Genomic DNA, 60,948 nt, shown 5'->3' with positions numbered 1-60,948 from the left:
ATAAGGAACTCCTCGGTGACTTATAATATCCCTATATGTTATAATATATAGTGAATAAAGTACCCCCTATTGTAACATATAGGGATATTATAAGTCACAGAGGAGTTCCTTATAACATATAGTGAACAAGGTACCCCCTATTGTAACATATAGGGATATTATAAGTCACAGAGGAGTTCCTTATAATATATAGTGAATAAAGTACCCCCTATTGTAAGGAACTCCTCTGTGACTTATAATATCCCTATATGTTACAATAGGGGGTACTTTATTCACTATATATTATAAGGAACTCCTCTGTGACTTATAATATCCCTATATGTTACAATAGGGGGCACTTTATTCACTATATATTATAAGGAACTCCTCGGGGGCTTATAATATCCCTATATGTTACAATAGGGGGTACCTTGTTCACTATATGTTATAAGGAACTCCTCTGTGACTTATAATATCCCTATATGTTACAATAGGGGGTACTTTATTCACTATATATTATAACATATAGGGATATTATAAGTCACCGAGGAGTTCCTTATAATATATAGTGAATAAAGTGCCCCCTATTGTAACATATAGGGATATTATAAGTCCCCGAGGAGTTCCTTATAATATATAGTGAATAAAGTGCCCCCTATTGTAACATATAGGGATATTATAAGTCCCCGAGGAGTTCCTTATAATATATAGTGAATAAAGTACCCCCTATTGTAACATATAGAGATATTATAAGGAACTCCTCGGGGACTTATAATATCCCTATATGTTACAATAGGGGGCACTTTATTCACTATATATTATAAGGAACTCCTCGGGGGCTTATAATATCCCTATATGTTACAATAGGGGGTACTTTATTCACTATATATTATAAGGAACTCTTCGGTGACTTATAATATCCCTATATGTTACAATAGGGGGCACTTTATTCACTATATATTATAAGGAACTCCTCTGGGGCTTATAATATCCCTATATGTTACAATAGGGGGTACTTTATTCACTATATATTATAACATATAGGGATATTATAAGCCCCAGAGGAGTTCCTTATAATATATAGTGAATAAAGTGCCCCCTATTGTAACATATAGGGATATTATAAGTCACCGAAGAGTTCCTTATAATATATAGTGAATAAAGTACCCCCTATTGTAACATATAGGGATATTATAAGCCCCCGAGGAGTTCCTTATAATATATAGTGAATAAAGTGCCCCCTATTGTAACATATAGGGATATTATAAGTCCCCGAGGAGTTCCTTATAATATCCCTATATGTTACAATAGGGGGTACTTTATTCACTATATATTATAAGGAACTCCTCGGGGACTTATAATATCCCTATATGTTACAATAGGGGGCACTTTATTCACTATATATTATAAGGAACTCCTCGGGGACTTATAATATCCCTATATGTTACAATAGGGGGCACTTTATTCACTATATATTATAAGGAACTCCTCGGTGACTTATAATATCCCTATATGTTATAATATATAGTGAATAAAGTACCCCCTATTGTAACATATAGGGATATTATAAGTCACAGAGGAGTTCCTTATAACATATAGTGAACAAGGTACCCCCTATTGTAACATATAGGGATATTATAAGTCACAGAGGAGTTCCTTATAATATATAGTGAATAAAGTACCCCCTATTGTAAGGAACTCCTCTGTGACTTATAATATCCCTATATGTTACAATAGGGGGTACTTTATTCACTATATATTATAAGGAACTCCTCTGTGACTTATAATATCCCTATATGTTACAATAGGGGGCACTTTATTCACTATATATTATAAGGAACTCCTCGGGGGCTTATAATATCCCTATATGTTACAATAGGGGGTACTTTATTCACTATATATTATAAGGAACTCCTCTGTGACTTATAATATCCCTATATGTTACAACAGAGGGTACTTTATTCACTATATATTATAAGGAACTCCTCTGTGACTTATAATATCCCTATATGTTACAACAGAGGGTACTTGTTCACTATATAAACCATCTTTAGGGATACCATTAGTTATAACTGGTGTTTAAAGGACAAAAAAAACCCACGTAGGGTTGGGATATTATTTTTATATCATGTTACAGTAAATTGTGGCATTGCTAAAGGACAAGTAAACCCTCATATATCATGCACAGCCCCCCTTCTGAACTGAACCACCCTCACTCCCTAATCCTTCCCACCCGCCTGTACCAGATATGTTATTTACACAGGTTTACTTGTCCTTTAACGATGCCACGATTTACTGAAACTTGTATCATAATACAAATGCTCCCCCTTAAAACAAAATGGGGACATTTGACACCTCTTAGTGCAGCTTTTTGGCTCCATATGATCTTGGACTTCCTCTGTGACTTCTCATATTTTAATACTTTATATATATTATTTACAGAACATTATTAACAGATCATATGTCTCTCATTGTAACCATTCACATTTCAACTGCATAGAGTTACCTACACCCTGTAGGCCCCGAAGCTTCACCCCGGCTGAGGACGTTGCTCCAATTACATCATTACAGTTTAATTTGCCCTGTACAGATATCAGGACACAGAACTGGGGGGTGAGACCCACTGCTGTAAGAGAAGAACTCAAAAGAGCCGCCTCTGTAGAAGGTCCGATTGTTGGGAAGTAGGTCCCTTCTCAATAAAAAGCTCGGGAGACCAGTCGCCTGGGGGCAACGGTGCTTGAACCCTAGGAAAAGGCTGCACTGTAGGGTCACAGGTAGACTGAATGGGAGAGAGCTCTGTGCTTCCATTAAACATCCTCAAAGAAGCCACCATCTTGGTTTCCTTTCCCCCGGCTTCCATGTCCTGAGTATCCGTGTCTCCCTCTGGGCCTCCCTTTATATTCTCTTTGGGTTCCAAATGATCTCTCTTTGCAGTTTTGGCCGACGAGGGATTCCTCCTCCACCACCACCGCCGCTGTGGGATATTTACACCCAAATTCACAAGAGGGGAAACAGAAAGACGTTTTGTGGAAGGAAGAGGAGAGTACTTCTCTGAACTGCTATTAAGGCCCCACAGGTCTGGGCTTTTGGAAATGTGCAAAAAACTAGGTGTTCTGTGGCGCGTCGCCTTTTTGAGCAAATCACCCGATTTCTTAGTAGGGACCAGGTTTGATCTGCCATTTAAAGGCTTGAGAGGCGGCCTGTTGGCGCCAAGACAAGATGGCCGCGGGAGGTGCTTTATTACTGGGGTAGACTGTGCAAATGGAATCAAACTAGGACTTCCTAAAGCACTTTCATCATTAATATCTGGCCAAGTCAAGGACCCTGATTTCTGAAGAGCGTCGACATCTGCGGGTCTGGACCCAGACTTGGGAGTATTAAGGCAACATCCCTCTCTTTCCTCTGGATATATCCCTTTAACGGATAATAATCGAGCCGCATCTTCTACAGTCTCATTGGGGCTTTTACTGATATCAAATAGGTCAGAGGATACATTGTAACTCTTCTTGCAATCACTGAACCTCTTGTTAATGAGGCTTGGCTCCTCCCAACATGCAAATACCTGCCAATTAGCTTGCTCGTTGCTATCCCTGCATGTCCCCTTAAGAAGTGAAGGGGTGTAACTTGTGCTTCCATTTGTTGTGCAAATTTGTGACAAATGTGTTTTTTGGCTGCCATATTTCTTGGCATCGAAGAGAACATGTTTCGACCACAACACCTTCCTTGGTTTTGGGGTATTTTGGGAGATTTGACACTTATTGTTTTCACAGGTTCTATTAACTGGAAATGGGGAAAAATTGGAGGGGGTGATGGCTTCTGCTAAAGGAGATACATTGACCATGGTTTGCTTAATAAATGGAGGAGAACTACATTTAGCAAGTTCTTCTTCAGAGGGTGGGTCAGTGTCAATGCTAAACTGCTTCTTGCTTCTGTGCGTCATAGTATCAACGCAATGTTGCATTCTGGGAAATCTATCTGGGTGCCTTGTTGCTCCCATGGAATCATTCTTACATGACCGAGTTGACGTCTCTTCATTGTTTTCAACCTTGGCTAAAAACTCACTGAGACTTTCAGAGTACAGCGAATCGTCCCAAACGTCCGCCCCATCCTGATGGATTCCAGCTGCCGTTAGGTTTTTGGAAGATGAAACGGCAGTGCAGGGAGGACTGAACTGGCTCGGAGAGCTTACGGGGTGCCAGGACTTGTGCAATTCCTTTCCATGAAGTTCGAATGTTCTTCCACAAGCCAGAAAGCCCGACACCTTGTGTCCATTTCTGGAGGCAATGGAAGAATTATTGAAGGATTGCCTTGAGGATTTGCTGCTTAGTGTTCCAGCACTAGAGCCGATGGACAGAGCAGTCTTGGGGATAGCGTTAGTTTCTACACTTAGATTCGTGCAGAGGAAATCTTGGTTGTTGCCTTTAAACTCACCATCCTTGGCCAAAAAGTGATGCTCCGCTACCTTGCTGGATTCCCTGGATCCCTGTGATGCACTTGAAGATGTCAAACCAAACGACTGCTGCCATAAATCCAAGTAATTGGCACTTACATGAAGGCTGAAGATGCTTCCGGTGTCGCTCAAGTCTTTCTTTGAATGATCTGAAGAAACGCTTCTGCGATCTGCTTGGGTGCCATTTACCATTGACCTCAGCAGGTGACCATAGCAGTCCATAACGGTGAAGCCGACGGCACCGTCATTGGGAAGGAAAATCTGGCACGCAACCATGTGACTACGAGAAGTACAGAGAGAAACGCTGCCAGGGGGTGCCTCTTCCCGTCTTCCTTCTGGAATCTATCGATATAATCGTTTTATTAGTGCAAAGATATAAAAGGGGAACAGGTAAACCATCACTATAATGCTGTGAATAGGCTCTGGGGTCCTTATTTAAAACTTTTCCCCCAAATCAAATCAGAGAAGCATGGCCTACGCCAGCCGTGCAGAGACTTCATTGGCCGAGCTGTTTTTTAGTAATCACTGCCATATATATATAATTACCTTTTATTGAGGGCAGAACAACCCTATTGGGTTTATTTCATGTTTAAATAATAAAACAGTACCTGTACTTGATCCCAACTAAGATATAATTACCCCTTATTGGGGCAGAACAGCCCTATTGGGTTTATTTCGTGGTTAAATGATTCCCTTTTCTCTGTAATAATAAAACAGTACCTGTACTTGATCCCAACTAAGATATAATTACCCCTTATTGGGGCAGAACAGCCCTATTGGGTTTATTTCATGGTTAAATGATTCCCTTTTCTCTGTAATAATAAAACAGTACCTGTACTTGATCCCAACTAAGATATAATTACCCCTTATTGGGGCAGAACAGCCCTATTGGGTTTATTTCATGGTTAAATGATTCCCTTTTCTCTGTAATAATAAAACAGTACCTGTACTTGATCCCAACTAAGATATAATTACCCCTTATTGGGGGCAGAACAGCCCTATTGCGTTTATTTAATGGTTAAATGATCCCTTTTCTCTGTAATAATAAAACAGTACCTGTACTTGATCCCAACTAAGATATAATTACCCCTTATTGGATGCAAAACAATCTTATTGGGTTTAATTAATATTTTATTAATTTTTTAGCAGACTTAAGGTATGGAGATCCAAACTACGGAAAGACCCCTTGTCTGGAATACCCTTGGTCCCGAGCATTCTGGATAATGGGTCCTATACCTGTACCATTAAAAAAAAATATATATGTGTTTTCAATTGCTCATGGGAAGGTGCGTGTCCCCTTTAACAGGCCCTTGGCTAGTTTCTTACCCCTTTCTTCCCTGTTACCAACATATTGGCACAGATGGTTATTTTCTGTACTGCTCAAGCAGTGGGCCGGCCTTTTGTACATGGAATAACACAATGCATAAAGGTGCTGGGCTGAATGTACTGATTCACACAGGGCCAAGAACAGAATTGGTATGTTTATAGCACACTTGGCAATTTTTCATGTCTGCATAGGGAACTGTATCTGCTGTCACAGGCAAATGCAACTGCCCTCTCACCTCCTGCATCACACAATGGGGGCAATAGCCGACGGACATGTGGCTCGCTGCCACCTATTAAATAAAAATGGATTCTGCAATACCAGGTACATTTAATTATCCGATTTAATAACTGCTTAATGAATGTTACCTTCACGCCAAATAGGAAGTTCCTGCCAACGAAGCACTGCTCCACCGCCTGATTTAATAACTCCTGGGCTCTCTCACTTGCCAGGTTACTCCAAGTCTGGACTGAGCATTGCAGTTGCCTTTAATAGAAAGAAAATAAAAAAGTTAAAGGGGATATAAACCCAGAAAACAAGACGCACAATATGTATTTTCACTGCAATGAACAACAGCTCTGCCGCCTCGGAGAGAACAAGCATAGATGAATAGAGAGTATTGTTGTTTTTCTAGTACTTTCAGACATTATCTGTTTCTTGTCTGCCCTCCAACGGAGCAAAGGTGCCAAATGGGCAAGCAGAGAGAGTTCTGAACATATTCAGCCAGACAACAGCTTGAGAAATGTAGATTAAGAACTAGGTGAAGGCCACAGTGCGGGACAGCAGGCTTTTCTTATTAGGTGGAGGGCTCCCTTGATGTTTTTTTTCTCTCTCAAAGGGGAACTTTCCCTCCCCAAGAAACAAAATGAATGTAAAATTGTGCAGTATCTAAGCCTTACAATATGCATTTTGCTTGCTCCCCTATTTATGATATTAACAATTATATAATGAATTTTAAACAGTGCCCCTGCTGTTCTCTTCAGTCAGCTATGGTTGGCCGGCTGGGGCACTATACTGTTAAGGTCGGCAAAAAGTAAATCTTCCCCCCCTGATATGCACACCTTGGGTGGGTGATATTGTACCAATTAGATCATTTGGGGTTGGCACAATATCACCCACCCAAGGATAATAGGGGGTTAAGAGAAGTCAGAGAGGGAACCAAAGAAAAAACAAAGCTTTCCTGATCGACATCTGGACGATAATTGGGCAGATATCAGTCAGGAAGGCCTATCAGAGGGCCCCATACATAGGCAGATAAGCTGCCGAATCAGTCTAAAGGACCCAAATTGGCAGGCTCTGGGCTACTGTCATATACAACGATGGGGAGGGATACAAAGGGCTAGGATGTCATACTCGGCATGTTGTGGATGTGGTCAGTGACATAACGTGCGGTTGCCATGACTGGAGGCAATGACCAGCCTCTCACACAAGTATAAATACTATATAGATATAAAGTGTAGTATACAGATATAAAGTGTAGTATACAGATATAAAGTGTAGTATACAGATATAATGTGTAGTATACAGATATAATGTGTAGTATACAGATATAATGTGTAGTATACAGATATAATGTGTAGTATACAGATATAATGTGTAGTATACAGATATAATGTGTAGTATACAGATATAATGTGTAGTATACAGATATAATGTGTAGTATACAGATATAATGTGTAGTATACAGATATAATGTGTAGTATACAGATATAATGTGTAGTATACAGATATAATGGATTTGCCATATTTAGATATATCTTCAAACCAAATCAGAATCCTGAAAATCACGTGACTCACATCTGTTTACAGACGCAGTTTAGAAGTTTCTCAGACTAACAGGCTAATGAAAGTCTGAACGATTGGAGTATTTGAGCTTGTTTTATTAGAATAATTCAACTGGATGTCCCACAATATTTGAAAACTGTGGAACCTGAATGCAAACAGATTTTCTCTTGGTTTCCCTACACGGGAGGGGCCTCACCTCTGCAAAGCGCTGGCGCTGGTTCCAAAAATCTTATCCAGGCAGCTTCCAAATACAGTGATAATGTAAAGTTGGCTCCATTCTGCCACCTTCAGGCACAGCTTGTACCTCTGCTTGGCCTCCTTGCTCTGGCTTCCACATCGGGGGCATTCAAACCTATGGATGGGAAAAGGCCACTTCCAATTAAAAAAGGTAGGATTTGATGAATGGAATGCACCATCTGCAGCTAGTGACAGTATTGTCACTATTAAAGGAAAACTAAAACCTCAAATGAATGTACATTTGCGCAGAGCTTTCTTCTCTCTCTTTTGCAATTTACATTTTTTGTTATGAGCTTAGTTGCCCTTTTGTGGATTCCTATTTAATAACTGACCAGAAAAAGAGCAAGGAGCTGCGGCACTGCTGGGAGCAGAGTAACACTGGGATGTTCCACCACGTGTGCAGCAGGGAATTGTGGGATTGGGAGGAGGCAGGCTGAAGGCTGGCGACTACTGTTACATTTATTTGAGTCACAAAGTAGTCAGCCGGATCAGCAGGGGAAGAGGGGGCGGGGCTTAGGGAACTGTTCCAAACCAGATTATTACATTAAACATTATGAAAAGGCGGCATATTCTTTCATTTGATGTATATTGTACAGTTGCTTTTTTCTTTTCAAAAAGCTTAAGTTGTGTTTGGGCGGAGTTCCCCTTTAAATAGTGTTCATTATACCCCGAGACCAAACACGACTATCCCATAGACACAGGGGCGGGCCAAGCTGACCGGGCGCCCTAGGCAACCCGGTCGGCCAACTCCACCCACCTCCCCGCATGCGCGCCAAAGCACAAGAGGCGGTGCAGGGGGGGGGGGGGGCTGCGATTAGATCGGTCATTGCCTCCGCCGCTAATGACAAGCGGCGGAGGCAATGACAAAGTAGCACTAGGGGCAGGCAGGAGAGGCTCCTGCCTGGCGCCCCTCAATTGTTGCGCCCTAGGCAGCTGCCTCTTCTGCCTACCCCTAGTTCCGGCCCTGCATAGACATCTTGCGTGGGATCTAAGGAAACACATGGATATTACCTGTTTGCCGCTCGGATTAGCCGGGTGAAGCAGTGCTGGCACGCTGGGTACGTACAGGAGGAGCCAAGAACAGAGAGTACCGATGCACGGAGGAACCTTCTTTTTCCATTCATAAGGCTGCGGAGACTTCTATGAGCACAAAATGTAATAATCATTCATAGGCTTAATTGTGTTGTAGAGTTAATTGATAATGGCACATTCCCAGGCTGCCTGCACAGTAGGGCAGATAATCATCACAAGTGCAGAACTTCAAGCCCATGGATTAAATAAAATATAGTCCTCTAGGCACCAAGCTATACCTGTCCCACTAATACCTATACATAAGTACAGGACGGGGGGCTGGGAGCGCACAGGTTGGTGTGATATAACATTACTATAAAACCAACAGGAAAAGGTGCATGAAACTCAGCCTAAGTTTTTGACCTATTATTTTGGTTCAAGTAGATTGATGCAAAGCCCTACCAATTTTTTTAATATTATTACACATATTAGTAGAAAGCAAACTCTCTTAGGTTAACCATACATATATTAAGACACGCTTTATTGGCAAGGTCAGTATACAAGTGGATCTTTGCTGATTTGGCCACCTAAACAGCGTCAGATTGGACTGCCAGGGTACCAGGGAAAGACCCAGTGGGCCACGGTGGCCACAGATCCAATCCCCCCCAGGGCACTCCCGTGCATCCACCGTCTCCCTCCCCCAACGCACCACAGGTAAGCTTCTTTTAGGAGTGCTCAGGGGAGGGGTCGGAGGGAGTTGGGGGCCTTTGCAGGGGAAGGGAGGGCAGTGGGGGCTATTGAGGGGTGCAGGGCCCCCTGAGGCAGAAGCCCCAGTGGACACTGTACACCCCAGTCCGACCCTGAACTACACGTCGGCCCAATTGCGCTGATAATAAGGGGCACTTAGGCAGACCTGTTGGGAGAGTAATGCATCAACAAGCTGATTTTTTTTTTCTTTGCCCAATGTATTTTTCAAACCAGATATTGGTCTGATTATCTGTCAGATATATTGTCAGAGAGGGTGAAGACACGGAGCTACTAGTAGCAGCTACTTGTCGTGGCTACACAAAGAGACAATGCTGATCATTTACGGATAATTGTCTCTACGTGTGTTTTGGCAGAGGTAGTTCTCAGTATTGTCTATGGCAGGGGATTTTGTGGAGCTGTGACAAGTAGCTGGTACTAAGTAGCTCCATGTGTCTTCACCCTTAAGGTGGCCATACATGTTGCGATCCGCTCGTTTGGCAAGGCCACCAAATGAGCGGATCTTCTCCCGATATGCCCACTGAAGCCCCATTTTAAGCCAGATGTTGGTATGGTAGGCCTGTCGGAGGTCCCCATACATGGGCAGATAAGCTGCCAAGTCAGCAGCCTGTGTATGGGGCGATTTCAGGAAATCGACGAAAAAGACTCGATTTGCGCAAAATCGCGCCGCCGCGTCTGCCATCCCGCCGGCGACTTACATGTTCGCCGGTGGGATGGCAGGGGGAAGGCAACTCGGGGAGATTAGTCGCCCGCGAAAAGGGAGTTTTGCCGCGGGCGACTAATCTCCCCGTGTGCCAGAGCCCTTACAAAGGGCAGATAAGCTGCTAACTCTGCCTTAAGGCCACAGTCACACATGGCAAAGCGACTGATTCTCTTCACCTGCGTTTTATGGAGCTGCATTGACAGGCAAAGCTTTGATCAAATACTGAAGATCTGCCTATAAAACATTAAAGAATGCATTTTCAGGCCAACCTCCGCTTTGTGTAGCTTCATTACTTAAGAGCTAAAACATATACAGACCTCTTGTGTATCAGTGTTGCAGCATCGCAGGCTTGTTGTATCAGTGCCCAGGGCTTGAGGACAGAGGCTTGATGCTTGGGGCCCAGAGTTCTTTCATTCGCATGCACTATAAAGAGAAAGAAAAGGAAAATGTTAATTAAATTTGTTGAGTATGAAAACCATGTAGGGCAAGATTTGGGGTGAAAACTGCTAAAAGCTGCCGGCTGGGGCCCTCGTTCAGACCCAGGTATGTAGAGTCCCAATGAAAACCAGATATCTACATTTTCATGCTATCCTCCTCCAGTGGGTCTCCCTAGGCACCAATTTGGCCTAGGGACCAAAAGACTGGATCATCTGGATGCAGCCCAGTAGATTGGTAGATAAATTAGGTTTAAGATTAATTTGTTTGGTGCTAGACAGACACATAAACATGCATAGGTATGGGATAATTTATCTGGAAACCCATGATCTAAAAATAATTTAAAATTACGGAACGTCCATCTCTACTTTAATCAATTATTTCTAACTTTTAAAAATATTCTCCTTTTTCTCTGTAATAATAAAACAGTACCTTGTACCTGATGCCAACTAAGATATAATTACCCCTTATTGGGGGCAGAACAGCCCTATTGGGTTTATTTCATGGTTAAATGATTCCCTTTTCTCTGTAATAATAAAATAGTACCTTGTACCTGATGCCAACTAAGATATAATCCATATTGGAGTCTATTCTATTGGATTTAATTATTGTTTAAATGATTTTTCAGGAGACAAGATATGAAGATTCAAATTATGGAAAGACCTCTTATATGGAAAACTCCAGGTCCTGAGCATTCTGGATAACAAGTGCAATACCGGTATATAAATTACTTATACCCAAAGTAGATAGGAAACTTCAGAGCAGGCCCCTAGGCCACATGGAACACACTAGATATTCCAGCCTATACACCACATTTAATCAATATCAGTTTAATTGAACAGGGCAATTACTTTTTACCATCACATTTCACTTTGCTTGTTAATTTACAATCTTTAAAGGAAAAGAACCAGAACTAATAAAATCTATAGGCTGGCTTGCATTATATCACAAGCTTTTTCAATAGGCAGAATAGGAGCTCCCTCTGGTGGCCATACACAGTAAGTGACTATTCAGTAATGCAGCGCTGTACAGGTATAGAATCCGTCCCAAATTATGGGAAGACCATCTCCCATAGACTCCATTCTGATTTTTAAAATTGATTTTCTTTTTCTCTGTAATAATAAAACAGTACTTTGTACTTGACCCCAAGATATAATTACCCCTTATTGGGGCAGAACAGCCCTATTGGGTTTATTTCATGGTTAAATGATTCCCTTTTCTCTGTAATAATAAAACAGTACCTGTACTTGATCCCAACTAAGATATAATTACCCCTTATTGGGGGCAGAACAGTCCTATTGGGTTTATTTCATGGTTAAATGATCCCCTTTTCTCTGTAATAATAAAACAGTACCTGTACTTGATCCCAACTAAGATATAATTACCCCTTATTGGGGCAGAACAGTCCTATTGGGTTTATTTAATGGTTAAATGATTCCCTTTTCTCTGTAATAATAAAACAGTACCTGTACTTGATCCCAACTAAGATATAATTACCCCTTATTGGGGCAGAACAGCCCTATTGGGTTTATTTAATGGTTAAATGATTCCCTTTTCTCTGTAATAATAAAACAGTACCTGTACTTGATCCCAACTAAGATATAATTACCCCTTATTGGGGGCAGAACAGCCCTATTGGGTTTATTTCATGGTTAAATGATTCCCTTTTCTCTGTAATAATAAAACAGTACCTGTACTTGATCCCAACTAAGATATAATTACCCCTTATTGGGGCAGAACAGCCCTATTGGGTTTATTTCATGGTGATTCCCTTTTCTCTGTAATAATAAAACAGTACCTGTACTTGATCCCAACTAAGATATAATTACCCCTTATTGGGGGCAGAACAGCCCTATTGGGTTTATTTAATGGTTAAATGATTCCCTTTTCTCTGTAATAATAAAACAGTACCTGTACTTGATCCCAACTAAGATATAATTACCCCTTATTGGGGCAGAACAGCCCTATTGGGTTTATTTAATGGTTAAATGATTCCCTTTTCTCTGTAATAATAAAACAGTACCTGTACTTGATCCCAACTAAGATATAATTACCCCTTATTGGGGCAGAACAGCCCTATTGGGTTTATTTCATGGTTAAATGATTCCCTTTTCTCTGTAATAATAAAACAGTACCTGTACTTGATCCCAACTAAGATATAATTACCCCTTATTGGGGCAGAACAGCCCTATTGGGTTTATTTCATGGTTAAATGATTCCCTTTTCTCTGTAATAATAAAACAGTACCTGTACTTGATCCCAACTAAGATATAATTACCCCTTATTGGGGGCAGAACAGCCCTATTGGGTTTATTTAATGGTTAAGTGATTCCCTTTTCTCTGTAATAATAAAACAGTACCTGTACTTGATCCCAACTAAGATATAATTACCCCTTATTGGGGCAGAACAGCCCTATTGGGTTTATTTAATGGTTAAATGATTCCCTTTTCTCTGTAATAATAAAACAGTACCTGTACTTGATCCCAACTAAGATATAATGACCCCTTATTGGGGCAGAACAGCCCTATTGGGTTTATTTCATGGTTAAATGATTCCCTTTTCTCTGTAATAATAAAACAGTACCTGTACTTGATCCCAACTAAGATATAATTACCCCTTATTGGGGCAGAACAGCCCTATTGGGTTTATTTCATGGTTAAATGATTCCCTTTTCTCTGTAATAATAAAACAGTACCTGTACTTGATCCCAACTAAGATATAATTACCCCTTATTGGGGGCAGAACAGCCCTATTGGGTTTATTTCATGGTTAAATGATTCCCTTTTCTCTGTAATAATAAAACAGTACCTGTACTTGATCCCAACTAAGATATAATTACCCCTTATTGGGGCAGAACAGCCCTATTGGGTTTATTTCATGGTTAAATGATTCCCTTTTCTCTGTAATAATAAAACAGTACCTGTACTTGATCCCAACTAAGATATAATTACCCCTTATTGGGGGCAGAACAGCCCTATTGGGTTTATTTAATGGTTAAATGATTCCCTTTTCTCTGTAATAATAAAACAGATAGTCAGTGTGGCTAGTGACAGAGAGTAAGGGCTATTGGGTACTGCTGGGGGACTGAACTCAAGCCAAGCCTGCTGCCCTCCGGCTGTTGTTTAACTACAACACTCTGTATCCCCCTACAGCCAATGGAATAATAAGTTCTACAGCCAAACATCAGGCAAAAGGTGGAAACCCAAGTCAGAATGGGGTGCAAACAATGCAATTCTAGCAATTATCTATTGTAAGCTCAATAGTAATACATTTGCCCGCAGTGCGCTATAGCAGAGGGCTGGTGTCGCTAAACCAACACAATTTTCCAATATTACCTTCGGATTTCAAATCAGCCGCGCTTCCGCCCTACCCGCAGCTACGTCATCCCACCGCGACGGCGCCGGTTTCTCTCAGAACTAATAGTAACCATCTAGTAACACCGCCCACAACTTTCCGCCAATCACTGAAAAGCAAGCGGCGCCGCGCTTGGAATTGAAGCTGCGTGCGTTTCATGCTGGAACGCATTGTGGCTTTTTAAAATCTGCCCCTCAATAGGGGACAAGCTGGTTACTGCGACTAATAGTTTGCAGGGAAACCAAAAGCTGTCATTCTGGTGATTTACACAAAGCAGGGAACTCCCTGCCTAGTGAGTAATTAAACATTCACAGCTGTCAAACTCCCCCCCCCCCTATTTTTTCAGGATTTACCCGCTTTTGGCTTATGTCCCCAGTCTCCTGACGCCCAATAACATTCTCCCAGTTCCCCTGGAGTTGGCGTCAAATTCTAGTTGCGCAGTATGCAATGGTAACCAGGGGGGGGACAGTTGTCCCAGGCCAGGTCGATCGTCGCTTTAAAGGGGGCCCCCTTTAAAGAATAATGGGCCCTGTCATTGGTGGTCAGCGGGTAATTGGATTGGTTGCACCCCGTATGTGCGCGTCACTTGAGTATGCATGGGGCGCAACCTTATAAAAGTGTGCAGATGCAGCGGGAAGCCGGGGGGACATACCAAGAGGACGCAGCTGGAGCAGGCGGATGCTGGAGGACACTGGGGGGGGAACCGTAGGAAGCAGGAGGTCGCTGGGGGGGAAGCTGGAGGATGCTGGGGGGAGCAGGAAGCAGCGGGGAGAGGGCCATAGTATGAGGACACTGGGGGAGGACCAGCAATATTTTAGCGGGCCCTGGGCTGGCTAGCAATGTTTTAGGGGGTCCCTGTAAGGGGCCCTGTGATTTCTGATGGCGGTCCTGGTGGTGACATCAATAGAATCATTTGCGTATGCGTAGGTAATGATTTTTCAGCTTTAATAAGGCATTTGCATCTTATGTTTTGACTGCCAGATTGTGCAGGCGTTCAAAGCACTATAATAAGTCTTACTGTGTGGCCTTGACTCTGCCCAACAAACAGCCTGCATAAATGCCAACCCCAAACTCTCCCCAAAAGAATTTGAGATGGCCAGTCACCCTTTGAGCCTTAAGGTCCCCATACACCTTCAGATCCGCTAGCTTGGCGATGTCGCCAAGCGAGCGGATCTTCTCCCGATATCCCCACCTACGGGTGGGCGATATCGGGAGAATCCAGGCTAATTATAACGACGGGTATAGGCGCAGTCAGTTCGGGGAACGCATCAACGAGCCGATGTGGTCCCTGATCCGACTAGATTTTTTAACCTGCCCGATCTGGCCTGAAATCGGGCAGATATCGGTTGGATAGGCCCGTCGGTAGTGCCCCTACACGGGCCGATTAGCTGCCGAATAGGTCTAAAGGACCGATATCGGCAGCTAGAATCGGCCTGTGTATGGGGACCTTTAGGATAGTTGCTGTTTTTTTGTTTTTTCTATTATGCTTTAAATCAGCCAGTGTAACAAAGGTGCAAAACAAGCGAAAGTACAAAAAGCGCAATTAGACTTGTCTTAAAAAAGGCGGAGTCCCTTACTTTCAGCCATAGGGCCCCCAATGAAAAAGAGTCTCTGGACCCATTGTCATCCAGACTAGGGTACATTCCTATATCCCTGACCTTGGTCAGAAGGCCCACAGGAGGCAAGGGTCTTTAGACCCCCCTTTTCCGCAAGTCTGAACTGAACCAAATCAGAACCCTAATTTGCATATGCAAATTAGGACACTGAAAGTATAAAGAAAAAAGTCATGTGATTGGTTCGGCCATAGGCATGGATTCTGTTGAATTCAAAACCTGCTGCAAAACGCCAAATCTTGGCCGAATCCCAAACAGAATCCTGGATTTGGTGTATCCCTAATCTAAATGTACAGCTAGATGGTACAGAGCATGGGGCATGCGTGACTCTAACACACAAGATGGACCTGAATGAGAGATGTTGTGTAACTACACCTTTCCACTGCTAAAGGTAGGATACCAGAGGTTCTTTGCAAATAACTGGAACTTGATTTATTTGTCCAAGACAAAGCTAATGTATGGTAAATACTCCCAGCAATGAGGTAGTACATCTGAATATCATGTGCAGTCAATATAAATGCAGAGAGTTGTAGCACCACTGTGGAGACAAATGTGGGAAAGTAGACAGGAGTCCCAAGGGTTTCTACATTGAATGGCCCGGATCCCTACAGCTGAATTGAATCATGGTATTGAACTATGTGTGAATTTCTAGTTGCTACTGAGAGCCTTGGGGGACTACACTCTAATTTCTCCTTGTTGGAGCCACTACGAGTCTTTCTAAATAATCCTGAACTATCCCACATTCCTTGAACATGTTCTCAAAAATAGATAACCTGCATACTGACTAACCCTCATTCTTGGGGTCCTGCTCCCCAACTTATATCTCTATGGCTTTCCTCTAGGGCTCGATGCTTCTGGGCCCAGTTGGTGCAGGTTCCCTGGAACACACCCTTCTGCTGGGAAGTGAAAGGCCAAAGAGTAAGTGCCAACCCCCTGCCTGACACTATATTACTATATTACAGTGTATTATCTAAGGGCCAATAACTTAACATATGTAAAAAGGAAAATTGGTAACATTTACCTCTGCATAGTAACAGCAAAACCAGGAAGTAGTAGGGAATAAGGCCATAGGGATTGTTAACCCTATAGGTCCCATAGACAGTCACTATAGACTGCTGCTTACAATGGGGGGGATAAGATAGGATCTGTGCCACTGTGACAGAATGCTCTGTTATACAGATAGCTAGAATCTCAGCCATAAAGCAGGGCAGGACTGCTGCTTACAATGGGGGGGATAAGATAGGATCTGTGCCACTGTGACAGAATGCTCTGTTATACAGATAGCTAGAATCTCAGCCATAAAGCAGGGCAGGACTGCTGCTTACAATGGGGGGATCAGATAGGATCTGTGCCACTGTGACAGAATGCTCTGTTATACAGATAGCTAGAATCTCAGCCATAAAGCAGGGCAGGACTGCTGCTTACAATGGGGGGGGGGGGGGGGGGGGGGGGGGGGATCAGATAGGATCTGTGCCACTGTGACAGAATGCTCTGTTATACAGATAGCTAGAATCTCAGCCATAAAGCAGGGCAGGACTGCTGCTTACAATGGGGGGATCAGATAGGATCTGTGCCACTGTGACAGAATGCTCTGTTATACAGATAGCTATAATCTCAGCCATAAAGCAGGGCAGGAATGCTGCTTACAATGGGGGGATCAGATAGGATCTGTGCCACTGTGACAGAATGCTCTGTTATACAGATAGCTAGAATCTCAGCCATAAAGCAGGGCAGGACTGCTGCTTACAATGGGGGGATCAGATAGGATCTGTGCCACTGTGACAGAATGCTCTGTTATACAGATAGCTAGAATCTCAGCCATAAAGCAGGGCAGGACTGCTGCTTACAATGGGGGGGATAAGATAGGATCTGTGCCACTGTGACAGAATGCTCTGTTATACAGATAGCTAGAATCTCAGCCATAAAGCAGGGCAGGACTGCTGCTTAAAATGGGGGGGGGGTGGATCAGATAGGATCTGTGCCACTGTGACAGAATGCTCTGTTATACAGATAGCTAGAATCTCAGCCATAAAGCAGGGCAGGACTGCTGCTTACAATGGGGGGGATAAGATAGGATCTGTGCCACTGTGACAGAATGCTCTGTTATACAGATAGCTAGAATCTCAGCCATAAAGCAGGGCAGGACTGCTGCTTACAATGGAGGGATCAGATAGGATCTGTGCCACTGTGACAGAATGCTCTGTTATACAGATAGCTAGAATCTCAGCCATAAAGCAGGGCAGGACTGCTGCTTACAATGGGGGGGGGGGGGGGGGGGGGGGGGATCAGATAGGATCTGTGCCACTGTGACAGAATGCTCTGTTATACAGATAGCTAGAATCTCAGCCATAAAGCAGGGCAGGACTGCTGCTTACAATGGGGGGATCAGATAGGATCTGTGCCACTGTGACAGAATGCTGTTATACAGATAGCTAGAATCTCAGCCATAAAGCAGGGCAGGAATGCTGCTTACAATGGGGGGATCAGATAGGATCTGTGCCACTGTGACAGAATGCTCTGTTATACAGATAGCTAGAATCTCAGCCATAAAGCAGGGCAGGACTGCTGCTTACAATGGGGGAAATCAGATAGGATCTGTGCCACTGTGACAGAATGCTCTGTTATACAGATAGCTAGAATCTCAGCCATAAAGCAGGGCAGGACTGCTGCTTACAATGGGGGGATCAGATAGGATCTGTGCCACTGTGACAGAATGCTCTGTTATACAGATAGCTAGAATCTCAGCCATAAAGCAGGGCAGGACTGCTGCTTACAATGGGGGGATCAGATAGGATCTGTGCCACTGTGGCAATGTTTGTTTAAGGTGTTTACTTTCTCCCATCTGAATGACTTGGTGTTACTCAGGGATACTGTTTCATTTATTCACTGTTTTTAAAATCCATTATTCAGCTGTCACCACTTTGTTAGCCTTTCCTGCCCCCAGTAAACCATATTATTTGTTTCTGTTATTAATTAGCTCTGCCCATTATATAACACAATAAGTCACCCTCCGTAAGTAACAGATTAAAAATGTGTTAGTTAGTAATTAACTCTGTCCCCTGCTTATTTAAGGCCCTGATTGGAGTGGGATTGTGCATAATGGCTGTCAGTCAGATCTGGCTGTATGGACTGGAACAGCAGAACTTGCTTTTTGGCTTCTGTTGCACATTCTGTATTTTCCATTCCCTTCTCTGGTACCCAGCATGCTCCATTCCCTTCTCTGGTACCCAGCATGCTCCATTCCTTCTCTGGTACCCAGCATGCTCCATTCCCTTCTCTGGTACCCAGCATGCTCCATTCCCTTCTCTGGTACCCAGCATGCTCCATTCCCTTCTCTGGTACCCAGCATGCTCCATTCCCTTCTCTGGTACCCAGCATGCTCCATTCCCTTCTCTGGTACCCAGCATGCTCCATTCCCTTCTCTGGTACCCAGCATGCTCCATTCCCTTCTCTGGTACCCAGCATGCTCTATTCCCTTCTCTGGTACCCAGCATGCACCATTCCCTTCTCTGGTACCCAGCATGCTCCATTCCCTTCTCTGGTACCCAGCATGCTCCATTCCCTTCTCTGGTACCCAGCATGCTCCATTCCCTTCTCTGGTACCCAGCATGCTCTATTCCCTTCTCTGGTACCCAGCATGCTCCATTCCCTTCTCTGGTACCCAGCATGCTCCATTCCCTTCTCTGGTACCCAGCATGCTCCATTCCCTTCTCTGGTACCCAGCATGCTCCATTCCCTTCTCTGCTACCCAGCATGCTCCATTCCCTTCTCTGGTACCCAGCATGCTCCATTCCCTTCTCTGGTACCCAGCATGCTCCATTCCCTTCTCTGGTACCCAGCATGCTCCATTCCCTTCTCTGCTACCCACCATGCTCCATTCCCTTCTCTGCTACCCACCATGCTACATTCCCTTCTCTGGTACCCAGCATGCTCCATTCCCTTCTCTGGTACCCAGCATGCTCCATTCCCTTCTCTGGTACCCAGCATGCTCCATTCCTTCTCTGGTACCCAGCATGCTCCATTCCCTTCTCTGGTACCCAGCATGCTCCATTCCTTCTCTGGTACCCAGCATGCTCCATTCCTTCTCTGGTACCCAGCATGCTCCATTCCTTCTCTGGTACCCAGCATGCTCCATTCCCTTCTCTGGTACCCAGCATGCTCCATTCCTTCTCTGGTACCCACCATGCTCCATTCCTTCTCTGGTACCCAGCATGCTCCATTCCTTCTCTGGTACCCAGCATGCTCCATTCCTTCTCTGGTACCCAGCATGCTCCATTCCTTCTCTGGTACCCAGCATGCTCCATTCCTTCTCTGGTACCCAGCATGCTCCATTCCCTTCTCTGGTACCCAGCATGCTCCATTCCTTCTCTGGTACCCAGCATGCTCCATTCCCTTCTCTGGTACCCAGCATGCTCCATTCCTTCTCTGGTACCCAGCATGCTCCATTCCCTTCTCTGGTACCCAGCATGCTCCATTCCCTTCTCTGGTACCCACCATGCTCCATTCCTTCTCTGGTACCCACCATGCTCCATTCCTTCTCTGGTACCCAGCATGCTCCATTCCTTCTCTGGTACCCAGCATGCTCCATTCCTTCTCTGGTACCCAGCATGCTCCATTCCTTCTCTGGTACCCAGCATGCTCCATTCCCTTCTCTGGTACCCAGCATGCTCCATTCCCTTCTCTGGTACCCAGCATGCTCCTTTCCTTCTCTGGTATCCAGCATGCTCCATTCCCTTCTCTGGTACCCAGCATGCTCCATTCCCTTCTCTGGTACCCAGCATGCTCCATTCCCTTCTCTGGTACCCAGCATGCTCCTTTCCTTCTCTGGTACCCAGCATGCTCCTTTCCTTCTCTGGTACCCAGCATGCTCCATTCCCTTCTCTGGTATCCAGCATGCTCCATTCCCTTCTCTGGTACCCAGCATGCTCCTTTCCTTCTCTGGTATCCAGCATGCTCCTTTCCTTCTCTGGTACCCAGCATGCTCCATTCCCTTCTCTGGTACCCAGCATGCTCCATTCCCTTCTCTGGTACCCAGCATGCTCCATTCCCTATTTTGGTACCCAGCATACTCCATGCTCTGGTATATACAATACTCTATTTCTTTCTCTGCTACCCAACATGCTTCAATCCCTGCTTTGCTACCCCAGTTATTGTACTGTCTGTTCCCCAGTTTACCCCATTGCTTGCTCTCTTGACTTTGCAGCCATCTCCCTTCCCTGTGTTTCCCATTTCCCGGCTGGGGGCAGAGGGTAGCTGTGTCTTCCCTGTGTTTGTGCTCAGCCTGCCCTTGTTTATTTCCACACATTCTATGTAGCTTCCTGGCTACTGACCCCTGGCTACTTGCCTGTCTCTGCTTCTTGTCTGTTTCTGCCCTTTGACTCCCCTTGATCTTTTCTGCACTGACTGGCTGGTTATTGAACTTGACTTGTGTGACAGTGCTGCTGCTGAGCAAGGGCTGGACATGGAACAGGCAGAGTGTTGGGTGGAAATTAGTTGGGATCCAGTAAAAGACTAGCGCCACTGGTTCCATTGGGAGCTCACCAGAACTAATAAAGAGTGGGTGAAACATGGACTCGCTATGGCTCATGTATCAGATCTGGGCAGGTCTGCCTTGCAAAATGCCAGAGGGGCTGCTGTAGGGTGCCATAGACAGTCATTACATAAAGTGATGTAAAAATAATGCAGCCCCCCCCCCGCGAGAAAACATTCATAAGGGCCCAGCACACCTGCAAACTCTCATTGGCCCCTCCCACCTCTGCCCTCTAGCACCAATCAGTGATTAGTGCCCTAGGGCAGTTCTACCCAGAGTAATTAATGAGTCCCAGTGTATCTACTATCCCCTGAGCATCTTTAACCCATTAGGCTAATTATGGGACAGTATCGTGGAACTGACATTCTAATATTACTAAAATCCCTGGCTTGTCTGGGTGTGGATCTGAAAACAATGTAACATGTAGTTTCCCCCAATTAATTAGTGAACATTGTTTCAGGTGTCAGAACCAGCAGTGCAGAAACTATAAACAGATACTGCTTTCCATAGCAATTACATTTACAAATAACATTGGGAGGTTGCTCAGAATTACATTTTCTGTGGCTCTTAGGATTGGGTCAGTGTTTATTCTTAAAAACAAAAAATAGTAACCAATAAAAATTTAAGACCAATAGAAAAGTTGCTTAGGATAGATCTATCTACATTATACTAACTTTCCCTTTAACAATAAATCTTGGGGCTCACTAGTTAAACTACAACTCCCAGAATTCTACAGCAGCCTACAGTGATTAGAGCTGTAGTTCACCCATACTGGCTGCAAAGGAAGAGGTTAAAGGGGAAGGGCCAATGTCCCCGCCCACTGCTGGCTCCGCCCCCAGCTCTCTAGCTGGCAGTTCGGGCAGGGGTTCCCCTATCTCCGTACGTTCGGGCAGTGATGGTATCGCTAGGGGTCGGTAGGGTGATGCCCGGCTGCGCCTTCCTCGCCTGGAACCTGCTGCTCCTCTCGGCTGCTCACTCCGTCCGACTCTCCCGGCAGTTCGGCTCAGCCCAGCAATATGGCAGCAGCAACCCGGGACCCAGCTATGAGACCTACTACTTCACCCAGCAGGTAAGGGCAGCACCCCATCCCCTGCACCCACACTACAGCACCCCACCCCCTGCACCCCCACTACAGCACCCCCATCCCCTGCACCCACACTACAGCACCCCCATCCCCTGCACCCCCACTACAGCACCCCCATCCCCTGCACCCACATTACAGCACCCCCATCCCCTGCACCCACACTACAGCACCCCCATCCCCTGCACCCACACTACAGCACCCCCATCCCCTGCACCCACACTACAGCACCCCCATCCCCTGCACCCACACTACAGCACCCCCATCCCCTGCACCCACACTACAGCACCCCATCCCCTGCACCCCCATCCCCTGCACCCACACTACAGCACCCCCATCCCCTGCACCCACACTACAGCACCCCCATCCCCTGCACCCCCTGCCCCACCCACTAGGTAAGTCTGTCCCAATCATCAGCACCCACTCAGGCACCCACTCACCATGTACTACTTACCCCTACACCTGCCCCAGCACCTTCTGTGATTCCCTGCACCCCTCTGCCCCACCCATTAGGTAAGTCTGTCCCAATCATCAGCACCCACTCACCATGTACTACTTACCCCTACACCTGCCCCAGCACCTTCTGTTATTCTCTGTACCCACACTACAGCACCCCCCTGCCCCACCCGTTAGGTAAATCTGACCCAATCATCAGCACCCACTCACCCTGTACTACTGCCCCTACACCTGCCCCCCCAGCACCTTCTGTTATTCCCTGTACCCACACTACAGCACCACTCTGCCCCACCCACTAGGTTAGTCTGCCCCAATCATCAGCACCCACTCACCCTGTACTACTTACCCCTACACCTGCCCCCCCAGCACTTTCTGTTATTCCCTGTACCCACACTACAGCACCACTCTGCCCCACCCACTAGGTTAGTCTGCCCCAATCATCAGCACCCACTCACCCTGTACTACTTACCCCTACACCTGCCCCAGCACCTTCTGTGATTCCCTGTACCCACCCCAGGGTTACAGCGTAGCAGGTCTCTGCCCCCCTGCACTATACACTAACCCCATTACCTGCACCCCAGGTACATACGTAGCACCCCTTCTCTTACATAGCCACCACATGTTCAGCCAGGCAGGCAATCAGCACCCCTCTACAACCCCACCTGGTTAATCTGCCCCACCCCATTACCAGCTTTCAGCACCCTCTGGCAGGTAGTATTACAGCAGGCTGGTTAATGGACCCCTGTACCCCCCAGACTGGCACAGTAAGTGTCACCCCACATTCTGCAAACCAGCACCCAGATCTAAATCCCAGGCACTCCCTGCAGGTTCAGTTGGCCCATGGCTTGTGTTACCCTCTGTACTGCAGGATGCCCCCTGGGCTGAAGCCCTACATGCCCAGGCTGGCATATGGCATTTATGCAAGACCGTAGTCTAAGTAACCTTAAAGGAACAGTTCTGTTTAAAAATGAAACTGGGTAAAATAGACAGACTGCAATAAAAAATGTTTTTAATATAGTTGGGCAAAAATGTAATCTAAAAAGGCTGGAGTGGGCAGATGTCTAACACAATAGCCAGAACACTACTTCCTCCTTTACAGCTCTCTAAGCTGTTAGCAGTCAGTAACCAATCAGTTTCATTTTTATACTGAACTGTTTCTTTAAGAACCACAGACTGGCACGGATCCCAACTCCTTCACCCCAGGCAGGTACCTCCGGCTGCTCGTTAGTTGGTACCGGATGGCCCTTATCTATAGCCCTGCTCCCCCAGGTGGGCACTGGCACCCCTATTCTAAGCCCTGACACCCTATGCAGGCATACAGCACCCCAGGGTCCCCAGTGATTGGCAGTGCAGATTATAGGGCAGCTCCTACTTCCTGGATTTCGCAAGTTGTTTTCAGCAGCAGAATTCCGTGCCGGGTACAGTTTAATATCTGCTGACATGGGATGTCCCTGTCCCGCTCACGTGGGTTCCGTGGACTCAGCAGTCACATGATCTGCGGTTGCGTTTACTTCCCCGTAGCACATTGCAGTCTATTGTTGCCGGCTGCTCCGTATGCTGCCTATCATCTGTATTCAATAAATCTGCCCGGGGTGGGGGGGATACAGTAACCTGAGATCTGACTGCTGCCACTCCCCCCACCCAAAATATGTTTTATCCAATGAAAGAAAGCAGCAATGTATATTAACGAATTACTGTGTAGGTGTCTGTCTGTCTGTCTGTCTCTTTAAAAACAATCACTGTTTGTTTGAAGAGCTGGCACTCACTGAGCAAATCATAAGGCAGAATTCTTAAAGGGATAGTGTCATTATTTTTGGCCCAGCCTGAAGGGCAGTTAGGGGGGGATTTGGGGTGAGTGCTTATTTGTGCCCTGGGTACCCCTGGAACTATAGCGGGGTGACTGTTACCCCAATGTTTCTATATATCTGTAACCTTGTTATGGGCTAAGGGGGCCCAGCCTGAAGGCCAGTTAGGGGGGGATTTGGGGTGAGTGCTTATTTGTGCCCTGGGTACCCCTGGAACTATAGCAGGGTGACTGTTACCCCAATGTTTCTATATATCTGTAACCTTGTTATGGGCTAAGGGGGCCCAGCCTGAAGGCCAGTTAGGGGGGGATTTGGGGTGAGTGCTTATTTGTGCCTTGGGTGCCCCTGGAACTATAGCAGGGTGACTGTTACCCCAATGTTTCTATATATCTGTAACCTTGTTATGGGCTAAGGGGGCCCAGCCTGAAGGCCAGTTAGGGGGGGATTTGGGGTGAGTGCTAATTTGTGCCCTGGGTACCCCTGGAACTATAGCAGGGTGACTGTTACCCCAATGTTTCTATATATCTGTAACCTTGTTATGGGCTAAGGGGGCCCAGACTGAAGGCCAGTTAGGGGGGGATTTGGGGTGAGTGCTTATTTGTGCCCTGGGTACCCCTGGAACTATAGCAGGGTGACTGTTACCCCAATGTTTCTATATATCTGTAACCTTGTTATGGGCTAAGGGGGCCCAGACTGAAGGCCAGTTAGGGGGGGATTTGGGGTGAGTGCTTATTTGTGCCCTGGGTACCCCTGGAACTATAGCGGGGTGACTGTTACCCCAATGTTTCTATATATCTGTAACCTTGTTATGGGCTAAGGGGGCCCAGACTGAAGGCCAGTTAGGGGGGGATTTGGGGTGAGTGCTTATTTGTGCCCTGGGTACCCCTGGAACTATAGCGGGGTGACTGTTACCCCAATGTTTCTATATATCTGTAACCTTGTTATGGGCTAAGGGGGCCCAGCCTGAAGGCCAGTTAGGGGGGGATTTGGGGTGAGTGCTTATTTGTGCCCTGGGTACCCCTGGAACTGACTGTTACCCCAATGTTTCTATATATCTGTAACCTTGTTATGGGCTAAGGGGGCTCAGCCTGAAGGCCAGTTAGGGGGGGATTTGGGGTGAGTGCTTATTTGTGCCCTGGGTACCCCTGGAACTATAGCGGGGTGACTGTTACCCCAATGTTTCTATATATCTGTAACCTTGTTATGGGCTAAGGGGGCCCAGCCTTCCCCTAATAAGCCCCACGGTTACCCTTCCCGTTCACGTACAAGTGCAAGAATGGTGCAGATAGTAGTGAGAGAATCACGTGGAAGCTGCACAGCCGCTGGTGTCCGTCACCATTGCTATTTCGGATAGGTTTTGTAGTTTCTTTATGGCGCTGCCGCATACCTGTCATAACTGCTGCTCTTGTTTTTTTTATTGACGTCATTTACTCTTATACAAGTCAAGGTTTGGGTTATTTTATTTGTACTAGGGCCCTGCTTTACATGAGATACAGCCCAGCTCAATTACAGACCCCCATGTTTTTGGGACCTTGGATTGTACCACTGTCTATAAAGTGCTGGTAATGATAATTGGTGCAGCCCCATTGGTTGGGGCCCAACCCAAGCTGTTGAAACCAGTGACCCTGTGGCCGGCCGTGCATGGAAACCCTAGTGGAATGTGTATGGGAAATGGAGCAGAACGTGCCGGGCAGAGTTCAGCCTCACGTCCTTCTTAAGTTTCCCTTTAGTAACTCAATATCAGCAGAATGTAGTAGGGGGATTTGAGTTAAGGCTTAAAGGCAACATAAATGCACTGCCCCACTAGGGATTGGGGGGGGGGGCTCTGTGATCAGGACCCTGTATCTGCAGCCCTCCCTATGGTGATGAGATTTGCAAAGCGGATGGAATCCCGGGAGAGAAACCTTGCTACTAAAAGTCCCATTATTATGTAATCCTTTATAGGTTAAAGCTCACCCACTGGGCCTCAAAGGGGTTGTACACCTCTGAGTTAATTTTTAGTATAATGTAGAGCAGGGGTCCCCAACCGCCGGGCCGTGGGCTGCTTTCCGCTGGGCCGCCTCTGTTCCCGGCTGTGGTGGCTCTGCGGCAAACACAAAGCGCAGCATGTATAATGGCGCAGTTGAACGCTCTACGCGTATAAAGGTGCGAATATATGCATCATGTGTATAAAGGTGTTAATAAACTCATTGCGTGCAAGACCAACGCGAATGAACACAAATTACTTTTTTAAATAAAACTTGAAACCGGTTCTTGGTGCAAAAAAGGTTGGGGACCACTGATGTAGAGAATGTTATTCTGAGAAAGTTTGCAGTAGGTCTTTTATTTTTTATTATTTGCAGTTTTTGAATCATTTCGCTTTTTGTTCGGCAGCTTTCCAGTTTGGAATTTCAGCGGCTGTCTGGTTGCTAGGGTCCAATTTAACCTAGTAACCAGGCTGTGGTTTGAAAGAGACAGGGTGGGACTGGGAAAAATCCTGGTGGGCCCCGGCGGCCCAGACCCGGCCCTTGCCGGTGCTCCCTCTGCCCGACCGTTTCTCCCCTGATGCGTTAAAGTTACGCACGTTCAGGGGAGGACGCTGGGGGAGTGAGTAGGGGACGTGGCTGGCGGGGATCCTGTACCCCCCAGTCCGACCCTGGAAATAGAGACAGGAAGGATAATAGAGCAGGGCCTGAATAGAAAAATAAGTAATAAAAATAGTTACTGGCTGAAGGAGTCTGTGACCCCCAGGTAAATAATTCAAAACTATAAAAAACGAAGACCAACTGAAAACTTGCTAAGAATAGTCCATTCTATAACCTACTAAAAGTTAACCTGAAGGTGAACCTCCCCTTTAAAGCACAGCCAGGTCCATTCCTGCTTAATCCCAGTTACAGACTGGTTTCCCCCTTATAACGCACATATGGTTATTACGTGAGTCACGGGTTCTTTCCCCCTCAGTTCCAGTCACAAGACTTTCCGAAAGCAGAAACATGTCCCACAAGTAACTTCAAAGCCGCTGTAATATTTTTCAATGTATAAGTCGCTTAGAATCATATTTTCTTTCATAAGGTAAAAAAAATCCCTTTTTGGGTTTATATCCCCTTGTTCCTGTCAATCACAACTAGAATTTCATTAAATGAGCTAATGCGCTGATCTCCAGCTGAAGTGCGAGCCAATGGGGCGATTGTTTGCCGGGTCCCCGGCGGCGCAGAGTGGCGTTACGCCACACAGTGAGGCCGTTTGTTCCGCAGAAGGAGCGAGCGGTGAAACTGTGGCTCTAATGAGCCCGGCTAATAGATTTGGCAGGCTGCTAATGAAGAGCGTAATAGTGCCATTGGAACAAAGGGACTCCATGAAGACAATGGAGTTTGTTTGGCAATTCAGTAATATAAGGAAGTACTTGTTTGGGGCGGCCAGTGAAATGATATATTTATACACTGTCCCACACCGGGTCACACTGCAGATTTGTAACTTTCAGTACCGAGCAGGAAACCTGCCTCATTTCCTCCCTCCTCTGCCTGCTTCCTCCACTCGCTTAATGAGCCTTCAAGGCTACCGTCATATTAACCCCTCAGTGGAATAGGTAATATAGTGACATATTGGGATGATCCCTACGAGTAATGTGCTTAGCAGTCTTCATTTTTTTATATTTTTCATACCTTGGAATTTTTAAATGATTGCCTTCCAGTTGTGTCGAGCTATCTGGTTGTCAGGGTCGCTGAACCCAGTAAAAATAAAGCCTAATTGTTAAGGTGGCCATACACTGTAAGATCTGGCGAGGTTGCCAAGAGAGCGGATCTTCTCCCAATATGTCCACCTACAAGTGGGCAATATCGGGCTAATTCGATCGTTTGTCCCTGGGGCCAATTAAAAACAGGGGGCGTAGGCGCCGTCGGTCCGCAGACCTCATCGAGTCAATGCGGTCCCCAATCCAATGAAAAAATCAAACCTGTCCAATTGAGATCTGGCCAATTTAAGGCCAAATGTTGGTCGGGGAGGCCCAGCGGTAGTGCCCTTTAGGCTTCAGTTTTATTGTTACCACTTATTAGGGATGCACTGAACTCGGTTTTTTTTTTTGGTCCGTTAAGCCAGGACCGTGGATTCGGCCAAAACCAAACCCTGCCAAAGAAGGCCAAATCCTGGATTCGGTGCATCCCTACTACTTATCTTTCTGTTCAGTCCCTTTATTATTCATCTTTCATTCTGAATCTCAAACTTCAGTCTGGTTGCCAGGGTAATTAACCAGTAGCAACCAGATAGCAGTTAAACTTCCAAGCTTGGATGAGATACCATACCAACTGGACCAAACTCTAATTTTATTCACTTTTTACTTCACATTTGACCCAAACCCCACAAAATTGTGAACCCTTTCATATGGAGTTGTCCAGTGCTTTTACCCTTCGAGCCATAAGTCAAACTAAATACAGCGCCAGTGGTGTAGACTTTGTATGTTTCCGTGTTTTTGGTTAGTTAGTGGGTTAACGTGGGTTAAGCTGGGCCATAAACAGGAACTAAAAAATAAAAGCTGCTAAATCAGTCCTTCAAGACCAAGTCAGCAGATTATTTACCCACAATAGGGCCCACCGACCAGCCAGATAGTTTGAAACTTCTTCCAGTTGAGGACCAATGAGAACAAGACGCTGTCTCACCCTGTATGGCCAGGTTTACCCCAGCATGGAGTGGAAATTCACATAAGTAACGGCGGCCATACACAGGCACTTCAGGTCCTTCAGACTGATTTGGCAGCTTATCTGCCCATGTAAGGGGTCCCCCGACAGGCCTAACTCACCGATATCTGGCCTAAAATTGTCCAGATGTTGATCAAACAGGTCTGATTTTCTTGTCGGATTGGGGGCCGCATTGGCTTATTGATGCAGTCCTTACTCCTTCAGGTCCTATTCCCGTCATTGTAATTCGACCGCTTGCCCCTTAGGTGGGCATATCAGTGGAAAGCTTCGCTTGTTTGGCGACCTTATAGTGTATGGCCTCCTTAAGAGTTTGAATCTGGTTGGAATTGTACAGAGATGTTTGGTTCAGGAAGATTCTCAACCAAATCTTACACTGGTATTTCCCTATATGTCTCTATCTCCTCCAGTGCAGTGCAGCCAGCATCCCCCTGGAGGGCTATGGGATCTGCAGCGAAGAAAAGATCATTTATATATTAGTGATAAGATATTTAGAATAGGGAAACCTAAAATGTAGTTTTTTTTTATGCAGTGTTTGCTTACCCTTAATTGTTAACAAGACTTCCAGATAAAATGTAATTGGTTCTGCTTTGTCTTCATAAGACTGACTATCTATCTATCTATCTATCTATCTATCTATCTGCTAGCCTGAGCCTGAATATCAGTCCAGTGTTCCTAGAGAAGTGATTAAAAGGCTTAAGGTGGCCATACACGGACCGATTTTTTACTTACAAACGACCGATTCCCGAACGATCCGATGCTATCGTTAAGTTATCGTATAGTTGGTGGTGTACGAACGATCGTCGGCCCACTAAACGAGCCGACATTATCGTCCCCAAAATCGATCGGCCAGGTTTAAAAATTTTGGTCGTTTAACGATAAAATCTGCCAGTTGGTGTGAGTGTCAGACATTTGTCTTTCAACGATTGTTCTCTGCGCATGTCACGATTGCCAGCAACGACATCGATCGTACGTAGATGTACGATCGTAGGTATTTTACGATAATGATGCGACAAAATCTTTCCCGAATTATCGTTGCCCGTGGATGGCATATCGTATGGGAACTCGATCGCCATACGATCGTTTGTCGATATAATCGTTCATCGCACAACGAGCGAAATCGCCTCGTGTATGGCCACCTTTAGGGAGCATTCTCAATACAATTCAATGCAAGAAAATTAGTTTGGTATCTCTTTGTCTTATTGCTGTGAATCAGGGTCGGACTGGGGGGTGCAGTGCCCATCGGGGCAACCCCCCCAGGGGCCACGCACCCCCCAAGGTGCCCCCTCCGGCTGCGTATGTGAAACGTGTCAGGGAAGGCCATCGGAGGCCAGAGGAAGCAGCAATAGGGTTGGGTCTGGGCTGCAGGGGCCCACCGGGTATTTTCCCAGTGTCCCAGCGGCCCAGTCCGACCCTGCTGTGAATTGTTACATTTCTGGACCTCTAGGCTGGTGGGTTTCAGTTCTGGATACCTTGCTGGGAGCTTAACTGAAACTTAATGGTATTTATCAGGTTTAGACAATGAGAGCAGGGTCGGACTGGAGTGTGTGGGGCCCACTGGAGCTGCCACCCCAGGGGCCCCTGCTGCCTGCACACCCTCCCCTCCACCTGAGCATGCATATCTGAAACTTAACTAGACGCGATCAGGGGAGGGAGGTATATGGGGGGAACGCCTGCAGGGATTGGGTCTGGGTCGGCGGGGCCTACCTGTTTTTTTTCCCCCAGTGTCCCCCTGGCCTAGTCCAACCATGAATGAGAGCGCCACTCGTAGGGCAGTACCACACTGCTCCAAGGGTAGAATAACTGCAGTTGGGCAAGATTATATACACCTGTGGCAAGCTGTTGTCCTCCAAAAAGGACTGGAAGTTGAGATGGAAGAGAGAAGGCCAATGGGACCAGTTTTGGGGATGGTCTTCAGCAATTGGCACAGTGAGTGTCCCGTGCCAACATTGTTCCTACCATTGTGCCCATCTGCCTCAAGGTTCCACTGATCACAGGGCAGGTTGTAGCACATGGAACAGTTGAAGTCTGACTCTGAAGTCTTTCCTGAGCGGTGACTTTGGATCAGTCATTGTATTGGAGCGGTATCGCCCATGTAGCTTAGGGCTTAAAGATAACAAGTCCGTGAGTGAGAGGTTTTAGGTGGTTGGAAACCAGATTTCTTGGTGGTCATGTTGTATTTGTGGATGAAACAGAGAAGGCTCTGGGGGATTAGCACCGTTTATTTTGTTTTTCTTCTATAGTGGGAACAGCCTGATGAGTTTGTTTGTGTAGCGCTGCCCATCTGTAGCTCCTGATTAGTTGTCCATCTGCTTTCTGGAAAGGTGATACACGTTTCCTTTGGGATTTTGCTCCGAGAAGAGTCGCTGTTATTAAAAGAGGATTCTGCTACAGAGCATTATCCCAGGGAGCTGGGGCGAGGCATTTATTTCTGCAGCGCTTTACAGAGATTTTTCAACATTCCCATCAGTCCCTGCCCCAGTAAGCTTACAATCTAAGGTCCCTATCACATTCCCATCAGCCCCTGCCCCACTGAGCTTACAATCTAAGGTCCCTATCCCATTCCCATCAGCCCCTGCCCCAGTGAGCTTACAATCTAAGGTCCCTATCACATTCCCATTAGTCCCTGCCCCAGTGGAGCTTACAATCTAAGGTCCCTATCACATTCCCATCAGTCCCTGCCCCAGTGAGCTTACAATCTAATGTCCCTATCACATTCCCATCAGCCCCTGCCCCAGTGAGCTTACAATCTAAGGTCCCTATCACATTCCCATTAGTCCCTGCCCCAGTGAGCTTACAATCTAAGGTCCCTATCACATTCCCATCAGTCCCTGCCCCAATGAGCTTACAATCTAAGGTCCCTATCACATTCCCATCAGTCCCTGCCCCAGTGAGCTTACAATCTAAGGTCCCTATCACATTCCCATCAGTCCCTGCCCCAGTGAGCTTACAATCTAAGGTCCCTATCACATTCCCATCAGTCCCTGCCCCAGTGAGCTTACAATCTAAGGCCCCTATCACATTCCCATCAGCCCCTGCCCCAGTGAGCTTACAATCTAAGGTCCCTATCACATTCCCATCAGTCCCTGCCCCAGTGAGCTTACAATCTAAGGTCCCTATCACATTCCCATCAGTCCCTGCCTCAGTGGACCGGATAACCAGTCTTACTATTATCTAATAATACCCACCCTAAACATCATGGGACCCCATTTTGTGTCTTAACTTGCTGGTTAAGGATCCCTGAGCCTGAGGTTACAAATTGCTTAGCTACAGAAGAACACTTCAGGGCAGAAACATTAAACATGACGAGGGCTTACAAATTGACTTAGGATGTTTACATGATTAGTTCCCAAAGGCTAGCTGTGAGGTAGCCCCCTTGGTGGGTGGGAGGTGGAAACTGGAGCAGATAGAGAGGTGCCCAGCCTGAAGCTTAGTTTGAGGGAGTTTTGAAGAGATTACTTATTTGTCCCACTAGTTACCCTTAAAAACCCAATTTGGAGGCCAAGTAGGGAACGATTTGGAGCAAGCACTTGCTATCCTAGGTGTTCTTGGACTGATTTGTCTTTATCTATAAGCTTGTTATGACCAAAAGGAGGGCCCTGACCAACTGTTGGACCTCCAAGGGGGGATTGAACTGAAAACACCCCATCATCAATGTGCTGAAGATAGTTTAGGTCCCATGTACATGCTGTATAGATTGGGCATGACTACCAATGAGGACAAAGGATTGGGAAGGGCTAGGGCTGACCATACAAACAATGAGGATATTTCCTGCCCATCATGGTGGCACCGCGTCGGCGAGGAAATCCTTCTTTCCCTTTATCTCTGCAAAATAAGGAAACTGATGAGACAGGATGGACATGGGGGTGTTCTTCCGCATTGTGTAAGGCAGAGAGGTACTGGGAGGTTCCGTAGTCCTTCACTGGTTTCCTTGCAGCAACCGAGGTCTTGCCAACGCCCTCGCTCTGTAATAATATAGTTCTCAATGAGCTTCCCAGATGTCTCTTGTTAGCCTTGCTCTAATTGCCCCAGGAACCCTGGTGTCACACGTTAGAGAGGCGATAAATCCATTAGCTGCTTAAATGATCCCTAACAGCAGGCACGCCAAACTCAAGTGACACCAGGGGGCCACATAAATGGGGTAGAACTTACTGAGGGGTCACATTACTTGCTAGGGGGGAGAAGAAGCAATGCAGAAAACAAGGCGATAAAAGACTTCCTATTCCTTCTTATTCTTTCATTATATCTTAATGGCTGCTTGTGAATTTCAGATTTCTGCTATTCCCTGCATTTAACCCAAATTCTAAATAAAGACAAGAAAAATGGGAAAAAAAGTCAACATTGGCAGCTGGACAATTTAAAAATATAGGACTGTGCAAAAGAAGGGGGGTTGATCTTTAACTAAAATTAGGGGGTTCACGTGCTTTATTTATAGCACTACAGTACAAAGAGGGATTTTAGAAAATCATTCATGGAAAAAAATGGTTTCTTTTTAATTACAGGTATTCCCTTATCTGGAAACCCGTTATTCAGAAAGTTCCAAATTACGGAAAGGCCATCTCCCATAGACTCCATTATAAGCAAATAATTCTATATTTTAAAAATGATTTTCTTTTTCTCTCTAATAATAAAACAGGGCAGAACAGCCCTATTGGGTTTATTTAATGGTTAAATGATTCCCTTTTCTCTGTAATAATAAAACAGTACCTGTACTTGATCCCAACTAAGATATAATTACCCCTTATTGGGGGCAGAACAGCCCTATTGGGTTTATTTAATGGTTAAATGATTCCCTTTTCTCTGTAATAATAAAACAGTACCTGTACTTGATCCCAACTAAGATATAATTACCCCTTATTGGGGCAGAACAGTCCTATTGGGTTTATTTAATGGTTAAATGATTCCCTTTTCTCTGTAATAATAAAACAGTACCTGTACTTGATCCCAACTAAGATATAATTACCCCTTATTGGGGCAGAACAGCCGTATTGGGTTTATTTAATGGTTAAATGATTCCCTTTTCTCTGTAATAATAAAACAGTACCTGTACTTGATCCCAACTAAGATATAATTACCCCTTATTGGGGGCAGAACAGCCCTATTGGGTTTATTTAATGGTTAAATGATTCCCTTTTCTCTGTAATAATAAAACAGTACCTGTACTTGATCCCAACTAAGATATAATTACCCCTTATTGGGGGCAGAACAGCCCTATTGGGTTTATTTAATGGTTAAATGATTCCCTTTTCTCTGTAATAATAAAACAGTACCTGTACTTGATCCCAACTAAGATATAATTACCCCTTATTGGGGCAGAACAGTCCTATTGGGTTTATTTAATGGTTTAATGATTCCCTTTTCTCTGTAATAATAAAACAGTACCTGTACTTGATCCCAACTAAGCTATAAGTTATGGAGATCCAAATTACGGAAAGATCCCTTATCCGGAAAAACCCAGGTCCCGAGCATTCTGAATAACAGGTCCCATACCTTTATTATGTTTTAATTATTTTCCTCTTCTGTTTTGTGCTCTACAATATGAAATGTGAAGTCCTGGGTGGTTGATATGGTTACATGGAGTTATGCCGATCAGCCCAGGGTATCTAAAGCAAGGAGACATCAATTCACTAAAATAAAGAATATTTAGGAACACTTCATAACTGTGACTATCTCCATGTTTGCTCAGGTCGACCACTTCGGATTTTATGAGGATGCCACCTTCAAGCAGCGCTACTTAGTGTCGGACACCTACTGGAGGAAACCTGGGGGCCCCATATTATTCTATACTGGCAATGAAGGAGACATTACTTTGTTCTGTAATAATACAGTAAGTACAGGGTGGGACAACCAGTGAGCTTGCGAATGGCCTGTTCATTGGGTGCACCTTGCTGACATCATATTAAGTGGCCTATTAAAGAATCTCCCCAAACTGGAATATATATATATATCAGTAAATATTGCCCTTTTACATCCTTTCTCTTGAGCCGCCATTTTGTGATGGGCTGTGTGCTCCCTCAGAGATCACATGACAAGAAATAATGCAGCTCTAACTGTAACAGGAAGTAGTGTGGGAGTAAAAGACAGAACTGTGTCCATTCATTGGCTGATGGGGCCTAGCATGTATGTGTGCCCTTTTACATCCTTTCTCTTGAGCCGCCATTTTGTGATCATTAATAAAAGGGATATGTGTCAATCATGATCAATATAACCGTCTGTTGTTTCCCTCAGGGGTTTATGTGGGATGTGGCTGAGGAGATGGGAGCCATGTTGGTGTTTGCAGAACATCGCTATTATGGAGAATCAATGCCCTTCGGAGATTTGGCATTCAGTGTAAGTAGCTTTACACGGCACATTGTCAACTGGGCAGCAACATTTCAGTTATGTTTCAGCAGGTTGTAGATGGGGACAAACCTGGTTGATCTCAGACAGTGGGAGGAGCAGGACAACTGCATGGATTTGGGCAGGGCCGCCATCGGGGGGCACAGGGGGGACAGTTGTCCCGGGCCCAGACACTTCTCTCTTTAAAGGGGGCCAGGCGTGATACAGTTTTTTAGCCCGGGCCCTGTCATTGGTGGTCAGCGGGTAATTCGATTGGTCGCCCCCCTTGCATACGTGTGCAGGATGCAGCGGGGAGCTGGGGGAGAGCAGGATGAAGCAGGTGGACGCTGTGGGGGGGCAGCAGGAGGATGCAGGTGGATGATGGGGGGATCTGGAGGATGCTGGGGAGGACACGGGGGGTGGTGAACCTGGAGGATGCTGGGGGGAGAGTTGGGGGAGCTGAAGGATGCTGGGGGAGAGTTGGGGGAGCTGAAGGATGCTGGGGGAGAGTTGGGGGAGCTGAAGGATGCTGGGGGAGAGTTGGGGGAGCTGAAGGATGCTGGGGGAGAGTTGGGGGAGCTGGAGGATGCTGGGGGAGAGTTGGGGGAGCTGGAGGATGCTGGGGAGGGAGTTGGGGGAGCTGGAGGATGCTGGGGGGAGTTGGGGGAGCAGGAGGATGCTGTGGAGGACGCTGGGGGGTGAGCTGGAGGATGCTATGGGGGGGGGCTGGAGGATGCCTGTGGGGGAGCAGGCCATAGTATGAGGACACTGGAGGAGGACCAGCAATGTTTTAGGGGGCCCTGGGCTGGCTACCAATGTTTTAAGGGGGGCGCCTGGCTACCAATGTTTTAAGGGGGGCGCCTGGCTACCAAAGTTTTAGGGAGGGCCCTGGCTACCAATGTTTTTTGGGGGGGGCTGGCTACCAATGTCTGTGTCCTTTTGTACTGATTGGAGGGGTCACTGAGGGAGGGGCCATTGGGGGCGGGGTGTGGGAGGAGGGGGGCCCAGAAAATTTTGTTGTGAGGGGCCCCTGGATTTGGGGCTTAAATTTCTCTTGGGGCAAATTCTCACCCAAAGTGCCTGATTTAAGTGCATTTTCACCTCACTTTTTAGGATCCCAAACACCTGAATTATTTAACGTCGGAGCAGGCCTTGGCCGATTTCGCCGTTCTCCTGAGATACTTTAAAGCCACCACGGAAGGAGCTCAGAACAGCCCGGTCATTGCCTTGGGGGGGTCCTATGGCGGGATGCTGGCTGCCTGGTTCAGGATGAAGTACCCAGACGTGGTGGTAGGGTAGGTAGACTCGTAGCTTTAGAGCACTCTCTTTTCCCACGGAGGGAGCACAGCTGTGAAAGTGATATGGGAGCCAAGTGCTGTGACTAATGGCACCCAGCCGCGAGCAATCAATTGGCCACACTGCATGCCGTTCCCTTGACATGTCAATAGGGGCTAACAAAGTGGTTAGAAACATACAGGGTCGGTTAAAGGGAAGGGGGTGTCATTCAACCTAATATAATTACGGCAGCTAAGCCACTCCCATTGGTCACCCCTCTAGGTCAGTTCAGGGCCCCTTTGAGGTTCATATTTGGGCTTTCAAGCTTAGAGATAAACTAGGCAATCTCTTAAATCTTAGTGCAGGGGTGTCCGGGACACACTGAGGCTACCAGTTTGGGGCCCCCACCCCAGTTGTGAGCTCCTACTCGAGTCAAATCCCCTCACTGCCTACTGCACTTCGTCCCTGCGGCCATGATGAGGGGGAGATGCACTGGTGCCCACAGTTACTGCTGGGCTTTTTGTTGCCTGCAAGGTAGTACAATTTCACTCAGGGGCAACAAAACACCCAAAGTCCCATTGCCCTTAAAGGGGAACTCCAGCTTCGGAACCAGAATTCATTAAAGAGCCCCACACAACACAGAAACCCCTAATATCCCTATCCCTGTAATCTGTTCCTTCAAACAGTAGGAATAAATCCCATGTTTATATGCTGAAATCCAGCTGCAAAACTGTTCTACTCTTTCTGCATCATTTGAAATCCTGGCAGGGGAGGAGGGACTAAAACACTGATGTTACAGATTGTAACAACTTCCCCACAGCTTACAGACAGCATGCAGGAACTACATAACCCACAATGCATTGCAGTGGGATGTTCCTTTCCTTATTGGCATCACGTGTGCAGCAGGGAATTGTGGGATTGGGAGGAGGCAGGCTGAAGGCTGAGGGACAGGTGACTACTGTTACGTTTATTTGAGTCACAAAGTAGTCAGCCAGATCAGCAGGGGAACAGGGGGTGGGGCTTAGGGAACAGGGGGCGGGGCTTAGGGAACTGTTCCAAACCAGATTATTACATTAAACCATGAAAAGGCTGCAGATTTGTTATGTTTGGGGGGAGTTCCCCTTTAAGCTACATATTGTTAGTAAAAGTGCAGGGAGACCTTATTGGAGCCTAATGTTATTTTTCTCTCTCTCTCCTACAGAGCCATTGCATCATCTGCCCCTATCTGGCAATTTGAGGATTTAGTGCCCTGCAATGAATATTATCAGGTTGTAACAAATGACTTCAAGAAGAGCGGGCCTGGGTGCTCAGAAAGTGTCCGGAACTCTTGGGCGGCCATTAACCGCATGGCCGAAACAAGTAAGTGACGAATCTGGCAAAGCAATGGGCTGGGGACCTACTAATGCAGTGGGTGTGGCTAGAGGGAGGGGACTAACTCAAGCAGTGGGCTGGGCTAAAACACTCTGATGGAAGCTTATAGAAATAGTGGGCTGTAAATCAGTGAAGTGGGCGGGACTAGAAGACTGATGGCGGCCAGAGGGAGACAGGACTAGAACACTCTGATGGAAGCTTACAGCGTAAGATGTATATAAATCAAGAAGTGGGCGGGGTTAGAACACTTTGATGGAAGCTTACAGGGTGAGATGTATATAGATCAAGTAGTGGGCGGGGCTAGAACACTGATGGTTGCTTACAGGGTGAGATGTATATAAATCAAGAAGTGGGCGGGACTAGAAGACTTCAATGGTGGCTTACAGGGGGAGACGGGAATAGAACACTGTGATGGAAGCTTACAGGGTGAGATGTATGCAAATCAAGAAGTGGGCGGGACTAGAACACTCTGATGGAAGCTTACAGGGTGAGATGTATGCAAATCAAGAAGTGGGCGGGACTAGAACACTCTGATGGAAGCTTACAGGGTGACATATGTAAATCAAGAAGTGGGCAGGGCTAGAAGACTTTGATGGCGGCTTACAGGGGGAGACGGGAATAGAACACTTTGATGGACACTTACAGGGTGAGATGTATTTAAATCAAGAAGTGGGCGGGATTAGAAGACTTCGATGGCGGCTTACAGGGGGAGACGGGAATAGAACACTTTGATGGACACTTACAGGGTGAGATGTATATAGATCAAGTAGTGGGCGGGGCTAGAACACTGATGGTTGCTTACAGGGTGAGATGTATATAAATCAAGAAGTGGGCGGGACTAGAAGACTTCAATGGTGGCTTACAGGGGGAGACGGGAATAGAACACTGTGATGGAAGCTTACAGGGTGAGATGTATGCAAATCAAGAAGTGGGCGGGACTAGAACACTCTGATGGAAGCTTACAGGGTGACATATGTAAATCAAGAAGTGGGCAGGGCTAGAAGACTTTGATGGCGGCTTACAGGGGGAGACGGGAATAGAACACTTTGATGGACACTTACAGGGTGAGATGTATTTAAATCAAGAAGTGGGCGGGATTAGAAGACTTCGATGGCGGCTTACAGGGGGAGACGGGAACAGAACACTTTGATGGACACTTACAGGGTGAGATGTATATAAATCAAGAAGTGGGCGGGATTAGAAGACTTCGATGGCGGCTTACAGGGGGAGACGGGAATAGAACACTTTGATGGACACTTACAGGGTGAGATGTATTTAAATCAAGAAGTGGGCGGGATTAGAAGACTTCGATGGCGGCTTACAGGGGGAGACGGGAATAGAACACTTTGATGGACACTTACAGGGTGAGATGTATATAAATCAAGAAGTGGGCGGGGCTAGAACACTCAGATGGAAGCTCATAGGGGGGTAAATTAAGGCTTTAGGATTCCATTCATGCTTCTGCCTCTCCTGTCAGCTGACGGGCTGCAGTGGCTCTCCAACGCTTTCCACTTGTGCTGCCCGCTGAAAAGCAAAGAGGATGTGGCCGTGTTCAAGGGTTGGCTGAGTGAGACGTGGGTGAGCCTGGCCATGGTGGATTATCCGTATCCTGCCAGCTTCCTGGAGCCTCTGCCGGCCTGGCCTATTCAGGTAATGGGGCGACTATTTGGCCAACCCCTACTCTGGGACGTATTCTCATTCACAATCCTTTTAACCCTTTCCCTGCCGGCAAAGTGGGATGAACCTTTCCACATTCCATTCAGATAAATGGGGAAATAGAGTTGCCTAACAAACCTTCTTAATAGATCCCTGACAGGGAAGGGGTTAAGTGTGGGGGGGTGTGTAAAAACCATTAACCCATTACTTGCATGCAGGTAGTCTGCAAATTCCTGAAGGACCCCAAGAGCGGAGACAAGGACCTGCTGCAGGACATATTCCAGGCCGTGAATGTTTATTACAATTACACCGGCGACACCCCGTGCCTGAATACCTCTCAGACTGCTTCCGGGAGCCTCGGGGACCTGGGCTGGAGTTACCAGGTAATGGGTCGGACTGGCCTGCTAGAATACTAGGAAAAATCCCAGTGGGCTCCGACTGTGTCCCTGCCCCCAGCCTGCAAGCCGGCCTCCCTAGCCACCACTGCTTCCTGCTCCGCTGCTGTGCATTCCACTGTGGAACGCACGGCCATCTTTAATTTTTAACAGCAAAGGAAGTGGCTCAGCAGACCGGGAGCGGAGGGGGCTGGGTGATTTTAAAGGGGTGGTTCTCCTTCGAATTAATATAAATAAGAATGTTATAGAATGGCCTGTTCTTAGGAACTTTTCAACTGGTCTTCTTTTTTATTTTTAGAGTTTTTGAATTATTTGTCTTCTGTTTCTGACTTTTTCAGCCAAAAATGATTGCTCTGTGAGGCTCCAGTTTGATTGTTATCTTTCTTTTTATGACTTATTTTTCTATTAGGGATGCACCGAATCCACTATTTTGGGATTCGGGGGAATACTGAATCAAACGCGAATCCTAACTTGCATAGGCAAATGAAGCTACCAAAGTGCAAAAATGTTCATTCAATGAAAAGTCACATGCTTTTAAAGGAGAAGGAAAGACATTTTGACAATTTACTGCCACCTAGAACGCTATATTTATTCAGCAGAAAGCTTTACCATACCTGAGTAACAGCCCTAGAAGCTCCCTCTGTTTGTTCAAGATAGCAGCTGCCATTTTAGCTTGGTCTCAGTAGTTTCCTGCTGCAGCTCTAGCCATCTAGCTAAGATTACACATTCCTAAGGGAGGAGGGAGTGAGTTTTCTGAATTCTTATGGGAGGGGGGAGCAGGAGAGGAAGGAGCTGCCCAGACTCTGGCCCCCGGAATGAAGGATGTTTCTGAGTGAGGAAGTCAGATACCCTATGAACATGTTTACAAAAAAGGAGACAAGAAATCCTGTTTCTTTTGATAGAGGACTCAGTGCAGTGTTTCTGTGAGTGCTTATGGCTGCATTTACATAGACACTTCTGATTTCTGGTTCAGCCAGGACCATGGGTTCACGGCTAAATCTGAATCCTGTTGAAAAAAGGCTGAATCTTGGCCGAATCCTGGATTTGGCGCATCCCTACTTTCTATTTAGCCCCCCTCCTATTCATATTGCTGCCTCTGTTTCAAACCACAACCTGGTTGCTAGGTTAAATTGGACCCTAGCAACCAGACAGCTGCTGAAATTCCAAACTGGAGAGCTGCTGAACAAAAAGCTAAATAATTAAAAAAAACGCAAATAATGAAAAAAAAAAAAATAGACCAATTGTAAATTGTCCCAGAATAGCCCCCTCTACATCAACCCCTTCAAGCTCTTGTGAGTAGGACCCTTAGATCCTATTTTTGTTATTTATTATTTCTCTTTTTATTATTCTATTATTGTTAGTCCCCTGTTCATTATGAATTAATGTAAATCACGGCATGAATAGAAATAAATGATGGTGATACTGTACTTGTACAGTTCTGTTGGCCTTGATTGCCATCTAGTGGCTAAAAATCAGAAGGCAGGCTGATCCCTTTAAAGCTTCTAACCAACCACAAAGTTCTGCAGTTTGGCTGAATCCTAAATTTAGTGCAGCCCTAATGAAAATAAAGTCATTAAACTTTAAAACTAGAGAAATTTCAGGAGCTGGGGGGTTTCTAGGTAATAATATATAATATTGGGTACTTTATATACAGGGACCCATATGGCTGAGATTCTAGCTGTCTTTATAACACAGCATTCTATCCCAATGGGTATTATCTAAAGCCGTGTTTCTTGGGATCTGTTACCCTTGAAATGACTGCTGAGCAAAGTGATTGGCTGTTCTGTACAGAAGGGTAACCTGGTTTGTTTGTGCCCCAGGCTTGCACAGAGATGGTGATGCCGTTCTGCTCGGATGGGGTGAGCGACATGTTTGAGCCCCAGTCGTGGGACTTGCAGGCTTTCTCCGACGAGTGTTACAAGCAGTGGGGGGTCCGGCCGCGGGGCTCCTGGGTAACAACTGTGTATGGTGGGAAGAACATCAGCTCACACAGCAATATCATATTCAGGTAAGGAACCGGCCCCTACTCACTACAGGCTAACGCACATATCCACAAAGGGATTCCCTTGTACTAAGCAAAATTCAGCAGGAACAGCCCCCTAAGTTTGCTCATAGCCTGTACAGAGAGATACCATAAAACTATGGCACATAGGGATTCCCCTGTACTAAGCACAATTCAGCAGGAACAGCCCCCTAAGTTTGCTCATAGCCTGTACAGAGAGATACTATAAAACTATGGCACATAGGGATTCCCCTGTACTAAGCACAATTCAGCAGGAACAGCCCCCTAAGTTTGCTCATAGCCTGTACAGAGAGATACCATAAAACTATGGCACATAGGGATTCCCCCGTACTAAGCACAATTCAGCAGGAACAGCCCCCTAAGTTTGCTCATAGCCTGTACAGAGAGATACCATAAAACTGTAGCACATAGGGATTCCCCTGTACTAAGCACAATTCAGCAGGAACAGCCCCCTAAGTTTGCTCATAGCCTGTACAGAGAGATCCCATAAAACTATTTATGTATATTAGAGGAGAACCCCGCACTACCACTCAAATATAGGGTGCTCAGTGTGTAATAGTAATTAAAGCAAGGAAAAGAAAAAAGAACACATTTAACCCGGCACACCTATAAGTAACCATAAAAACAGTTCTTTATTATATACCAAGTAAAAAAGTTTAAAATGAGGGAAGACAAAAAGGAGATTTAAAATCAAAACCCTATACCTAGGAAAAAGTGACACTGACAGATCTATAGGTCAAGATCTCTCTATTGAGATATATCAGGGTTTGTTGCTATTTAGATCAAATCTAACAAGTAAGTAACAAATGTGTTGCAACACACCAATTCCCTGATTGAATAGAGGGGACTTGTACTTTATTGCAACAAATGTATCGGGTTCGTAGCACTCAGATTATCTTAACACGGGTAAGTATCTTAAACTATTTCCCAAATTTTTATTACTATGCTTCATATATTGCCGTTTTTCTATATAATAAAAAACAATACCACAGTCTGTGTGAGATTAAGTACTCATCTATTATTATTGTCCAAATAGTGTGTAAATATGTATTTAGATCATGACATACTATAACTGATAGTGTGACATATTCTCCCCACACGCCAAAAGGTTTGTAGGATGTGTCATATTAATGACATTGGTTTTAATTCAATATATCAGGTAAGTATCAAGTGTACTAGAAATCCAAGGAGTTCTGATTTCCCCGTAAGTAGTGGCCAAAATGCCACCACTTAGTTCACTATATCAGGTAAGTGATAGGTACTGGAGATCGAACTCCTCGGACTCTACCATAAGTAGTAGCTAAACGCGTATAGTTTGCGTAGGATTCTAGCTATGGCGACAGGCCCTGTTTTCAGATACTTATACCTATTACACTGCAAGATAGTGTGAATCCGTTGGACAGCGCTTATGTCGCATAAAGTTCGCTGTTGGTAAGCTGTTCATACCACCTAATCACCACTATTCATGGAGCACACTGGTATGGTAAAGTGTGCTGGCATCACACCCTCATAGTACCCAGAGTCTGGCAAATCCCACTAAATAACAGACTGTATCAAGCTCTGTCTTATTCATTGCCCTGACTTAATCACCCAGGAACAAAAGAGTAATACGGTACCGCGCATTCGCAGCCCCAACTATCCCCTTGAAAGTAATGTCTTGATATCAAGGAGGGCAACTTAGCGGTCTAGGTGTTCGGCAATCATTCAGCAACTAATCCGGGCTAAGCCCACTATGAGATACTTCGTTAAGCCCTCAAGACGCCGGCTGCGCAATCAACACCCAAAACTGTCACTTGTTATTATTTGACTACCGTTATTAGGGAACTTGCGTATAGTATGTTTATCGCTGTTCCCCCACTGCCTTGATCATACAGGGGGTGAATATTTGGGTACAATGTTACCGGTGCTTAGGCTGAGAATTCACACGGGGCTCAGGCAGAGTCCTTCCAAACGGCACGGAGCTCTAATAGCTCCCAGTCGTTCCAAGGTGCGCGGAGCTCAGACAGCTCCCGATCACCCAGAGCTCAGGCAGCTCCCAGCCGTTTAGGATTTACGCAGAGCTCAGACAGCTCCCAGCCGTTTACAGATACATGGAGCTCAGGCAGCTCCCAGCCATTTAAATTAACACAGAGCTCGGACAATCCCAATCCGTCCGAAATTACCCGGAGCTCAGGCAGCTCCCAGCCATTATCTAATACAACCTTAATTGGTGCTTCCGTAACTCCAACTCGAGCAGCTAATCTGTAATATTACTTAAGGAAAACAGTGTTCCTGTGCCTACTACTTGAACAATTTACCTCGGCACAGGAATTGTTAGCAGGGAAGAGCCCAATCAATCCCGTATCACATCACACAAAAGGTACAAAAAAGTCGTCCCCGCTAATAAAGTCAGTAAGATCCTTGTGCCTACTACTCAATATTTGTTACCTCGGCACTAGGATCATAGGTATAGGGTATAAACGCCGACGCGCGTTTCGCTTAAAAGCTTTATCAAGGCAAATCTTGCTCCTTTCTCTGATGGGTTCTTTTTAAACCCTAGCCGGCCAATCAAGCAAAGTTCTCTCCATTATGCCGTCCCATACGGCAGGGTTAAAACAAAAACCAGAAATGCAAGCATCTTGGGAATTCTTACCATATAAGCCAATCTGGATCAAAATGTATATTATAAAGTATAAAGAAAATATCTATAGATGAGTCATACATAGATTAATGACCCATAATGTGAGAGACTGTGAAGTGTCAACATGATAAACACTGATTCTCAATGTGAAAGTGAGTGTAAGACAAATATAATATAAAAATAAATAATAAACAGTGAAAAGTGTTCTCTTACAGGGGAAAGATTATAGAGAAGGTGAATTGTGTACTATCAGAGAGATAAGTGAATAAGACTCCTGAGAAAAGGAGAAAATTGTGCAGTGGTAAGTACTGCTTGATACGTTGAGAGTGAGCAGAATAGTGTGAAAATGTAATGAGAAGATGCAGTGAGAAACAAAAAATGAATGAGGACAAAAAGGTGAACATCTTGTGAGTACGTGAATTACTGATTCAAGTTACCAAACCTATAGTAACCGGTGAAGTACCTGATGTATATTATTCCCGTAAAAAAGTGCAGAAATCAATATTTTCATTTATACCGGTTGGAGAAAGGGAATTGAGAAGGAATATCCACCTACTTTCTCTTCTAAGCAGATGTTCCACAATATTCCCTCCTCTAATTCCCAGCAGTGCATGTTCAATTGCCCAAAATTTCAAATGTCTCGAGCAACAGTTATGATATTTTAAAAAATGAGTCGCAACTGTACTTAAGATTTTATTATTTTTCTGATCTTGTTCCGCATTCTTGATAGTGCTAATATGCTTCTGTATCCGTTTGTTCAGAGGCTGGGTAGTCATCCCAATGTATTTTTTATTACAAGGACATTCCAAACAATATATTACGTTTGTAGTTTTACAATTAATGTAATCATTCACGTAGTGTATATTACCAAAACGATCTCTAAAATTTTTTTGATTTTTAACTAGACTACATGACACACAATTACCGCATTTATAGGTTCCCCTTGCTATAGGTTGTCTTTTTTTGGTGACAAAATGACTCTTGGTTAAATGATCTTGTAGATTCCGACATCGTTTGTAGCAAAAGGACACTTTTTTAGGTAAAGTATGTTGTAAATCTGGGTCCTGACGGACTATGGGCCAAAATTTATGTATAATTTCCTGAATCTCTGAGGAGTGAGGGCCAAAGGTGGTAATAAACCTAAGTTGTTGATCCTTCATAGGTCCTCTAGGATTTGTCCTCAGTAAATGTTCCCGATTGGTTTTTGAGGCCCTATGGTATGCCTGTTTTAAGGTTCTATTTGGATAGCCTCTTACTTTAAGTCTTCCATAAAGTTGCTTGGCTTGGACCTTAAATTGGTCAAAGGTTGTACAGTTCCGTCTTATCCTTAGGAATTCCCCTGTGGGTACTGATTGTTTGACTGTATTTTGATGAAAACTATTGAAATGTAAGATGGTATTAGTAGCTGTTTCTTTACGGTAAAGATCCGTAGTAATATTAAAATATTGATCTATAGATACAATGAGATCTAGAAATGGTACTGATTGCTGTGACATGGTTTTTGTTAATTTAATATTAAGTTTGTTATTGTTCAGAATGTCACAAAAGTCATCTAATATATTTGTGGGACCTTCCCATAGGAACAGGATATCGTCAATATAGCGAATCCACAGAGGAATGTAGTGCGCATATAGACTTAGATCGTCACAAAAGACATAATCCTGTTCCCATTTGCCAAGGAAAATGTTGGCATAGGTGGGAGCACATGCAGTTCCCATCGCCGTCCCTTGTACTTGTAGGTAATAAGTATTATTAAACACAAAAAAATTGTGATGTAAAACAAAGCTCAATAGTTTTAATAGAAAATGTGAGAAATCTTGATCCATTAAATGATCTGTTTGCAGAAAGTACTGTACCGCTTCTATCCCATCCTTGTGCTTGATGGAGGTGTACAATGCTTCTACATCTAACGTCACCAACCATGTATCTTTAGTTACATGGATCCCTTCCAACTTGGCTAGTACTTCAGTTGTGTCTCTGACATATGATGGCAGGGACAGAACATATTTTCGTAAAGTAAGATCAATAAATTTGCTTGCATTTTCTGTTAAGTTCCCGTTCCCTGAAACTATGGGTCGCCCCGGGGGTGTAGTACTATTTTTATGAATTTTTGGTAAGAGATAGAAGGTGGCTATTCTCTGATGTTCAACTGTAAGAAATTCCTTATCTTGTTGTGAAATTAAGAGATCTTTGAAAGCTTCTTCAATTATTTTATTGTATTTGCTAGTATACACTTCCATAGGGTTTCCATTTTAGGAAACCGAATTATGACCCTCAATTAAATGACGATATGGATAGAGAAATGCTAGAGACCTTGAATAGCTTAACCTGTGGGACTGAACCTCCCAATAAAGACTCAATAGATTCAGCAAAAAAATTAAAGAAAAAATCAACTTTCACTCCTTCTTATGCCATAAGTCAGTTCGTGGCGGTATTTAAGGACATGGTCTCTGAAGCCTTTTTAAAGCTTAATCTAAAACAATCAATTAGCTCGGACAATCTCTCACAATCAGAAAGACAAGCCCTCAAGGAAATTAAATCATGGGAAGATGTCCAAATTAAACCGTCCGATAAAGGGGGGAATGTGGTCATTTGGGCCAATGAGCTATATACTCTTGAAGCCAGACGTCAATTACAATCTGAATCTTATAAAAAACTCCCCTTCAACCCTATGGAAGTGTATACTAGCAAATACAATAAAATAATTGAAGAAGCTTTCAAAGATCTCTTAATTTCACAACAAGATAAGGAATTTCTTACAGTTGAACATCAGAGAATAGCCACCTTCTATCTCTTACCAAAAATTCATAAAAATAGTACTACACCCCCGGGGCGACCCATAGTTTCAGGGAACGGGAACTTAACAGAAAATGCAAGCAAATTTATTGATCTTACTTTACGAAAATATGTTCTGTCCCTGCCATCATATGTCAGAGACACAACTGAAGTACTAGCCAAGTTGGAAGGGATCCATGTAACTAAAGATACATGGTTGGTGACGTTAGATGTAGAAGCATTGTACACCTCCATCAAGCACAAGGATGGGATAGAAGCGGTACAGTACTTTCTGCAAACAGATCATTTAATGGATCAAGATTTCTCACATTTTCTATTAAAACTATTGAGCTTTGTTTTACATCACAATTTTTTTGTGTTTAATAATACTTATTACCTACAAGTACAAGGGACGGCGATGGGAACTGCATGTGCTCCCACCTATGCCAACATTTTCCTTGGCAAATGGGAACAGGATTATGTCTTTTGTGACGATCTAAGTCTATATGCGCACTACATTCCTCTGTGGATTCGCTATATTGACGATATCCTGTTCCTATGGGAAGGTCCCACAAATATATTAGATGACTTTTGTGACATTCTGAACAATAACAAACTTAATATTAAATTAACAAAAACCATGTCACAGCAATCAGTACCATTTCTAGATCTCATTGTATCTATAGATCAATATTTTAATATTACTACGGATCTTTACCGTAAAGAAACAGCTACTAATACCATCTTACATTTCAATAGTTTTCATCAAAATACAGTCAAACAATCAGTACCCACAGGGGAATTCCTAAGGATAAGACGGAACTGTACAACCTTTGACCAATTTAAGGTCCAAGCCAAGCAACTTTATGGAAGACTTAAAGTAAGAGGCTATCCAAATAGAACCTTAAAACAGGCATACCATAGGGCCTCAAAAACCAATCGGGAACATTTACTGAGGACAAATCCTAGAGGACCTATGAAGGATCAACAACTTAGGTTTATTACCACCTTTGGCCCTCACTCCTCAGAGATTCAGGAAATTATACATAAATTTTGGCCCATAGTCCGTCAGGACCCAGATTTACAACATACTTTACCTAAAAAAGTGTCCTTTTGCTACAAACGATGTCGGAATCTACAAGATCATTTAACCAAGAGTCATTTTGTCACCAAAAAAAGACAACCTATAGCAAGGGGAACCTATAAATGCGGTAATTGTGTGTCATGTAGTCTAGTTAAAAATCAAAAAAATTTTAGAGATCGTTTTGGTAATATACACTACGTGAATGATTACATTAATTGTAAAACTACAAACGTAATATATTGTTTGGAATGTCCTTGTAATAAAAAATACATTGGGATGACTACCCAGCCTCTGAACAAACGGATACAGAAGCATATTAGCACTATCAAGAATGCGGAACAAGATCAGAAAAATAATAAAATCTTAAGTACAGTTGCGACTCATTTTTTAAAATATCATAACTGTTGCTCGAGACATTTGAAATTTTGGGCAATTGAACATGCACTGCTGGGAATTAGAGGAGGGAATATTGTGGAACATCTGCTTAGAAGAGAAAGTAGGTGGATATTCCTTCTCAATTCCCTTTCTCCAACCGGTATAAATGAAAATATTGATTTCTGCACTTTTTTACGGGAATAATATACATCAGGTACTTCACCGGTTACTATAGGTTTGGTAACTTGAATCAGTAATTCACGTACTCACAAGATGTTCACCTTTTTGTCCTCATTCATTTTTTGTTTCTCACTGCATCTTCTCATTACATTTTCACACTATTCTGCTCACTCTCAACGTATCAAGCAGTACTTACCACTGCACAATTTTCTCCTTTTCTCAGGAGTCTTATTCACTTATCTCTCTGATAGTACACAATTCACCTTCTCTATAATCTTTCCCCTGTAAGAGAACACTTTTCACTGTTTATTATTTATTTTTATATTATATTTGTCTTACACTCACTTTCACATTGAGAATCAGTGTTTATCATGTTGACACTTCACAGTCTCTCACATTATGGGTCATTAATCTATGTATGACTCATCTATAGATATTTTCTTTATACTTTATAATATACATTTTGATCCAGATTGGCTTATATGGTAAGAATTCCCAAGATGCTTCCATTTCTGGTTTTTGTTTTAACCCTGCCGTATGGGACGGCATAATGGAGAGAACTTTGCTTGATTGGCCGGCTAGGGTTTAAAAAGAACCCATCAGAGAAAGGAGCAAGATTTGCCTTGATAAAGCTTTTAAGCGAAACGCGCGTCGGCGTTTATACCCTATACCTATGATCCTAGTGCCGAGGTAACAAATATTGAGTAGTAGGCACAAGGATCTTACTGACTTTATTAGCGGGGACGACTTTTTTGTACCTTTTGTGTGATGTGATACGGGATTGATTGGGCTCTTCCCTGCTAACAATTCCTGTGCCGAGGTAAATTGTTCAAGTAGTAGGCACAGGAACACTGTTTTCCTTAAGTAATATTACAGATTAGCTGCTCGAGTTGGAGTTACGGAAGCACCAATTAAGGTTGTATTAGATAATGGCTGGGAGCTGCCTGAGCTCCGGGTAATTTCGGACGGATTGGGATTGTCCGAGCTCTGTGTTAATTTAAATGGCTGGGAGCTGCCTGAGCTCCATGTATCTGTAAACGGCTGGGAGCTGTCTGAGCTCTGCGTAAATCCTAAACGGCTGGGAGCTGCCTGAGCTCTGGGTGATCGGGAGCTGTCTGAGCTCCGCGCACCTTGGAACGACTGGGAGCTATTAGAGCTCCGTGCCGTTTGGAAGGACTCTGCCTGAGCCCCGTGTGAATTCTCAGCCTAAGCACCGGTAACATTGTACCCAAATATTCACCCCCTGTATGATCAAGGCAGTGGGGGAACAGCGATAAACATACTATACGCAAGTTCCCTAATAACGGTAGTCAAATAATAACAAGTGACAGTTTTGGGTGTTGATTGCGCAGCCGGCGTCTTGAGGGCTTAACGAAGTATCTCATAGTGGGCTTAGCCCGGATTAGTTGCTGAATGATTGCCGAACACCTAGACCGCTAAGTTGCCCTCCTTGATATCAAGACATTACTTTCAAGGGGATAGTTGGGGCTGCGAATGCGCGGTACCGTATTACTCTTTTGTTCCTGGGTGATTAAGTCAGGGCAATGAATAAGACAGAGCTTGATACAGTCTGTTATTTAGTGGGATTTGCCAGACTCTGGGTACTATGAGGGTGTGATGCCAGCACACTTTACCATACCAGTGTGCTCCATGAATAGTGGTGATTAGGTGGTATGAACAGCTTACCAACAGCGAACTTTATGCGACATAAGCGCTGTCCAACGGATTCACACTATCTTGCAGTGTAATAGGTATAAGTATCTGAAAACAGGGCCTGTCGCCATAGCTAGAATCCTACGCAAACTATACGCGTTTAGCTACTACTTATGGTAGAGTCCGAGGAGTTCGATCTCCAGTACCTATCACTTACCTGATATAGTGAACTAAGTGGTGGCATTTTGGCCACTACTTACGGGGAAATCAGAACTCCTTGGATTTCTAGTACACTTGATACTTACCTGATATATTGAATTAAAACCAATGTCATTAATATGACACATCCTACAAACCTTTTGGCGTGTGGGGAGAATATGTCACACTATCAGTTATAGTATGTCATGATCTAAATACATATTTACACACTATTTGGACAATAATAATAGATGAGTACTTAATCTCACACAGACTGTGGTATTGTTTTTTATTATATAGAAAAACGGCAATATATGAAGCATAGTAATAAAAATTTGGGAAATAGTTTAAGATACTTACCCGTGTTAAGATAATCTGAGTGCTACGAACCCGATACATTTGTTGCAATAAAGTACAAGTCCCCTCTATTCAATCAGGGAATTGGTGTGTTGCAACACATTTGTTACTTACTTGTTAGATTTGATCTAAATAGCAACAAACCCTGATATATCTCAATAGAGAGATCTTGACCTATAGATCTGTCAGTGTCACTTTTTCCTAGGTATAGGGTTTTGATTTTAAATCTCCTTTTTGTCTTCCCTCATTTTAAACTTTTTTACTTGGTATATAATAAAGAACTGTTTTTATGGTTACTTATAGGTGTGCCGGGTTAAATGTGTTCTTTTTTCTTTTCCTTGCTTTAATCCCATAAAACTATGGCACATAGGGATTCCCCTGTACTAAGCACAATTCAGCAGGAACAGCCCCCTAAGTTTGCTCATAGCCTGTACAGAGAGATCCCATAAAACTATGGCACATAGGGATTCCCCTGTACTAAGCACAATTCAGCAGGAACAGCCCCCCTAAGTTTGCTCATAGCCTGTACAGAGAGATCCCATAAAACTATGGCACATAGGGATTCCCCTGTACTAAGCACAATTCAGCAGGAACAGCCCCCCTAAGTTTGCTCATAGCCTGTACAGAGAGATACCATAATACTATGGCACATAGGGATTCCCCTGTACTAAGCACAATTCAGCAGGAACAGCCCCCTAAGTTTGCCCATAGCCTGTACAGAGAAATACCATAAAACTATGGCACATAGGGATTCCCCTGTACTAAGCACAATTCAGCAGGAACAGCCCCCTAAGTTTGCCCATAGCCTGTACAGAGAGATACCATAAAACTATGGCACATAGGGATTCCCCTGTACTAAGCACAATTCAGCAGGAACAGCCCCCTAAGTTTGCCCATAGCCTGTACAGAGAGATACCATAAAACTATGGCACATAGGGATTCCCCTGTACTAAGCACAATTCAGCAGGAACAGCCCCCTAAGTTTGCCCATAGCCTGTACAGAGAGATACCATAAAACTATGGCACATAGGGATTCCCCTGTACTAAGCACAATTCAGCAGGAACAGCCCTCTACGTTTGCTCATAGCCTGTACAGAGAGATACCATAAAACTATGGCAGCATAGGGATTCCCCTGTACTAAGCACAATTCAGCAGGAACAGCCCCCTAAGTTTGCTCATAGCCTGTACAGAGAGATACCATAAAACTATATGATCCCATTATATAGGGGGTTCTATATAAATAACCCTTTAATAAGTGTCCTGTACTTATTTTCCCCTCTCAGTAATGGCGGCTTGGATCCATGGTCGGCCGGCGGAGTGAAGGAGAGCCTGAGTGACTCTTTATTGGCTGTTCTGATTCCGGAAGGGGCTCACCACTTGGACCTGCGCTCTAACAACGCCGATGACCCCAAGTCGGTGCTGCTGGCTCGCTCGCTGGAGGTGGAATACATGAAGAAATGGATTGCGCAAGCGAGAACTGGGAGGGACTAAAGACTTTCTGCCGATGATGATGATGATGCATTTGAAGGCCAATCAGTCTAAAGGAGCGTTGGCTGCCTATTGGCCTATGGATAATAATCCCTGTGCTGTTAATGATGAGTGGGTCTTATAAATGGCAGTAACGAGACCCTCATCATCTTATTCAGCCCCCTCCCCCCCCACCAGAGAGGAATTCAGTCCTGTTTTCCCCTGATCATTCGAACACGGTAGCCGGGGGGTTAATAATAGGAAAGTAATATTTCATCTAAAGGGGATTTAAACCCAAAAAGTGACTTTTGGCTCAGCAGCTCTATTTAGAGTCTGTACAGGAAGTGCCCAGTGCAATCCTGGGATTAGCAGTACTAAACGGCAGTACAAAACTGCTAATATCCCCCATACGTTTGCTCAGAGGGCTATGTTTAAATCAATTTATTTTTTGGGGGTGGGGGGGTTAGATGTCCTTTGATTCATTTTTAATTTACTCAGTTATGATTGTGACACCAAAGTGGCCCTGGGATAGGCTAAGGCAAGTAGCCAATGGGTCATTGTGGCTGAGGCGGCCCCCCAGCGAAGAACAGTGGCCGCCAAAATACTCCTGTCTGAGGGTCTGCTCCTATTACTGAACCATGTAGGCATCTAACACACACACGATCATGTGACTGGCAGACTTCTGTTTGATTGGTGGGCAGGGGCATTTTGTCATGTGCTGGGGGGCAGCGGCAGTCAGAATACCCCCCTGTACCTTTACCCTCAGGGCTACATTTATGAAGGGGAAACTCAGGTAATAACATGTAATATGTAATAAAAGGCACTAAGTTTGCCCAGGAGCAGTAACCCATAGCAACCAATAGGATGATTGCTTTTAAACAGTTGACCAGTAAATGCTGCCTGCTAATTGGTTGCTATGGGGTTACTGCTTCTGGGCAAACATAGGGCCTTTTATTACATAACCCCCATAGACTTAGGTCCAAGCTTGTAGCAACCAGTCAGTGCTCATTTGCAGTTTGAAAGAAAGCATCTGATTGGTTGATATGAGATACTAGACCTGAAGATCAGCAGTGAACCTATATGGTATATTTTCAGACGTGGGCAACCATTGGCCCTTCAGATTATGGGAAAATACAGCACCTAGTCCTGCCAGCCAATGGGACGCTGCGGGTTGTAGTTCACCAACATCTGGAGAGCCACTAGTTTCCAACAGTGCAGTAAAATGCTGCCTTTATCTGAATGTGGTGTAGGCAACGTTGTAAATTAATGTATAAAATACGAAGCGACAGGGGACTGGATCCTTCTGCTCCGATATTGTGCGAATAAACGAAAGCGTTCTGGTACTCGGGGATCTGCGCCGGATCTCTGCAATCTCATTGGTGGCTCAAGTATTAAATGGCAGCTCTTTGATTAGGGGGGGCATATCTGATGTCACTTGTTTCAAGGTCAACTTCACCCTAAATAAATGTTAATATAAAGCAGATGGAAGTCATTTTCATTGCTCCTAATAGAATTCATTGTTGCTGGAAGGGTCAGGGACCCCGACAACCTCAAAGTAAATAATAGTGACACCTAATTTTGTCCCTTTTTGTTTTTTTTATTACTCGCCTCTGCTTATTTTTCTTCCATTTTTGTTTCCATACAGACCACTGCCTGGTTGCTAGGGACAGTGGGACTGTAGCAACCACATTTGTGATTGGGCAGAACACCCAAAACTGCCCATGCTGGAGCTCTCCATACTTTTGCTATGCACTCAGCTTCTCAGCTTGCTGCTGTTTAGGCACGGACCCCCCCCCCACCCCCCAGATTCAAAATGTTACTGATTAAGGATTTTGTATGCTATTGTAAAATAAATTCTGATTTAAAAACCCAGTGATTACGTGTTTTTTTTAAATTTTTTTAAATGACCCTTTAATATTCACCAAAATATATACCTGTATCGCAGAGGCAGGCAAGCAACCAAATGCATTTCTACAGTGACCTTACTGGCATGCCTGGGGTTAATGCAATGCTATGTATTAATTTTTCTACAGCGATCTTACCAGCATGACTGGGGGTTAATGGAATGTTCCGAATCCATTTTCAGCGATGATCTTACTGGCATGTCTGGGGTAAATGCAATGGTCTAGATCAATATTTTCTACAGTAATCTTACCAGGGGTTAATTCAATGTTTTAAATGCAGTTTCTACACTGATATTACTGGCATGTCTGGGGTTAATTAATTCAATACTTTGAGCCAATTCTCTACAGTGATTTTACAGGTCCTATACAGGTATTTCAAGGGTAAAACACTAAATGCATTTTCTACAGTATTCTTACCGGCATGTCTGGGGTTAATGCAATGTTCGGAATCTGTTTTCTACAATGATCTTACTGGCATGTCTGGGGTTAATGCAATGCTCGGAATCTGTGTTCTGCAATGATCTTACCGGCATGTCTGGGGTTAATGCAACGTTCATAATTTGTTTTCTGCAATGATCTTACCGGCATGTCTGGGGTTAATGCAACGTTCATAATTTGTTTTCTGCAATGATCTTACCGGCATGTCTGGAGTTAATGCAATATTCATAATTTGTTTTCTACAATGATCCTACCGGTATGTCTGGGGTTAATACAATACACAATCTACTTTCTACAGTGATCTTATACAGTGTTTATTGCTGAAATCCAGCGGCAAAACTGTTCTTCTCTTTCTGCATCATTTGAAATCCTGGCAGGGGAGGAGGGACTAAAACACTGATGTTACAGATTGTAACAACTTCCCCACAGCTTACAGACAGCATGCAGGAACTACATAACCCACAATGCATTGCACTGGGATGTTCCTTCCCTTATTGACATCACATGTGCAGCAGGGAATTGTGGGATTGGGAGGAGGCAGGCTAAGGACAGGTGACTACTGTTTCATTGTATTTGAGTCACAAAGTAGTCAGCCAATCAGCAGGGGAACAGGGGGAGGGGCTCCAAACCAGATTATTACATTAAACATCATGAAAAGGCTGCAGATTTGTTCACTGGTATATATTGCAAAGTTGTTTGAAATTTATGTTTTCATTTCAAAAAGCTTAAATTATGCTTGGGTGGGGTTCCCCATAAAAGAAAAGTTCCATAGCTTGTTTGTACTCTATGGCCCCACCTAGTGGCAGAATGCAAATGTATTTCTACTGTAAATACAAGGAGTCCCCTAAATAGTATAAACAAAAGTCACCAGTGACCAAAAACTAATTTTAATTGTATATATATACTACATAAAGTACACACAATATAATACAGGATTATTATACCCAAGGGGCGATGGGGCTTGCTATACCCTGTGCGGCCAGCAGAGGCCTCTGTTACACCACCCTGTGCATTACACATTGATGGGAGGTAGGAGTCTTATTAATGTCCGACTTTAATTCTATGGGCGCCGACAAGGTTTTCAGCTGAATGTAAATCAATAACAAAAGAAAAGAAGATTTTAAGAAACCAGAGTCTAGCGAAGCTTTCAGAGCTGCACAGTCTCATACCTTGTAGAGTGTAAGCTCTTTTGGGCAGGGCTCTCTTCCCCTCCTGTATCGGTTACTGATTGCTTTATATGTTACTCTGTATGCCCAATGTATGAAATGCAGTAATTCCCTGTAGAGTGTAAGCTCTTTTGGGCAGGGCTCCCTTCCCCTCCTGTATCGGTTATTGATTGCTTTATATGTTACTCTGTATGTCCAATGTATGAAATGCAGTAATTCCTTGTAGAGTGTAAGCTCTTTTGGGCAGGGCTCCCTTCCCCTCCTGTATCGGTTACTGATTGCTTTATATGTTACTCTGTATGCCCAATGTATGAAATGCAGTAATTCCTTGTAGAGTGTAAGCTCTTTTGGGCAGGGCTCCCTTCCCCTCCTGTATCGGTTACTGATTGCTTTATATGTTACTCTGTATGCCCAATGTATGAAATGCAGTAATTCCTTGTAGAGTGTAAGCTCTTTTGGGCAGGGCTCCCTTCCCCTCCTGTATCGGTTACTGATTGCTTTATATGTTACTCTGTATGCCCAATGTATGAAATGCAGTAATTCCTTGTAGAGTGTAAGCTCTTTTGGGCAGGGCTCCCTTCCCCTCCTGTATCGGTTACTGATTGCTTTATATGTTACTCTGTATGCCCAATGTATGAAATGCAGTAATTCCCTGTAGAGTGTAAGCTCTTTTGGGCAGGGCTCTCTTCCCCTCCTGTATCGGTTACTGATTGCTTTATATGTTACTCTGTATGCCCAATGTATGAAACCCACTTATTGTACAGCGCTGCGGAATATGTTGGCACTTTATAAATAAATGTTAATAATAATAATAATAATAATATACTCTAGTGTTCAATGTGTAACTTAGATGGGCCATACCAAAATCTTGATTTTCCCAGGGTTCCCTTGCCCCCCCCCCCCCCTCTTCTGGTTTAATAATTTTCCCAGCTTTACTATACTGGACATACAGTGGCCCCAAGTGGCTCAGGGGATTGCTGGGAATATTGGTGGCCCCAGCCTGTGTCCCAGGTTATCAATTAGAGTTATTGGGGTTGCCTGACATTTACACCCCCAGTGAATCTCTGTTATAGCTAAGGCAGCCATATTTTTGACCCTGGCTAATATTTTTCAACCGGTAATAACAACTGGTCTCGTTTTTAATGTGGGATTCATGTTAATGGTTTAAGTTACCCTTTAAAGCTAACTGCCGTGACTGGTTGCTATGGGTTACTGGGGCTACACAGACTGTGCTGAATGATTCTGCCTATGGGGACCTGAGCCTCTGCCCGTATTTATCCATAGCAGCCTTTTCTAATAAAGTGCGGGCCGGTGGGGGGGCAATAAAGTGCTAGACCCTGAGTTATAGAGGGAACCTGCTGAATTCCTGGGGCGGAGAGATTTCTGCAGCATTTAGTAATGATTCCGACACACAATTCCTTCCCCCCCCCCTCGGGGCACAAATGCCCTGCTGATATTGTTATTAATTCCATCAACAAACAGTGGGGCCTTGGTGTGACGGGGTACAAAGGCAGCCTCCCACTTGGGGGGGGGGGGGGTAATTAAACACTAATATTCACAATTACTCCTCTAGCAGCACAGGGGGGGGGGCAGGGGGAGAGCCCAATCCGTATCTTTCCCAAAATCGCTAACAATAATATTAAAAAACGGATATTTTTAACACGAATGGACGGCATTTTAACCCTTTCACTGCCAGCCAATTTTCACTCTTCCTTTGCATTAATGATTTTTGGAACATTTAGGAGCATTTCCTGGGGGGGTGGGGCTTTAACAAACCAATATTGTTGTTTCTTATAGGACAAGCCTAGCTTTCTAAAGGTCCCCATACACGGGCCGATTGTAGCTGCTGATATGGGTCCCTTAGATTCGGCAGCTTATTGGCCCGTGTATGGGGACTAACGACGGGCCTGCCCGTCCCACATCTGGCCTGAAATTGGCCAGATATCGATTGCCCAGGTTAGAAAATTCAGTTGGATCGGGGACCACATCGGCTCGTTGATGCGGTCCCCGAACCGACTGCCCCATTGCCGCCAATATAATTCGATCATTTGGCCCCACGCTCCCTGATATCACCCACCCATAGGTGGGTGCAAAGGTGCAAAGGTTTAGTAACACACAGCAAATAATCAGCAGGCCCAGTGCCGTATTTCTAATCCCCCACTCTGCACCCCCAACTACCCCCCCCACAAGTGCGCATGTGTGAACACCACAATCGCCCCCCCCCCCCCCCCGAAGCGCTCATACACATGCGCTAACGTTAAAACTCCCAGTGGGGAGAGGTCCCCATTGCTCCGTATGGGAGCAAAGTTTCAAAATGTTGCTGCGGCGGGGCCGCCCTAGGCCCGGGCCTTTATGGCCTTGCAAAGGTCTAGTAACCCATAGCAACCAGCGGATAGCATTTTCTTGTTAGCTGTTGTCTAACGTAAAGCGACCACGTTAGGAGGCACCGTTGGGACTGCATCAACCCGTTGATGTTCTCATCTTCTAACAGGTATGAATAGGCCCCATTATTATTATTATCTTTGCGGCCCAGGGATCCCCATAGGATAAGTAACATTTGGCGCTCCACGTGGGTGGCCAAGCAGGGAAAGTTACGAGACGTCGCCAAAGGAGTGGATCTTGAGGTGGGTGCCCAGCTTAAAGCGACACTGTTTCTGTTCAGCCATGCAGCATGCATTCTAATTAAACGCTATTTAGCCGTTCAGCATTTAAGTTTGATTTTCTATATGGCTGGTTTAACAGGAGTCAAGTGGCAACCCTGGCACGGCTGTTTGTGTGCCAACTCGCTGGCCTGTTTGGTAAAAAAAATGACAAAACACTGATCTTTTTACCTTTTTTCGATAGTAGCGACTATATCTCAGATCAGTGTTATCATTCAGCAATATCAGATTCAAATGCTTGGGGGTAAAATGTCTAATTTCATGGGAAATATCCCAAAATGTGTCTGTTCCCAGTAACAGCTGGCAGTCGGACAGGCGGCGGTTATGTCGGGAGAACAATACGGGCACGTTATCAGCAGGGAACACGGTGGCAGGATCAGCCGAGAGGGATTGTGTTGCCTTTGTTATAACTCACAGGTGTTTGTCCTGATATTTCCCAGATTCCAGAGAAAAACAGGCAGTTTTATCAGCTTTGCCCAAGTGTCGGCTCAGAATGCAAATCAGCTCCGTGTAGTAAATATAGTTGGATTTTATAAGCCGTTCAGCTGACTTGGCATTCTCAGGCTCCAACTGGCCGCTAATTAATATAACGTTGGCTACAGCCTCAAAGCTGCTGGAAAAACCTCATTCCAAACTGTCAGCTTTTCACTGCAGGTGATTGGTGGGGGGAAAACCGATTTTTTCCCCCCGATATCTGGAAGTGACGTCGCCAAATGCTTACTGTTCACGCATACCTCCCAACATTTTGAAAACGGACAAAAATAAATGCCGTGCAAATTTTTGACCATGCCCATTTTTGTGACCACACCCCCTAAATGCCACTCCCATTCGACTAAATTTGGCAGGTTAAAGTTTGAACACATTTCTGGGTTTTGGGGTCCTGTTTTATGTGTTATTACAGTTTTGCTAATGAAGGTAAAATTGCCCTAAGCTGCAAGTGTCAGTTCCCCCAAGAGACCTGTTTAGCTTATTAGTTACAATTGTATCTCAGGGCAGGGGGGGGGCGTTTTAACTTTCTGGGCTCTCTGCCAAAAGCCCACTTATTTAATTGAAAGTGAGAAACAATGTATCTAAGTGCAGGTAAAGCTTGTTAAGATTTGTGGGCTCTCTGCCAAAAGCTACTTATCTAATTAAGTTTGAGAAACTTTGTATCTATTTTAGCATTCAGTGCAGGGGATTAAAGGGAAATGAGGGACTTTTCAGTAAGAATCCGGGACTGCGGGTTGAGCTGTCTAAAGAGGGACTGTCCCGCGGGAATCGGGACAGTTGGGAGGGATGGTGCATGTACACCCGGAATTCACTACAGGACTTTGGCCAGATCTTGATTTTAAAGATCTAGTTTTTATTCATTTAATAAACAACAAGTTTCAGAGTTTGTTATTTGATATACCAACTAGCCATCGGGCCGGGCAATGAGATTAACAATGGGACCCTACTGACGGGTAGTAGAGCGAGTGATTAGCAAAGCTGTATGGGGTCAGCCAACCTCACTTTTACTAATGGTTCCCCTCGCTTTGTATGAACAGAACTAATGATCCAAACGCCGCTATTCTCATTGCTAGTGACCCTGTCCCCCCTCATTCTTTGTCCCCCCAGCCAACATTTAACCCCTTACTCACTGTCATTGTGAATAAAACCACTTTGAACCAATAATACTCTCCAAGGATCTTCCTTCTCCTCTTCCTCCCTGGGCTTCAGAACCACTCAAGCCGACTGTGTGCAATCTCTTCATTCCCCCCCCCCCCCATTGGGCTCAGTACTTGACCCTATACCATCAGGATTTCACTTGCCCCATTCCCAGGAGAGAGCCCGCTGCTTGGCAAGTCCTCAACTCTA

At 44.7% G+C, this 60,948-nt stretch overlaps 2 protein-coding genes across 2 annotated transcripts; one reads left to right on the top strand and one right to left on the bottom strand.

Moving 5' to 3' along the window:
- Window positions 1–2,380: 2,380 nt before the first annotated feature.
- Window positions 2,381–14,129, bottom strand: ddias (DNA damage induced apoptosis suppressor). The gene is made up of 6 exons (XM_002942080.5): window positions 14,026–14,129; window positions 10,572–10,677; window positions 8,787–8,915; window positions 7,735–7,890; window positions 6,122–6,239; window positions 2,381–4,771 (listed from the first exon to the last, which is right to left on the bottom strand). The coding sequence occupies exons 3-6, from the start codon at window positions 8,897–8,899 to the stop codon at window positions 2,621–2,623; spliced, it is 2,538 nt and encodes an 845-aa protein (XP_002942126.3). The 5' UTR covers window positions 8,900–8,915; window positions 10,572–10,677; window positions 14,026–14,129; the 3' UTR covers window positions 2,381–2,620.
- Window positions 14,130–22,007: 7,878 nt separating this feature from the next.
- On the top strand, window positions 22,008–54,812 carry prcp (prolylcarboxypeptidase). Its single transcript, NM_001079171.1, is given in 9 exon segments — window positions 22,008–22,256; window positions 34,883–35,023; window positions 35,425–35,526; window positions 36,628–36,809; window positions 37,991–38,148; window positions 39,638–39,810; window positions 40,035–40,199; window positions 42,032–42,219; window positions 52,761–54,812. Coding segments are annotated over 9 exon segments (1,491 nt in total). The 5' UTR covers window positions 22,008–22,082; the 3' UTR covers window positions 52,969–54,812.
- The last annotated feature ends 6,136 nt before the right edge of the window (window positions 54,813–60,948 follow it).

Source organism: Xenopus tropicalis, chromosome 2 (genome assembly GCF_000004195.4).
Source record: "Xenopus tropicalis strain Nigerian chromosome 2, UCB_Xtro_10.0, whole genome shotgun sequence".
Classification (NCBI taxonomy): Eukaryota; Metazoa; Chordata; class Amphibia; order Anura; family Pipidae; genus Xenopus; species Xenopus tropicalis.
The sequence above is the reverse complement of the archived record's forward strand: the minus strand, read 5'-3'. Positions and strand labels throughout refer to the sequence as shown.

Excerpts from the sequence above, each read along its gene's own strand:
- ddias (XM_002942080.5), bottom strand. The coding sequence starts at position 8,899 with ATGAATGGAAAAAGAAGGTTCCTCCGTGCATCGGTACTCTCTGTTCTT. Across the intron at positions 7,891-8,786 it reads CTAATCCGAGCGGCAAACAG|GTTTGAATGCCCCCGATGTG; the intron begins GTAATATCCATG and ends TCCCATCCATAG. Across the intron at positions 4,772-6,121 it reads ACTTCCTATTTGGCGTGAAG|ATTCCAGAAGGAAGACGGGA; the intron begins GTAACATTCATT and ends TTATATCGATAG.